At 37.6% G+C, this 72,089-nt stretch overlaps 1 long non-coding RNA gene and 1 pseudogene across 3 annotated transcripts; both read right to left on the reverse strand.

The window, feature by feature from the left end:
- Positions 1-17,342: 17,342 nt before the first annotated feature.
- Positions 17,343-20,170, reverse strand: LOC113320656. Of its 3 annotated transcripts, XR_003346228.1 has the most exons (4): positions 19,984-20,170; positions 19,649-19,712; positions 18,692-18,864; positions 17,343-18,499 (listed from the first exon to the last, which is right to left on the reverse strand). It is a non-coding gene; the product is annotated as an uncharacterized LOC113320656 (long non-coding RNA). The 3 variants fall into 3 exon arrangements; XR_003346227.1 differs by having other exon boundaries at positions 17,343-18,864; XR_003346229.1 differs by having other exon boundaries at positions 17,343-18,864; positions 19,649-19,856.
- A 12,633-nt stretch (positions 20,171-32,803) lies between these two features.
- Positions 32,804-32,903, reverse strand: LOC113325538 (annotated as a pseudogene).
- Positions 32,904-72,089: the final 39,186 nt, after the last annotated feature.

Consider the following 72,089-nt stretch of genomic DNA (forward strand, 5'->3'; position numbering starts at 1 on the left):
AAAATCTAGTAATTAAGGAAATAGCACCCGCTCGCAATAAGTTGGCAAGGATGAAATTGGATTCGAAAAGTTCGGGATGACTTAAAGTTAATCCATTAGGAAACCATTAGGAAACCTCCTTGGCTAACCATAGTTGATCCATTAGGAAACCAAATGTTTGGGATAACTTATAAAACTTGGGCTGAAAGGCTCAAGTTAATCCATTAGGAAACCTCCTTGGCTAACTTAAAGTTAGTTGACTTGGGATGACTTAAAGTAAAAAAAATTAGGCTCAAGCTAAGTTTTTCTATAGTAAAAAAAATAACAAAGGGATGACTTAAAGTTAGTTGACTTGGATTTAATAGCATGATTGCACAATAATAATAGACAATGCAAGATGAGTCAATCTCTGAAAGATTTGGGACAGTTTCTGTCTAATATCTACAAATTCAAAGTTAACAATGTGGAATCTGCTCATTGGCCAACAACATTTTCAAATGTGATTATATGATATCATAGGTGTAATGTGCCAATAATGATAGACGATTCTTGCAAAAATAAAAGAATAATAGGTAGGTACCCAATATAAATATTATACCTGCCATACTACATATACAATGTCATCACTGATCCAAGTGAATGAGTTATTCCATAAACATTATACAAGTGAATTATTAACCTATTTATCCGTTAGAACTGGAATTATTTAAGCAGAATTTTCAACAATATTATCACTTACTAGAATTATTTCCTAGTCATTCTTTTCAGATATAGTAATGTAAGCTGAAAATTCAACTATGGGGTCATTGTTGAACCGGTCGGAGAATAAATGGCCGTCCCAACTGGTAGACTGGATATTCTTTCAATTAAGATCAAAGACTAGTTGGTTTCTCTTACACTACGCTATGAAACAAATTCTATCATTCAACCATTATAGGCCCATAGGGACGTCGGCGTGTAGAACTGCATGTGGCCAGGGCTAGCTCAAGTCAGAGACTTTGACCAGTACATTCATATCTTGGGCCGCTTTATATAAGGTTCCAAATTCCAAATTTGGATGATCGATAAATCTCTGATTACAAGTTGGCTACTTGGCTAGGGTTGAGATTCTTGACAAGTCGAGTGGATCCTTGTCTTGTATCTTCTACCATTAATTGGCTAGGGTTGAGAACTTGAAGTTTTTTTTTTTTTTTTTGATCGGTGAAGAAAGGAATTTATTGATCAAAAAAGAAGAGGGTATAAAAGGATTATACCACCCTACGAAGCCAAAGAAAAGATAGCTGATAACAGACTACCAAGCTAACAAGAAAAAGAAAGAAAGAAAGCTGCCAACTAAACTAGCAACTAGCTAGAGATCAAAGTAAATTTTGCTTCAGTGCTTCATTACCTCAGCTGAATTAACATCTTCAAACTCTTTTACAGATAAAGCCCAAGTGAAAAGAACATAAACTGTTTTGTTGAGAACCGGAGTTGATGGTCCTTGCCTAAACTATTTATCTACTATCAACGAGCTTCTAAAATTTAATTTCTTGAGTTGACAATCTTGATGCATGATGTTGTCTCGTTTCGACTGAACATTCCAACAGTAGTTTTAGTTTTTATTATTAATTAGTCCCTTACTTAACACCAACTGGTTTGTTGTCTCGATCAACATGAAGATTTTCGACGAGAAAATTTGAACCAATAATGTATAACTTTTATTCAGTTATAATCCAAAATACTACATTATTGAGTAGTGATGTAAATGTACATGCAGATCCTCCTCATCTTCTTTGACATGGTAGTAATGCTGCTGCCTACCATTACCAAGTCTATGGTTTCGTTGGCCCAAATATAAGGAACTCCTCTTTTTTCTCGGTACTTGTGAACACATAAAACACGGGACCACCCAAGTGTTCACAAACAATACTCGCATACGTCCTAATTCTAGAATAGCACATCGTATGCATGACGGGATGATTATATTGATTCATCGACTCAAAGTCTTCGGGCTTGTCATTGTCTAGTCGAATATTATCATAAATAATGTTCGTATAAGAAAATAAATCAAGAGACAAGTATAAATATAAATCATATGAAGTTTAACGCTGAAGGTAAGGTGCTGAAATGTAAATGAGACAGATTTACGTGGTTCGGCACTAAGGCCTACGTCCACGGGGTTTGGTGTTTCACTATGTACTGAATGGTTACAAAGATAGTCGAATGACTTTAGAATATACATAGGTCTGCGGAAGTAGGTGGGTTACTTACTCTTCCTATTTCTCTCTCTTATATTCTCCTCTAATTGCTCTCCAAAATGGTCTGCCCCTTCTCTCTTAGTGGAGAGGGGTATTTATAGGGAAGGAACGTGGGTCCCATCTCTGAAGTGTCGTTGTAATCTTATCTTCTTGTGCTTCGTGCCTATTACACAGAGGTCTTCGGTATATGCCGCGGCCTGAGCTTGAACACGAAGGGTTATCCTCGCTTCTTCCACGAGCTGATCGACACATGTATATCTCTTTGGTATTTAATGCGGGTAGATGGATGTCTGCTCGTGCCAGACAAGTGTCTCTTTGTCTGGTCATATCCGTGTCAGCCAAACTTCCTCTCGGTCGTTGATCTGGGATCTTCCTCGGGATTGGGTGCGTTAATACCCAAGGGGTATTATCTGGTGCTCCTCTGAGTCATCATACCTCTGTGGTCCTCTATCCCTGACCGTCAGATCTGCTGACCGATGGCATCTTCTGATGAAATGCTTGCTATCATGTTTTGATGTCTCGCTTCGCATGCCTTCCACGTGTCTTTTTCTGTACACGTGGAGGATGATGAAAGGTGTACATACAATTTGCCCCTCTTCTTCTAACTTGGGCGTATTTTGCAATTTTGAAGAAGAAAGGTAGTCCTACACGTTTCCCACTTTGCATTAATTTCTCCAGTAACTGCTCCTTGGTACGAGGAGCAGTTATTGTCTTTTCTAGCTTCATAAATAGGAAAGAGAATGTGAAAAAAAACTTTTATCCTCTTCTTGTCAGTGTTCATTCTCTTCTTGTTCTCTTATTCTTGTTCTTTAGTCATTTACTATCACCGTTCTTGTGAGGAATATAGCATTCAATTTTCTGTTTCTTTCTTCTGCTTCTTTCATTCTTGATTGTTGCTGCCCCTGTATCTGTCGATATCTCCGGTCCTCTTTTCTTCCACTGCGGTTGGTACTTGTCGTCCTCTTTTATACAGGTATGGGATTTTTCATCAGTTGTTCACCATTGTTTTATCTGTGTATCTATTCGTTTGTCTCCTGCTGCTGTGTTCTTTGTTTTGTGATGAAGATCATACATGTCGAAGCATATATGCTTGCCCCTGTTCTTTGTTACAGCGTCTGTGAGTCTGTATATGAGTATTATCCCTGTATGGAGTATTTTTTTTGTTTCTTAGGGTTTTTCATGTTTATCCGGATGAACCATCAATTACGGTTTTTTTTATCTTTAGTGATCTCCTCGTATTCTGCTCTAAACTGTTTTTGTGTTTCCTTGTAGATATGTCTGATCGTCCGCGAGCTCCTTACCAAACTCCGCCGTCTAGTCCGCCAAGGTCCCCTCCGCGTAGATATCCTGACAGATCTCCACTTGGGGAAGGTCCTCACAAGTCTTCGCAATCGGATCCTCGGGGTCATAGGGTTTCGTCTTCCTCCGGTGTGAAGATTATGCCTTCTAAAAAAGGGGATATGCCGAAGGTTCCTTCTGGGTCTAGGTATGATGTTAACCGCGCCCCTTCTCGTCCTCGTGAAGATTCTAGGAGTACGCAGGCTCCTCCTCGTGATGACTCTAGGAGTACGCGGGATCCTCCTCCTCGTAATGAAGTGGTGGATGCTCCGCCCCTTCGTTCAATGGCTCCTCCTTCAGTGCCTCCGCAGAAATCTCTGCCGCCTCCTCCCGCGGTTTCTTCTCCGTCTACAAATCTTCCTTCTAAAAGGAAAGCTTCGGAATCGGGTCCTACTTCTGATTCCGCAAACGAAGAAGAAACTGTCCCCGTGATACGCAGCATTTCAGTTGGTAAGAAGAAGGTCACTTTCAAGCATATTGATCTTGAGATGTTCAAGGAAAAACATGAACTCCAAGATTTTGAGGTTCGCTTCTATGCTCTTGACGATGATATCACCTACGATCTCCTTGCTAATTATCAGTTTGACGAGTTTCATCTGTTGACTACGGTTGGAGCCTTCGAGGCGGGTCTTATGTTACCCTTATATAAGTCGGGTGACTCCTTTTATTATGACATGTTGACTAGTCGCGAAGGCTTCTACGAACACTCATAATCGTTCCGTGTCACACAACTATCTGGGAATTATCTTCGTTCACTGAAGGAATGTTATCTGCGGAGCAAGGGAGAGACTATGATGACCTGCTATGTTCCAAATCCTGCTGAGAGAGAGTGGTACACTCCTCAGAACTTTAACAGTTCTTTTGGGGATTATGTCAACAGCAGAAACCGTAAGCCGTGGAGTGTTAGTCTTCGTAATATTGCTGCTCCCCGTGGTGAAATTCGTCTCTTGAGTGAGGTGAGTGATGCCAAGCTGAAGTATGTTCCTGGTACTGAGGGATCTGCTAAACGGAAACTCTTTCCTGCTCGTGAAAGGATTAAGCGTGACCATGATTATGAATGGCATGCTACTGTTATTGAGGTAGTTGGTCCTTGGGCTTACGGATGGATTCCGGGTCCACGTGGTTGGCGTCCTTCTGAAAATAGCAAGCCTCGTGAAACTCCTCCTGCTCGTTATGGAGATTTCTGTCCTTGGCGTCCTAATTTCGCGGGCATGAATTTCCTTATGCTCTTGATGTCGTTGATGGAGATGAGGAGGAGGGCTGGTGCTATCCATCATCAAAGTGTGCTGCTGCCAAGGTATAGTTTCTTCTTATATTCTCTATCTTTTTGCCCCTTTTTCCTTGCTTGAAATAATTTTCATTTTTGAAGTGAGGGAAAAAATGAGCCTTTGTGGGATGTATACTGGTTTGTAGGTGTCGAAGAAGAAGAAACTTGGACCCAAGCAATCTTCTACTGCGGTTATCAGTGAGGTGAGGGTTATGAGGAGGTTACGAGTCCCGTAAACCAAGGGTATGGTGAGGATGAAGAAATGTCCAACGGAGAAGAGCGTACCGACACTTCTTACCCTGATGACGAAGGTGGTAATGAAGAAGAGGTTGCCGCGGGTGGTGATGGTGAGGCTGAAGTTGCCGCGGGTGGTGATCTGAAGAAGAAGTTGCCGCGGGTGGTGATGGTGAGGCTGAGGGTAATGTTACCGTCGGTGGTACTGGTGGGAGTGGATCTGCCCCTGTTGGTGATGACATTGTTGGTGTGGGTACTTTGCCCGTAATTTCCCCAGAATTCTCTTTCGGTAGGATATATTCCGCGGGGGAATCCTTCGATGTGACTGCTGCCATGGGTCTTGCCGAGGACTTCTCATTGCTTTCCCCACATGATGATTGGGATGTGCTTGGGGACCTTGGAAAGAAGTACCACTGATCAGCAAGCTGAGAACGCAGGTGGTCATGCTGAGGGTGGTAATGTCGAGACTTGCGCGGGTGAGGAGATAACCGCCAAGGGGAAGTCTGCGGTTGAGTCTCCTTCCGAGGATTTTCCTTTCTCGCTAATGCCTGAAGGTGAAGATGCCATTTTGGCTTGGCTAAGAAGAAGAACCTGATGTTCGTCCCTAACCCTGCCCCCGTGGTCACTGGTGAGAAGAATTCCGACGCTTATACTCGTCGAATGATGCAACTGTCTTCTGAAGCCCGCGTTGCTGAGATGTGGGAGAAGATCTTAGAGCTTCGGAAGCTAATTTAGTGGTTGACCCTCCCTCATCTGTTGCTGATATGATGGCCATAGCTGATGGGTACCAGTACGGTTTTCCCCAGCAGCGTGTTTTAGAGGTAAATCCTTGTACTTCTTCTTTTTATGATATCCGCGCATTGTGTTCTTCGTGATATCTGATCCTTTGGTATAATAATGTTTGTTGTTTTGACGTAGATGATGAGGAGCGAACATTGTAACCATGTTCTATACCAGTTCTTTAAAGCAAAGTCTTTAAAGTTGGAGGCCAAGCTTCGTCGTAGGGAAGAGGAACTGTCTGCGGCTGAAGCGGAAATAAATGAACTGAGGGGCCGTCTGAAGGAAAAAGAACAGCTGGGTAATGCTGAAGAGAATCTTAGTTCAGAGCTTGCTATAGTCCGCAACGAATTGGAGCAGACTCGTAGAAGTGTCTCGTCCTTCACAGGTTTGTATTTTACGGATTTTTCGCTCCTTGTGATTCCCTATCTGTATTTTGTTGTTCTATCTGAGTCTCCCCACCCTATCTTCAGTGGGTGGAGTCCCCAAGTTGATATGGCTTCGGAAAGAAAGGGAACGACAGAAATCCCGTATTGCAGAGTTGGTGGGTAAGTTGAAGAGTGAAGCGTAAGTGGAATGCTCGTGCTGATGAGCACAACGCCTTAACAGCTGAGTGGCGTGAAAAGCAAACACTGATGGTGGATATGCAAAATAAGTACAATCATGACCGTTGTTTGTTTAATGGTACGCTGCTATGGACGCGTGACAACCTGCGATTTAGAGGCTAGAGTGCGTTTTTTAGAAAGATAGTTACAACAGGCTCGTTCTTTCTTAGGCCCTGGGGTTAGGGATAGTATGATGCGTCTTTCCGAGGAAAGAGATAATGCTAGGGCCGAGGTTGGTGCACTTAGTAAAGCCCTAGCAGCGTCTCGAGCGGATGTTGCTCGCCAAGTGGAGTCTGAAAGAGATCTTGAGATGAATGTGTATCGACTTCATAAAAGGATGGGGGAGGTGAATGATGAAGTCAACCATCTTCGTCACTTGGATTCGATGAAGCAGGTAGATTTAGACGCCAGTCAATTTGCTCTTACGAACCTTCAAACGGATTATAAGAAACTATCCACCGAATATGACTTTCTTGATGAGGCTCGGGACGCAGTTGTCAATGAGTATGAGGAGGCTTCGGCTAATGTCGAAGGTATAACCTCGTTTTATCGAGTGTGATTCTGTTATTTCTTCGTTTTAACCCCTTGGTATTTTTTTTTCAGCACTCGAGGGACAGCTTCACGCAGCAAATGATGAGCTTAAAAAGACTCAATCTGCCTTAGTGCAGCAGGAAGGACAAAACATTTCAAAGGGTTGGCCGCGTCTCGTGAGGAAGCAGCGGAGATTGCCTCCAAAGAGGCGGAACGCCTATCTGTATTGCTGTCTCTCAAGCCCCAGCGGACCGCTGTTATCACTTATAAGGCTCGATGTCAGTTGGCTGAAGAGACCAACAAAGTCCTGGATAAGATTGAACTTGGCCTTAAAGTCGAACATGGTCTTGTCAAGAACTATCCGCCGTCCCCTTCCCGCTTGCCTGGTTCTTCTGGGCCTCTTCAGGTGGTAGCGTACCCTCTCGCAGAGACAACCCCGTTGATGGAGCTGTATCGTCCAAGTAGATTTCTTTTATTAGTCATAGAAAGTTGATCCTCGTTGATTATATAATTTCGGATCATTTTTTGATGTGTTTCCTGTTTTATTTGCCGAGTCTTGTAATCAACTCTTTATGAAATGGATCATCCTTTTGGCGTACCTGCGTTATCAATTCATCTTTTTATTTTAAAGTATTGTGAAGTGTTAAACTAGAAATAACTGGTTTTGTAAAAAGTTGAGAGTGTTTGAGTGCGACACCGAAGGTAAATACCTTCGTGATCGTCTTGAGACCTGTCACCCCGCTGGCGAATCCTGGGCCAGAGGATTCCCAAACGGTGGGGGCCGAGGCAGCGTTCTAGGATATGGAATGCTTATTGAAAATATTTACATGCACCCATTCCGTCGACCCACTGCCTTAAAATTGGTTGGGTATCTCTTTCTGCTGGGTGCCTTCCCCCTGGTCTTACACTCATAGACACTGATAGGGGAGCCCTGAGAGATTGTAGATTAACTACTTTCCCCAATATTGTTAATAAATTTTGTTTACTTGAAGATTTCCCAAAAAGCTTGTTTGATTGATAGGTTGAGGCCTGCTACTCCTCGTCCAGAGATAGAAACATGTAAAGCGGTTACGCTGCCTTCTTCTTCTGGTATTCTCACGCAGATGCAAAGCTGCGCTGCTCCTATGGGTAGTACGGTTTGAGCCATTTAGCATTCCAAGGGTGCCGGAGGACCTCGCCTTTCAGATTGCGAAGATAGTAGGAACCGTTTCCCGCAATGTCGTGTATTATAAAAGGTCCTCCCCATGTAGGTGCTAACTTTCCCCATTTCTTCTCTCGTTGATACTGCGGGATTGTTCTTAGCACATACTGCCCCTCTACAAAATTTCGAAGCTTTACCTTTTTGTTGTACTCCCTCGCTAGTCTCCGTTGATAATTTTCCATCTTCTGCAATGCTGCTTCCCTCCTTCCTTCCAGGTCGTCCAGTCTCTCTAACATCATGTCTGTTGTGAGATTTTTCTCCCATGCTTCGGTCTTTGTGGTTGGCATGAGGATCTCTGTTGGGATGACTGCTTCAGCTCCATAAGTGAGGAGAAACGGGGATTCCCCAGTGGCAGATCTTCGTGTTGTCCTGTATGCCCATAATACATTGTGTAGCTGTTCACACCATCGCCCCTTGTGTTCGTCTAATTGCTTTTTGAGTATAAGGGCGAGGGTCTTGTTGGTAGCTTCCGCTTGTCCGTTGCTTTGAGGGTATATGGGGGTGGACTTGTTTTTCCTTATTTTGAAAGTGTCGAAGAGCATGTCTATGTTTTTCCCCTGTAATTGTTTACCATTATCGGACACGATTTCCGCTGGTATGCCGAACCTGCAAATAATGTTTTGGAATATGAAAGTAAACACGTCCACGTCTCTGATCCTGGCTAAGGCTTTGGCTTCCACCCATTTACTGAAGTAGTCCGTGGCTACTATCAAAAATCGTCTTTTCCCTGATCCTTCGATGAAAGGCCCCACGATATCTATGCCCCATTTTGCGAATGGCCACGGACTATCCACAGAATTCAACGTTGTTGCTGGTGCATGTATCTTTTTGGCGAAACGCTGACATTCTTCACATCGTCGTTGCGGCATCTTGTACCATTGTGGGCCAGTAATATCCTTGCATTTTTTGCTTTGTCGGCTAGTGATCTCATGCCGCTATGATTTCCTGCGTCACCATAATGGATGTCGTTTAGAATTCGATGCCCCTCTTTCCTGGATAAGCAACGTAGTAACGGTCCGAGGAAAGATTTCTTGTACAGGATTCCATCCCGAAGGTCATATCTTCCTACTTTGGAGAGTATTTTCCTGTTTGTTTGTGATCCGCGGGTAAGGTTCCATCCTTGAGAAACGCATGGATCATCATTCTCCAATCATCTTCGTTGCTGAAATCTTCGTCTTGATTTGCTCTTGACAGGATATCTTCTTCGTCAAAATCGTCACGGATGTCTTCTCCCACCTGATCTTCGATATTTTCTTCCACTGTATCTTGATTTGTAGCAAAGGAAAATTGTGTTGCAATCGAGGGTCGTATACCCTTGTGATTTTGATAGCTTCGATACTCTTGTCCTTCAGCATGGATGATATATATGCTAGGGCATCCGCGTGCCTGAGATCCCTTCTGCATAAGTGCCGGAACTTGATGTTCGGAATTTGTGATGCCAATGTTTGGACCAAGGCCATGTAAGCTGAGAGGGTGTCGTCGTACACATTGTATTCGAGCCCTATTTGCCGTATGACAAGCTGCGAATCACTTGTCAGTCTTACATCGGTTACCCCCATCTCTATTATTAAGCGGAGGGCATGTACGACTGCCTCGTATTCGACGATGTTGTAGTATGCTCTTTGAATTCTAACCTGAGTGCCTGTACGATCCTTTCTCCAGTTGGGGTGGTGATGACAATGCCTATTCCTGCCCCTTCCTTATTTTTGGAACCATCAACGAAGACTTCCCATTGTCTTTGACTCGCGGGTTCGAGGACATCAACTGGATCCTTGCTTTCTTCGTCGGCTTCTGGTATTCCCCTAATCTCTTCGTCGTTGTCCAGGGGGAGGTCTGCTAAGAAATCCGCCAAAACTTGGGATTTTTGGGAATGTTGAATTTCATGAATGATGTTGAATTGGTCCAGGTGGGTGTTCCACTTGGCTATTCTGCCTACTTTTCCCGCGCTTTTGAGGACTGCTTCCAGTGGTGCTTTGCATGGGACGCGGATGAAGTGAGTTAGGAAATAGGTTCTCAGCTTTTGAGTAGCCCACACCAATGCCAGGATAAGTTGTTCGATCTTCGTGTAGTTCCTTTCCGCAGAATTGAGGGTCTTACTGACATAATAGATAGGTTGTTCTATCTTCGTATTGGTTTTGACCAACACTGCGCTAACTGCGTCTTGTCGCTGCTATGTACAATGCCAAAACCTCATCAGGATCAGGCTTCTGCAGGATTGGAATTGAAGCCAGGTGTTCCTTGATTCTTTGGAAGGCTTCTTCGCATTCTGCGGTCCATTCAAACTTACTCCCTTTTTGAGAATATTGAAAAAATGTTTGCATTTGTCCGAGGATCGGGCAATAAATCTGCCCAAGGCTGCTATGGACCCATTGAGCTTCTGCACTTCTTTTAAATTCTTCGGAGATGGCATTTCTACTATGGCCTGAATCTTCGCTGGGTCTACCTCAATGCCCCTTTTTGTTACCAGATATCCGAGGAATTTCCCTGAGGTGACACCGAAAGTGCATTTTTCTGGATTTACTTTCATGTGATGTTTCCTCATTGCTTCGAAAATATCTCTCAGTCCTGGTGGTGATCTTTGCGCAGCTTACTTTTGACGAGCATGTCATCAACGTAGACTTCTAAGGTACTACCAATCCATGGCCTGAAGATAGCATCGACCATTCTTTGGTACGTTGCCCCTGCGTTTCGAAGTCCAAAGGGCATTCTAGTGTAGCAATAAAGGCCATGCGGGGTGTAGAATGTGTGTGTAGTTGATCTTCTTCTGCCAGGGCTACTTGGTTGTAACCAGAATATCCATCCATGAATGACAGCTCTTCGTATCCTTCCACTGCTTCAACCAGCTGATCTATGCTTGGCAGGGGATAGCTGTCCTTTGGACATGCCTTGTTGAGGTTAGTAAAGTCGATGCATATCCTAACCCCTCCATTTTTCTTAGGAACGACGACCATGTTGGAGATCCATGTAGGGTATTTGACTTCCTTGATGAACCTGCTTCTAGTAGTTTCCGAAGTTCTTTTTCCACTGCCTTATGATACTCTGGTGCAACTTTTCTTATTTTCTGCCTGAAAGGTGGCGTGCCTGGTTTGATGCGCAGCTCGTGTTGGATTATTTTCGGATCAATCCCCGGCATATCTCCTAGCTTCCAGGCGAATACATCCGCGTATTCTTTAAGTAATTTGGTTAAGGAATCTTCTCTTCTTTCGTCCATTATGGTCCCTACTTTGATCATCTTCGGGTTTTGTTCTTCCGTTCCTATGTTGATTTCTTTTACGGGCTCTACTGGTGTGAACACCGGCTTCGGGTCCCCGAGGACTGGGACGTTCTTTGATTGCTATTTGGTATGTTTCTGTCCTTCGTTGGCTGCTGAAGTACCTGTCTCTGTGTTTAGGACATTATCATCTTTTGTCAAACCCCTCCCTGTGGTTTCCTTGAGGAACAGGTCTATGGCCTTTTCTTTCGCAGCTTCTTTATTTTTAATCCTTCGGGTTTTTCGCTGCTCTTCTTGTTCGTTGTTGATACGATCCTGAGTGGTCTGGCACTCTTTTGCAGAGACCCGATCTCCCTTGATTTCCATCACTCCCTCGGTGTAGGGAATCTGAGATATTGGTAGTAAGTTGCAGCCACTCCCTTGAGTTTATGTAACCACTTTCGTCCAATAATGGCGTTATAGGGGGATGGGGCGTCAACCACGCTGAATCGTGTTTCTACTTTCATGGGTCCGGCGTTCACCTGCAACACGATGTCTCCCAATGGCTTTGTGGGTGCTCCATTGAATCCGTAGATGGTGTAATAAGAGGTCATTAGTTTCATCATGGAGCTTCATCCGTTTGAATGCGTCGTAGAATAGAACGTTCACTGAGCTTCCCCCGTCTATGAGGATCTTTTTGAGGTTACATCCAGCCACTGGTAGTGTGAGGACCAAGGGATCGTTATGATCTTCCATATCTTCTTCGATATCTTCAGATCGAAGATAATAGGTGCGTCCATCCACTCTTCGTGTCGTCCACCTCTACGCCATCAATCTTATATAATTCGCAGTGGTCTTCGAACTGCTTCCGTAGCCTCTTTCCTATCTGCGCTGTAAGGGAGGGCCCCCGGCTTCGGAACACGAGATGGTGTTGATTGTGCGGTTTCCCTCTGGAAGTTGGACTTGCTTGGTCCGTTTGGATCTATCCTCGGCGACCTCCTTTCGTATGTAATGTTTGAGTTCGCCAGCATCAATCAATTTTTGGATCATTATTTTGAGGTTTTTGCATTTCTCGTCTGGTGTCCATTGAAGCAGTGATACTCACAGTAATCTTTAGACTTCTCGGTTCTTGGGGTGTTTTCCCTTAGACCACGGCCACTCCAAATTTTCCCTTCCTTTGATCTCTCGCAAGATCCGAGCGTAGCTAGCATTGAGCTTCGTGTAAACCTGATCTTCGAATTTTCGATCGTCTTTTCGTCGTTCATCTCTTCGTTCCTTCCTATCTTCGTGAGGCCGTTCCACTGAGCTATTTCTTTTGGCCCCGCTGGTTTGTTCTGCGGAATTGGTACGGTGAGACCTCTGCGTGTGTGCCCTCGGGTTCTCACGCTGGATTTCTTCAAGACGAGCGTACTTTTCAATAATTATTCGAAGATCTCCTTCTGTCTTAGGCACGCTTCCATGAATCTCAACAAATAGTGGACTCATTCGGTCTAATCCCCACTTGTAGCAGTTGATACTTACTACTGGGTCCACACTCCCTATGGCTTGGCAGATCTTGTGCCATCTGTTGGTGTATTCCCTCGTGTTTCCTTGTAGCCAATTGCCAGAGAAAAAAGTTTATCCATTCCAGTGTTGACAGCTTTGTTGTACATGTATGTCCTCAGAAATTTCTCTGCGAGTTGATCGTAGGAGTTGATGGAATCAGGTGGCAGGTTGTCAAACCAAGACAAAGCCGATCCCTTCAGACTTGATGGGAAATATCTACAGAGGACGGCGTCGTTCTGACTCCATCGGGCTAAGATACGGTTATAATACCGGATATGTGCCGCGGGATCACTGGATCCGTCGTAGCATTCAAAAGTTGGGACAGGGCACTTTAACGGAATGGGGGTATTTGCCAGGCGATGAGTTAGGGGCGTGGAGTTAGCTTCTTTCATCACCTCTTCAAGCCTTCCTCCGCCTTGTCTGGCTTTTAACTGTTTGATCTCAGCCATCATCTCATCACGCAGCTCCTCCATTGCGCGGTAATATCCCACGTTCTCATGCTCAGTTGAGCGTTTCTTTCTTCGATCTTCGCTGTCATAATAGTCTAACTCTTCGGTGGCATATTCCGGATCGGATGCACTGCTTCCCCTGGCGTCATTTGCTAGGATGATTCTTCGGTCTCGATTAGGCTCTGGTGCTTTAGAATTTGCTTCGTCCAGTTGTTGGCTAGTCTTCGTGCTTTGGGCAATCTATCTTTCAAGTCTTGGTTCTCCCTGGCCAGAAGAGCTACGGCATCTGCGTAGACCTGCTGGCTCTTTTTCAATTCTTCGAGCTCTACCATCAGTCGGTGGGATGGTTTGATCCCTGATTGGGAGTTCCGGCTGGTACCCCTACCCTACGGCCATAGTTCCCCCTTCGTCTACAGTGTGTATTAAGGGTGGCCGAGGATCAGCTTCAATCGTTGGTATCTCCAAGTTTGGTCCCCTCGGTTGAGCTTCCACCCGTGGTACTAAAACCACTGGTATGGTTTGATTCTGACCGTTGGTTGACGGCATTCCGAAGATTGGTGGATGTGCGGGCTGATGTGTCATAGATTCTGCTACCCCTTCTTTTTGTTGATGGATTTGGCTTGAAACCAAAGTCTTGTTAGCTTCTGTAGCCTGGAGGGCCGCAACAGTCTTCGTGGCTGCTGCTTTGAGAGCCGCGGATGCAATGGAGTTAGTGTTCATAGGTGAAGTGATTTCCGCAGCATCCTGCCTCTGAATAGTTGTTTTAGCTTTGTCTCCTTTCTGCTTGCTTCGGGTCATGACCGAGGTAACCCTCGGTGTCTCCTTTGATGAGGCTTTGGTTTTTCCTGCCTCTAGTATCTTCTCCATTTTTAATCTTTTCCTGCATAGGGGAATAAATAAGGAGAAACAAAGATATCCACGAGGATCGGGTTAGCGCCACTCGTACCCGCAAGACTATTGGAATAGAAGGAAATGAGTTGCCCAAGGGCCCTAATAGAAGAGAAATGTAAAGACTTCATTGGTCTAGTTTTTGAAATACAAATCCTCTAATAAACGATCGTGAATCTTGTTTTCAGACTACTTTTTGAAAAAGAACTCTTGAAAAGACAGATCCGTCGCGAGGACTCATGAATCTGGATTATTAAATCTTAGTTGAAAAAAACACCTCCCGTGCAAATCTGTGATAGATAGCCGCGGGTTTGTCTGTTTTGAAATGGTGTTTGTGAAAATGAAGAACATGAACCCAGAATGAAAAAGGTTTTGAAAGTACGCTGAACCCAGAAAAGGGCACAACCATAATGCGCGTTTTAAGGTGAAATCACAGGATAAGATAAATCTTTTACCGGGACAAAGTCCCTGTTTCTAGCGCCAAATTGTGAACACATAAAACACGGGGCCACCCAAGTGTTCACAAACAATACTCGCATACGTCCTAACTCTAGAATAGTACATCGTATGCATGACGGGATGATTATATTGATTCATCGACTCAAAGCCTTCGGGCTTGTCATTGTCTAGTCGAATATTATCATAAATAATGTTCGTATAAGGAAATAAATCAAGAGACAAGTATAAATATAAAGCATATGAAGTTTAACGCTGAACGTAAGGTGCTGAAATGTAAATGAGACAGATTTATGTGGTTCGGCACTAAGGCCTACGTCCACGGGGTTTGGTGTTGCACTATGTACTGAATGGTTACAAAGATAGTCGAATGACTTTAAAATATACATAGGTCTGCGGAAGTAGGTGGGTTACTTACTCTTCCTATTTCTCTCTCTTATATTCTCCTCTAATTGCTCTCCAAAATGGTCTGCCCCTTCTCTCTTAGTGGAGAGGGGTATTTATTGGGAAGGAACGTGGGTCCCATCTCTGAAGTGCCGTTGTAATCTTATCTTCTTGTGTTTTGTGCCTATTACGCAGAGGTTTTCGGTATATGCCGCGGCCTGAGCTTGAACACGAAGGGTTATCCTCGCTTCTTCCACGAGCTGATCGACACTTGTATATCTCTTTGGTATTTAATGCGGGTAGATGGATGTCTGCTCGTGTCAGACAAGTGTCTCTCTGTCTGGTCACATCCGTGTCAGCCAAACTTCCACTCGACCGTTGATCTGGGATCTTCCTCGGGATTGGGTGCGTTAATACCCAAGGGGTATTATCTGGTGCTCCTCTGAGTCATCATACCTCTGTGGTCCTCTGTCCCTGGCCGTCAGATCTGCTGACCGATGGCATCTTCTGATGAAATGCTTGCTATCATGTTTTGATGTCTCGCTTCGCATGCCTTCCACGTGTCTTTTTCTGTACACGTGGAGGATGATGAAAGGTGTACATGCAGTACTTAATAAAATTGAAAACGATTACATCATCGTTGACATCACTGTTCTTTTGGATTAGATTTAGATAATTTAGATAATAGTTAGTCCGTACCCAAGTATAGGTAGGATTCTGTATCCATTCGTTAAGTTTAAGATAAAGTAATCACTAATCAGTTATATTTTCTTAAACGAAAACTTATCAACTTTTCAAAATCTTTGGTCCAGGGAAGAGTCATCGACGAGAGTAACATCCTCCCAAAGTCCACGATCAATCATGCAATTGATGATGATAATGACGATGATTTAATAGCTTATTGCTTGTTAACAAACTAGTAATGAATCGGATAAGATACACATAAGAATGATGATGCTGTGATTATTGATAGGTGCTCAGAGTTAACCTTTCATTTGTAATCAACATCCTCCAATAATGTTCATATTTTAGTCTGCTTCTCCGATACTGGCGATAAGAGTAATTGAATGGTCGGACATGCACTACGAAATCAGCGTAAACTATGAATTTTAAGTTGTCAAAGAAAAACACGGAGTCACACCGCCACTACACTACCCAAAATGCTATGTCCCCCTGTTTGCTCGGTGGGGCATCTTATTCCAATTTTGAATGTTCAGATAAGTTAGCGGTAGCCCATAAATTACTACCATTCTATACATGTTTAATTGCTTATTTGTTACAAAATACGGCTATTTGGTTACTTAGCAGCTTCGTTAAGTACCCATTTTTTATCCGCCTTAAAGTATGGGTTATGGGTAGTCTCCAAATGGAGACTAAGAAAGGCACGTTCAAATGAAAACAGAAAACGCACTACACGGGAGATAATTTACCGTGTAATAGAAAAATAAAAACAGACAAGGAACTGTCCCCCGTCAGGGAAAAAAAGAAGGAAAAAGAATTCAAAACTGGAAAACAAGAGTAAGATGAACAGAAATAAGTAGAATAGTAGAGAACTACTAATACTAATTCGTGTAATGAACTCCACTTTGATTACGAGAGTCTCAATTGAATTGAGTATATTAATTATATATTCCTAATTTTGACATCCAACATATATACTCTTATACAACAATAAATATATCCCTATCATTTAAAAATTTTATCCATTTAAATATGGATTAACTTAATACCCTCCCATATATTTTCTTTATTTCAAAATACAACAAATTTCTTTCTCTATCACTTCACCGCCGCCACCATCACAATTCCACCACCGCATATCCACCACCACCATTCCACCATCACCGCTCAACGAACACCACCTACTAACCACCATCACCACTCCACCACCGAAACACCACTACCAATGGAACACCACCACTGCCACCACCGTTGCCACCACCACCACCTCCGCTAGTCCACCACTAATCCACCACCACCATTGATCCCCAAAACAAAAATTAGAGAATTAGAAGAAAAAAATATGACGTCAACAACCGAAGTTGATCCCCAAAATATGGTATCAACAACGGAAGTTGATTACGAAACAAAAATCAGAAAATAAAATATAATAATAACAATAATAATAATATGGTGACAGCAACCGAAGTTAATCCCAAAATCAAAAATCAAAAAATATGAAAAAGAAAAAATGGTGTTCAGTAACCGAAGTTGATCTCCAAAATATGGCGTCAACAACCGAAGTTGATTCCCAAAGCAAATTCAGAAAATAAAATAAATACATAATATGGTGTCAACAACCGAAGTTGATCCCCAAAATGTAGAATTCAAAAATGTTCGAATTATTTATGGTATCAACATTCAAAGTTGATCCCAAACTATGGTATCAACAACCAGAGTTGACCCTAAAATCTAGTATCAACAACCAAAGTTGATCCCAAAAATTAGTGAACCTAACGTGCATCGAACACGCATCTTCTGACGTCAGTGGCGGAACCAGAAAATGAATGTTGGGGTGGCTCGAAAACAAATTGGCTTGACTTCGGCTGGCTTAAGCCTATTATTTAGGCTTGATTTTTCATAACCAAACACAATTGCACTACAAAATGGAAGTTTCTTTTGGACTTTGGGATGGCTTAAGCCAGCCCAAATCACTATATAGATCCGCCCTGTCTGACGTGAAATCAGTTATGCTACCATTACACCACAGTTTCATCTTGTGGGGTATTTAAAACCATCAACATGCAACACAAATCACGGCACACACCCATGCAATCACCTTCTCACATGTACCAACAACAAGCCACCTTCTCACTCCACCAACAACAAACCCCAATACCAACAGCACCACCCACAACCATCCTTCCAACACCAATACTGAACTCTATGTGAACATGGCTTGCTTAATTTAAAAATGGATCAAAACTTAGCTACCATTTTAGGAACAAGACTGTGAACTGGAGGATACAGTTTAAAGCAAGTACCCCATGATTGCAGCAAGTAGAAAACAATTCCAGTAGAACTTCGATAAAATAATAAAATTCTCCGGTCCCAACTAGGCTTGTACAGGCTAAATTTAAACTCGATAAATTAATAACTTCGCTAAAATAATAATTTTCTCCGATCCCAAAGCTATTAATATATCGAAATTTTACTGTATAAGGAGTAAATTCAAAACAGTTATAAGTAGAAAACAATTGTAAGTTTCTGTACATACAATTCAAACTACCATATTAACACCATGGGAAGTTATAAGGAGTCTCTAACGTAGGCTACCTCGAGGTGATTGGCAAGCATTGGCGGGGTGGAATTTTGATACGACTGTACCCAGCAACAAAGTAAAGCCAAAATGCAACAGCTCCCCTTTGGCAATTGTTGTTATGCGTAGAAATAAGATCACTGGATTAGCAACCACCAGCTAGAAAAAAATAATCCAGAACAAAAATGCACTAGAAAATATCAAATGGTAGTGTGAGATACCTATATTGTGGGTTAAAAACTACTACAGTAGACTTGGAATCACAATTACATTACAAAACATGCATTCATATTCAGTAGGGAATAACAAAGTACAATTATCACTGTACTACGGTCTTGAGATTAAACTTACCCATAAATTATTACGGTCGATGTTTCTCGCAAATTATCCAGCGAATCGGGTAAAGTGGCACTGGATAATGAACGTATTATTGCAATATTTGAGAATACTTTGACCACCAAATAAATTTGCTAAATCCAAGCTCGTATAGCTTGTCAGACTTATCCGGGACAAGGTACGCCACCCTACAAAAAACCAAAATAGGTTAGTGATTTCTGTTATTAGAGATATAAACATGAATATGGTATATTTTAGCTATTTATCAGGATGCATCAGATGCTTAACTATCTTCATCACACTGCGTAGTCATTAGCCACACAAAATAAATAGTATAAGGGAAACCAATGAACAAAACCAAGTACCCATAAAAGATCAAATTCCAGCAAACTAAATGCATCTGATGAGGAATGAATGCATGACATTAAGGGTTCCGACAAATATCAAAAAGAAAGAACAAATGATAAGGAATACAAAGTCAAAACTTAGCGACTCCACTACATGACATTGTGAATGGATTCAAAACAATGCATGCTTAGACTAAGTATTCTTTTCCGGATAGCAAACTGTAAGCGACAAGGTATAGATACAAGAATGTCACAATGCATTTTTTAAAGTCACCATTTGTCTTAAGTTTTTTGGTCATCAACTTAATGTGAAATCCCTTTTCTTTAGACAACTTAATTCACTCTCTGGTTGTCTTAACAACTAATTCTTGCATTCCGCAAATAATTACAACTTGCACTAGTGCATCCATAATCCAATCTCACCTCCTCCACCACTACCAACGACAATTACACTATCAACAGTAGTCTCAAACTCCAACCCCATAACAAGCACCAACCTCCAAACTTCACCTCTTATTTTCAACACCTTCCACCACCACCACCACTACAAACAACAATATATTTAAAATATGATGAAATAAAAATAAAAATTAAAACCGAAATCTAAAATAAAATTGAATCATACCGGTTTCAGAATCAATAATCTCGAAGTTGCAATTGAATCAACACAAATTAAACTTCCAAAATCTCTGCAACCAAATTAAAAATCATACATACTGCATCAATACTTGTCTTCAATGAATCGAGCAAGCAAAGATCTCATTCAATCTTCAACTCGAAAACCAAAAACTTAAATCTATCAATCTCTGAATATGGAAAACCAATCTTTTAACCTAGAAACATGAAGAAAAATTAAGTTGAAATCAGTGAAATCAAACACAAAAATAGTGATAAAACTACGAAATCGAATACCAAAAATCAAATATATCGATCTATGAATCTGGAAAATCAATCATTAACCTCGGAAGATGAAGAACAATAAATAAAATGTTGAAATTAGTTGAAATTGAACACCAACACAGTGATAGATCTGCTGCTAATCGTGGAGGACGTGGTGGTGGCGGCGACAGAGCTGATGGTGGTAGTTGCAGAGGTGTTGGAGGTGGTTGAAAGAGAAGGATAGAGAAATAAATTTTTCAGACGTAAAAATGAAATTATTCGATCCGAAGGTGAAAAGAAGAAGGGTAAATAAGGAAACAAATAAAAACGTTAATGGACCCAAATGGGCTTATAGATGCATAAAGTTATATTTATTGTATGATAAGATATTTGCGAAGCCCATCAAAACAAAGAACATTTTTATTAGAAGTTTTTCCTGATATACACCCATTTGATAATGTGTTTTCTAAAATACACCCGTTTTTTACAATATTTCTAAAATACACTCGTTACAATAATTCCCTCTGTTCTTTTGAATAAACCGGATGACGGCTGTTAAATAGCCAGGTGCCACTGAATCGGGTCAACTTGACTGAGTTGACTATGCTGTAAACGGTCAGAAATACCCTTGGCTGTATCATTTTCTACTTTCCACGCACTTCAACCATAGGTTCACCTCATCAACAGGTAAAATATGTTGTTTTCCGACTCAAACTTTAATCAACAGCTCCTTGCTTGGTATATATCCATGAAGTCACGGTTACTAACTACAGAAATTCAGGGCATGCCTTAATCGTTCAGGACTTCTGTCAAACACTTTGTGTGGGTGATGGAGAGATCCTTTTTGTTCTAGTATTAGCCAAGGATTAGCTCCTTCCTGCAATTGCAAACTCATTCACAACCCATCGTTCCTATTCCATCAAACATTCATAATTTGCACGACTTAAACACAAACATCAATTGTTTGAATAAATACTTTTTATTAATTAACTCAACTTATTGTTACACAGGCAAGACTCGATATATATACCAGTACATACTTCTTAACATAGACAACCAGAAGTCTTAAGATGCAAGAATTTCCAAAGATACGATTTCCTACAGTACAAGTAATACGATTGCCTACAATACAAGTATTTCCAAATAGAGACAAGTGTAGACAGGGAAGTACCATGTACAACAGGCTACGTTGTACACGCTCTGGATGTTGGGTTAACAACAACTTGATGATTTGTAAGTCCATTCCTATTCCACTAACCTGTTTTAATGATTTGTAAGCCATTGATGATACACCTGTAACAAAAACCCCAAATCAATTCCACGAGACCAGCAGAAGAAAGACAGAAAAGAAATGGAATAAAATGAAATCTGGTATTCTGTTGCGTTTTATTTCTTCTTTATGGGTACATCTGTAATTTTGTAAGTTAAGTAAATCTATATCGTCCGTTCCATAAGATAGATACTCCCTCCGTGTAATTTTGTAAGTTAAGGAAATCTATATTGTCCGTTCCATAAGATAGATACTTCCTCCGTCATAAATTAACAGTCCGCTTTGACTTTGTCAAGATATTAAGGAAATCCTATAAAATGTCATGACTAGCACTTGAATAGCCTATTTAATGTTATGTTATTACCAAAACTAAAATTATTAGTGTTAAAAATTCTAAATTGGTTAGTATTATTATTTTAGGAAATGTTTTAAGAAATAAAAGCAAATTATACTGCTTTTATTATGAAATCCAGAATTTAAGAAAAAAAATTTTCTCTATTTGATTTTGGTTTCCCGCACTAAAACTTTGGAGCCTTTGGAATTCTTATTTGAGAGGAAAAAAATTGAATAAATTATTTCCTCTTTAGATATACTCGACCATGAATTTGAGATTTTTGTTATAAATTTTTTGATCCTTTCCCATGTAGATAGCCATGTTAACCCGTACCCATAATGAAAAAGAGATGAAAAGATTAATACAGATGAAAAGGTTATGTAAGAATAAGTAGAAGTTTTATTAGGAATTTTATAACTATCCATAAGTGTTTTTATTTTAAAAAGGAATGACAATTAATACGAAGATATTGAGTAAGTTTTCTTCCTTATATATGATGATAATATTTAAGATTTTGAATTAAGTGTTGCAGTCAAAATATAGAGAAGATAAGAGGCGGAGAGAAGTTTCTATTGATCAGCATTAGTTGGTTACATGAAACAATATCCAATATATACTTGTAGGAAGTAAACTCTAGACACTATATTGGGTTGCACATCAATGGGCTACAAGCCCTACAACACTCCCTCACACTCCCCCTTGTGCGGTCCAGTAGAACTTCATATGTAATGCTTCACATTTAGTGCTTCGAATATAGTTCTTCAAATGTCGTCCTCTCCTTGATTACTTGTGCCGAAATCAATTGCCTCATTAAAACTTTGACAAGGAAAAAACCCAGTTGGATAAAACCTTGGTAAAACTCTTCACATGTATTACTTCACATGTTGTCTCGTACTTTACATGTAATTCATCACATGCAATACGATCTTCAAAGATCGACGATTCTAAGTTAATTGACTCGTTAAAACTTCGTCAGGCTAACCTAGAGGGACAAAACCTGAACTAAAGAAAAAGAGTACAACACTAAGTAAACTTAGAACATAGTTGGATGCGTATAAGTTTCCTCATTAAAACCTTGACAAGGAAAACCCAGTGGGATAAAACCTTGACGAATGGAAAAGAGTACAACGTGACAGATGCAAGTAAAGGTGATTTGTTGCAGATGATCACTTTGTTCTGTTGAAGTTGACTAGTTGCTTCACAACTCCTAAGGCAGAAAATCCTTGTGGGAAAGACAATAGCCTTAGTTGGGAAATTACTTCCCGGTGTTTGTTGTTGTCTCATTAAAAACCTTGCCGAGCAACAAAACCATGTGGGAAAAAGTAACCTCGGTGAAGGAAAAGAGTTAAACACACCATTAGATGCTCCTCCTGATATCAGACAATTTTCATTAGTCTAATGCAGTCAAAAGGAGTTTATCACACTTTACTTTGGTGACTTGAATGTTTATAAGACCATGTTGTTGATTCTGAAAGTTACGTTGCTTAATAGAATATCGCGTTTCATTTCTTCGATTCATATATTTTTAGTAATATCAACGCGATCTTTATATCTTCAACGTTCAACATACTTGATGTTTTTAGTGTTATCTCACTAAAAACCTTGTCGAGTAACAAAACCCTTTGGGAAAAACTATTCTCGATCGAAGGGAAAATAGTACAACACAGCTTCAATTTCGAAGTAAAATTTGTCGACATCATATCCTTGGATCCTCCCCCTGATGTCGGCATCTCCCCCTGATTACTTTCAGAGTTGTTCCAGACAGTTCCTTTAGTCATGTATTTTTCAAAACTGAATATTGGTAATGACTTAGAAATAATCTACCATATCTCCTCTGATTACTTTCGTTGGAGATGAGATTATTGTTCCTTAATAATCAACAAACTTTTGGATTGCACTTTCACTAGCATTCCTTTTCATGTCTTTGTAGGGATAAAACAAATTTATACCAATGGTTACTTTTAAGTACATGATTTCATTCACTATACTATTCCAATGATGTTGCATTGGCGCAGAGCTATATCTAGCTAACAAGTTCCCTGAGGATGTAAAATTTAATCGAGTACATTATTATACTAAGTACAACAATGCGTCTATTGTACTTAGATTGGGAATTTCATCTCCCAACACATCTTCGTCATATTCCTTTGGACGAAATGGTTACTTACTTACATTTGAACCTCGGCTAATCATGGGAGTGCTATCAGGATGCATGTCTTTGTTAAATTGCCTGACAACTGTAGACATATGCAAACTGGTGGAATAATATACCACAAGCTTCGTATTCGATCGAGCTTTCCCTAGATTTTTCATCTCAAATTCGGATTTTAAATAGCTTTTAAGATCTCTTATTACATCAAGAGTATACATCATATCTGTACCATCAACATAAATAGCTACAATTCCAAATCAAGAAATTTCTTATGAATACGCAAGAAAAAATAACTTACTTGTCTATCCCCTCCAAATCAAATAACCACTTAGACGGGTATACCATATACGCCTGATTGCTTGAATCTATAAGTGAGTGTTCTATCTAACTGTAAACGCACTCTGTGGTTTAGAGTCATTTGATTTGGGCAACAAAAGTCTATCAAGTACTTTCATGAATATCTTATATCTCTTGATTCTTTCAGAGATACGTAACAACCACATACATATGCTGCATTTCAAGTCCTTTTGAAATTACCAAGCTAACTAAGTAGCGAAACTCTATAACGTTCATTACAAGAGAACAATTCCAGGTCTTTGTGAGAAACCTCGCGCTACAAGGCGAGTCTTTGTACTTTAAGACTACTTTATTATCATTATGCTTTATGACAAATTATTTATGTATGTCCAATAGGCTTTACACTTGGTTGGTTAGCACTACCACACCAAATACCCGTATATTTGCCAAAGAACTAAGTTCTACCTGGATTGTGTAGGCCAAATATGCTATTTATTTGAAATTAATCAAAATAAAGCATGGTTCGATCTCATTGTGCTCTACTTCTGGAGCAACTATTTATGGATTATATCATCATTGTGCACTCATGATCCTTTCATTGACTCATGTGCATTCTCATAATCCGTCAGGATTTCATTGTTCTCTAGAATCATTTAAAACTTCGGAGCGTCCTCCAGTATTGATTCATGGACATAGTCAGAGACAATCAAATGAGATGATTTCATTAATGATATAAATTAGGTTGTGCCTAACTCATCTACTTCCTTTCTAGGTGAGCATTGATCGAACCTGGTGGTCTCTCCATCTTCCTTTATAGAGCCACGGCCTCAACTACACTTCCACCAAGTGTAGCTGCAACACCTTAGTCTATGGTGTACCCCATACTGAGGATTTCTAACCTTGCAGGTATATTTGCAGCTGGTATGTGTGATCTTGTCACTTTAGCGACATCAGTGTACATTCTGAATATTGATTATTCTTTGTCACTTCACATTTACATTTGTGGAGTACAATAATCAATATGAGACACAGTGGGAACATACCACGAAAATTCATGTCGTTCCCTTAGAAAATACTTTTTCTTATCTCCCTCTAACGATGGGAAGACTGTCTCATTAAAGTGATAACCTGCAAATCTAGTAGTAAAAGACCTCCTGCCAAAGGTTTTAAAATGCGGATAATTGTTGAAAGTGAATATCCAACAAAATTACTTAATCATTTTCGTGACCCATCATAGTACGATGTGGACCCGTAATGGCACATATATAGTGCAACCAAAAATGCGTAAGAACACAAATGTCAGGCTTAAATTCAGTTACCAACTGGTACGCAGAAAAGGTTGACTAATATTGGGTTCTAAAACGAATTAAGTAAAGATGCGTATAATATTGCATAGCCCCAAAGCAATAAAAGATAGGTTGGTACACATAACCTATTTCTTAATCACCATCTGTAACCTTTGATGGCAGCCTTTGCGAGACCATTGGGTATGAGATGCTCTATATTGATCCTATTAAACATGCAATATTCATCAAGTCCTTTTGATGTAAATTCTCTAGTATTAACAAGGGTGGTTAGCCTTTGCACTTCGCATTGTGTAATATGTGCTAGGAGTTTTCAAATACAGATTTCTTGGGAACCATAACTAGTCCAAAATGTCAAAAACATTCACCAGATCCACCAGTGACTTTAATGGTCCGCATTCTGCATGAATATTTTTCTAAATTTCACCTTGTTTTCTTTGTACTATGGAATTTTTTACCATTTGCATCTTAGGATAGTCTCGATCCTTTTTTACTAAATACTTTGTAAAAATGAGTGATATGCTTTCTTACCTAAAAGCATAATGGGAAGGGGGGTTGTGCATCTAGTACTTTAGAAAACACTTATTGAGAGATATACCGTTACTTCGCATTCTGTCAATCTTTTCCCATTGTCTTGTCCACTCAAATACAGTGATGTAGTATGAGTCCTTTCAAAATGAAACATCATGTCATAACCAAAGTGCCTTTATAGTTATGTCAAAGTCTGTATGAGTCAATTTCCAACATTTCATCACCGGAGTCAATATGGATTCAATAATCCAAATTAATAATATAGTGATTTACATTTCACTAAATTGACGCATTAGTTTTCTAAGAATATGCTTCCTTCCACATTCATTAGAAATAATTTACAGATGCAATAAAAGCCATTCTCAATTAAATAGTCAATTGGCCAGGCAAAGTTATTGTTGCCATTAAAGTTGATGTGAAAATTGGTTCTACTATGATACACATTACATTGTATATATGAACACCTATGACCAGGTGCATTTCCAACTATTTCATTTATGATAGGAGCTAGAACTACATCTTAGCTTCATCCCATATTCAGCTGATACCGGTACTTTGGTGTCATTGCTACTGGGAAAAAATACATTTCCGTCTCATGATATATATGTCCCTTTTCACATGCTTTATATGAGTCATTACGTCTAACCCTTATCTTCGGGGTTCTTTCCATTTTCAATTTTGCTACATTTAGCTTAATTTGAGAAATTTCTTTATCTCAATAGGCCAAGAGAATCTCACTACACATGTCAGCCACTTACTTTAGGTTGAATATATTGTTAAAAATAATTAATTCTCTTGTTGTCATACTTCAACATATACTGGTTCGTTAGTATGATGGATGACGTATAGAAATGGAAATTTTCTGACTCATTTCACCTTTTGTGTGTTCTTCCATAAAAATCAGAATACATGTGATTTTATTTGCATTGTGGCTTTTGAAACTACCGACTCTTTAATAGTCGAGCAAGTGGATTACATCCCACAGAATATTCAAATTTTGGGGAGAAAATATCATTTACGCAATCATGGTGTTCAAGTACTTTTAAACCCCAAATAAATATATTTGAATTGAGTTGGTACAACCAATTAAACAAAATACACCATTCAACTATAGCCAATATCATATTCAAGAGAACAAATAGCATTAAGACCAAAATTCTTAATGATTGCGATCAATAAAAATAATTTAAATTGACCGTTTATATGTTGATGACTTATTTTAAGACAAAAATAAATAAAACTAGATGTATTTTAAAAACAAATAAATAAGCCTAGCGAGTAAATAAGCCTAACATATAAAAACTCGTGTTATAATTACTTACCTTAGTCTTTGGTTCCCTTTGTATATACACAAAACCGGGACAGCTTTGTTCCCTCACGTTTCGAAAATAAAGTCGGAACATGACACAACTCAGGAGAAACAGGAACAGCAACAGGAACCGGATCGGACCAACTCGAGGACAGGAACCGGATCGGACCAACTCGTGGACAGCCTGGAATCGGACGGGAGCTGGCACAGTACGGGACAGGATAGGGCAGATGTAGCCCGGAACGGGATGTATTTTACTTCCGCAGCTTCTCTTCTACGGAGTTCCCACCGATCTAAATCTACATCCGACCAAATCCCAGGTTATGATACGAACTATTAAATTAATCAAAGTACATTTTCATCCCTCGTCACTAGTTTCATGGCAGTTTGTACAAATTTGAAATGTTTACAATTTTGATTCCCGTGATAAACTAGTTCATGTCTGATCCTAATCAAAGTAATTTCAAAATGATTCAAACGGAATACGACAGTAATCCCTAATCATTGCCATCAACCAAAATAAATAATCCCTGATTCCTTATCAAATCAACTTATCTCAAATTTAATATATCCAAAATTGAAATCATAAAAGGGCAGGGATTCCAAAAATGAAATTAAAAATAGGAAAAAAGAGGAAAAATAAAATTATATATATATGGGACAAAACAGATCCAACTTATCTGATTTGATTCCAGCGATTTCAATGTTCCCATTGATTCCAACGTACTGTATTTGATTAATAGAAAAAAAAATACAGATTCAAAACAATCCTTCACGGATTTGATAGCAACCCTAAAAAAATCCATTGCCGCAGGGTTAGAGCTCGTGCTGATAACGTGTTGCAGTCAAAATATAGAGAAGATAAGAGGCAGAGAGAAGTTTCTATTGATCAGCATCAGTTGGTTACATGAAACAATATCCTATATATACTTGTAGGAAAGTAAACCCTAGACACTATATTGGGGCGCACATTAATGGGCTACAAGCCCTATAACATTAAGTTTATATTAAAAATGATTTTATGATTATTAAAAATAAATGGCATATTTGATAGTTTAAGAGAAAAGTATGTTTATAAACAAAGCGGACAGATAAAAATGGACAGACTAAAGTAGAAATTAGGACAGATAATTTAGGACAGAGGGAGTATGTGGTGGATCTTTATACATTGTGTAGAACCGTTTTTATGGACAATGGATGTATTTTAGAATATGCAAAAAAAACGGGTGTAATTTTGTAAACAGGTTATCGAATGGGTGTTAGGAGTTCCTCATTTTTAATTCCTTACACTTAGTAGCTTATTTTCCTTTTACTACCTGTTCTCTTTTGTCCACCATTTGGTTCAACATTTCTTTTCCTTTTTTCTTTTTTTGATCCATAGCTTATTTTGCTGCAAATATACATAAGCGACTTCATCTATACAGTGTGCCTTCTCTCGTGGTTGCCAGCATTTTGGTGTTTTCTCTTCTTTTGTTGCCTTTTTGAACATGCCAACATGGTGGGATGCAACGTAATAACCCATAATTTTTTATGATGTTGAATAGTGATGCCGTTCAGATTATTTTTTTATCTGTCAGGTCCGACTACATTTAATGGGCACCACTCCATTTTTGCGGGACCATTCTCCTTATTCTATTAGATTATTTAGAAGTAAATTAAAACACCTCTGTATATTTTTTAGATAAAATTGGTCTACAGCCCTAAAACAACAATTCCTGAATGAAATAGAATGTAAATTTTGATATTATTTAAATGGGCGGGAATCAAAAAGATATTTTCCAATTATCCATTTGGATATTCTACCCATAAAAATAAAAAAATACAGTTTACTTAAAATACTCTTTAACCTTTTAAACAAATTTGTTTAAACATATTTTATTTCGTCAGAAACATCGAACTCATCTTTGTCCACAGAAACAATACACCTGCGATTTTCTTTTCTTTTTTTGGAGCCATTTTATTTTATTTTTCAGATCTGGGAGCTCAATCATGGTGATATACGATTGTGGAATCGAAGATTAAAAATATTCTACTATACAAATCATCTCATATCTTCAAATCGGTAAGTTTTAAGTTTCAATTTCACCGACTATTGTAGATGATTATGATTCATTGATCCAATTTTGACTTTGGTATTTGGTTTAATTGTTGTAACGCATTTCTGTCTTCGATTCATGATGGGATTTTTGTTAATTTTTTGGGTTTAGTTGGTGATCGTTATCAAGGGTATTACTAATAATAACCTTTTGTGCTTCAAAACATGATCGATTTGAACTATTGTTCTGTCTCGAATCATGTTATCCAGGGTTTAGTGATAATCTTATTTTCAATTCAATCGATTGATTGTTGATCAAAGTGATTTTAGTTTTTTATTGTTCGGATGTGAACTGAATTTGTATAATATCATCATGTTTGTGTGTTTCTTATGTTCTTGTATTCAATTCAATCAACATTGAACATCTTGTTTTGTTTGTAAACTGTTTTGGTGAATTGACCGTTTGTTGTATGCTGATAGACACATTTTTGTGTCCGATCTGTCTCGATTCTATATATTGATAGGACTCATTTTTGTACTTATTATGGTGTTTTATTTATTTGTAGGTATTTTTGGCCAAAACATTTTTGGAAAAAATTGGCTCGAAAAGTTGTCGGAAAGCACCCGGAGGACATTTGCTATTCAGACTCTCACTTTGGATAAGGGGTAACCTAATTACTAAGGGTCACCCCATTTCCAGGTAGCTGCTAATCGCACCCCTACCCTGGATAAGGGGCAACCATCGTCAACATTTCAAAACCAAGTTTTGGCGGGAAAGTAGGTGCAGTGAAGAACAGATTTCAGGGTTCCTGATTTGGAGGAGTTTGAGGTCGATTAAACCTCTGATTTTCATTGGATAGACTCCTTACGGGTCTAGGAATATGATATGGGTGTTGAAATCGATTAGACTGGGCTCAATCGACGGATTTTTATCACAACAGAAAATATGGAAAGTCACGTGTGTGACCTGTTTTAGGGAATTTTAGAGAGATTAAAGTGATGTAAACCTTCCCAAAGATTTGTATCTATCTAAGGAAGAGCTTAGAATAAAAAGGAAAGCTCAGAAACGCGTAGAAATTCTAAAACAAGAAATTGCCGCGACTTGGCCGTGAAGAGAAGGAAAGAGATTTTGGAAGATTTGGGAGAGATTTAATCGGTATTTTTGATATAAATAGATTGTTTGGGTCATATAGAAGGGGTGTTGAGAGTTTGGGGACCTGAGGAGAGCAAGAGAAGAAGAAATCAGAGTTTTATCAAACTTTGTTTCTGCTGCTGCTGCTGCTGAAGAGGAAGAACGCGAAGAACATTGACGCACGAGAAACAGTCGCATAACATTGTCGTTGTTTAACAGCTGAAGAACATTAAGTTGTGCAGGACAGTCGTATTCTAGGGTCTTAAATTTCTGATCCTGTAACAGTTGATTAGTAACATATATCTTCAGTATTGCAACACCAACTGTAACGGTGACTTCTGTAACATCTATACACCGTTGCAGATCTGTTGTTTTATATATTCTCTTCAATAAAACCACCTTTTGAGCCATGATTTATTATTTTGAACATGTTTTTGATATGAGGAGCTAAACCCCATTGCTGAGGCGATAGAGGAAGCTATTTTTCCAACAAAAAGCGGCACAATCTATTTAATTTAATTTATTGCAATTATTATTATGATTATTTTCCTTGGATTATTATTGAATATGATTTTTATTTGAGTGATTGTGATCTATTTTGATGGAGTATGCTTAGTTTATAGACTCTTGATGCTTCATGCTTGGTATTTACAATTATTGCTTTTGAAAATCTACTTGTTGCAATAGTAAGAATCAAATTGAACAAGATAATTGCATGAATATAAATATTGGATTAATCACTTTGAACTTGGAAAATAGTGGAATCTTAGCCTCAGTGTTCTTTTATATTGATATCAACTTTGATTGAGTTTGCTATAATTTTTAGTGAGTTTTCTATTTTAATATTAGAATTTAAGTCTAATTAATATCCTTCACAAGTCTGAGAATCGAACCACTTTTACCACTATCTACAAATCACATCAATTTTTGGCGCCGCCGACGCGGACTTGTTTTAGGGTTTTAGATTTTTTATTTTTTATTTTTTTTATTTTTTATTTTTTGTCCTTTTTTATGTTTTTGGGTATTTATCTTGTGTCTACAGGTTCTGGATCATAAAGAAAATTGAGCCAAGGAGTTTGGTGATTTCATAAAGACTTGGAGCTAAAGATTAAAGCAAAAAGAACAGAAAAGAAGACAATTTTATTTTAGACAATTTTAGTTTAGGGTTTGTTTATTTTATTTAAAAAAAAAACTGTATTAGGGTTTATTATTTTTGTAATTTTTCTTTATTTTTTGGACTTTTGGACTTTGGGACATTTTTTTTTATTACCCTACGGAAGGGTACTTTAAATATAAACTGTTTGCAGAGAAGGAGGACAATTACGATATTGTCTCTGCACCTTGGGTTCGTACACTAGACATCGGAGTCAGTGGCCCGAGTCGACTACAACCGATTCATCCCCCGTCTGGAACGGGAGGTAAGATTCTAAACACTCGCGAATCCCCTGTCAGCGAGTTACTGGACTCCTTCGTATGCATATATGTTGAGGACTGAATACGGACATTTATTTTTCTAGTAAAGGGCAAGGCCTGGCCATACAAGATAAGGGTTCGGATTTCATCACCGTTCTCTTCTTGCCCGCTTTAGGAACACGTAACCTACGCGAACCTAAGCCTAAAATTTTGACTAGAACGAGACCGATAGGGTAACGAGCTTAACAGGAAAGTCATTCGAAAAATATTGGTTACTCTTTTAAGCATACTTCGAAGTTCTTGACGGTTTTAAGTTGAATGCGTGACTGCGCCGCCTTGTAATACCGGTGAGGCCTTGGGTATCAAAGCTCCACCGAGCTTCCCTCGCCTCTCTTCAACTTACGTTAACTCGGATTGATTCCAGAGGGGTTTGCTTAAATTGTAACGAATTCCCGTTCGAAGGATTAGAAGCTGGTCTAGAAACAATCTAAGTGGAGCCATCATGCTTTTTGTTTGCTAGAAATCAATAGGTTTGATTTGGTTGAGTCGGCCTTGATCTGTGTTTGCTTACCCTTCCAATTTAGAAAATTCTATTGTATGCCTGAACGTAAAAGAGACGCACTAGGTAGATTTGTTAAAGAGAAACCTAGTAGTTCGAAGCGTCTCGATTACCTTAATCTAGAAAGTCCGACTTTTGAAGAGTCTGTTTTTGAACGTCCTTTGACTGAGGAGAGAATCCTGTTGCTCCGATAGCGCCAGAAATGGCAACTTTGAAAGCTTTGTTGAATCCAACTAGGACTACTCGTCCTTCGTGTATTAAGTTAGCTGAAACGGAGGCACCCTATGAACTGAAACCTGGGACCTTACAGATGCTCCCAATCTTTTTAGGGAAAGAAAATGAAAACCCTTATTACCATGTTAGGGATTTTGAGGACATTTTTATACTCTAAGAATTAGAGGCTTAGATGATGATGCTTTGAAACTTAGGTTATTCCCATTTTCCCTGAAAGATAAGGCCAAGTCGTGGCTGTATAGTTTGGACTCCGAGTCAATTGAGACATATGAACAACTTACATCTGCCTTTTTCAATAAGTTTTTCCCTAGGCACAAAACATCGTCTATTAGGACGCAAATATGCACATTTTCACAACAAGAGGGAGAATCTTTATATAGGTATTTGGAAAGGTTCAATGATTTATTATCCCAGTGTCCTCATCATGGTTTAGAAAAGGTTAGGCTAGTTCAGATCCTTTATGAGGGTTTAGATTATTCCACAACGACCATGGTTGAGTCTCTATGCACTGGTGGATTTGAAAACCAAACTGTTGATGCGGCGATGGAATTTTTTAATGAAATCGCCGAAAAAACCCAGCAATGGGAAAATAGTAGGGCACCCCAGAAAACAATTCTTTTAAGTAGAGGAAACGTTAATAGGGTAGAAGGAGGCTATGAATCAGATGCCAAAATTGCTGCTATAGCAAAAAGGTTAGAAGCCTTAGAAGTGGGCCAGACTAGTGGTAGAGTGGAGCCTTTTTGGGAAGGCCAGAATATTGAAGAGCCAATGCTCTTTATAATAACACTAGATTTGATAACCGTCAAAAGATTGACCCATATTCAGAAACCTATAATCCTGGTTGGAGAAACCATCCGAACCTTTCGTGGTCTAAGGGCCAAAGTCAAGGTCAGTTTAGTAATTCTAATGCTCCCCCAGGTTTTGGCTATACTAAGAATCCTTCAGGACTAGCTCAGTTTCAGAATCAGTCAGATAAGAAAATCCTAAGTTTAGAGGAATCTCTCGCCTTGTTAACTCAGCAAACTGCAAAATTCCAGTTATCCGTAGAACAGAGTCTACAAGCTAGTAACAGGATAGGACAAGAAAATAGTCAGGCTATTTCCGAGTTAAAAACCCAGGTTGGTCTGATAAGTGATTCTTTGAGAGAAAAAGGTAAGTTTCCTAGTCAAACACAACCCAACCCTAGAGGAGTTCATGAATTAGGTGCAAAACCATCGAATCAATTGAATGTGTTAGAACCCTTAGAAGTGGTAGAGTTGTAGACAATAAGGTAACCATGCCCGATAGTGAACATACTGTAGTTCACCCCTCAGGATCTCACCTCTCAGGACCAGTAGCTGAAGAGACTGATAAAGTTTCTGATGATGTGAATTCGGTTCCTGAAAGGTCTGATTTTAGGCCTAGAGCCCCATTTCCTCAGCTATTAGTACCAACAAAGAAGGAATCGAACTTTAATGACATAGTGGAGGTTTTTAAGCAAGTTACCATAAACCTTCCCTTATTAGATGCAATTAGGCAAATTCCTGCTTATGCCAAGTTCCTTAAGGATATGTGTACGCGAAAGCGAAAACTTAGCGTCCATAAGAAAGCCTTTTTAGCTAGTCACGTAAGTTCAATCATTCAGAACACCACAACTCCAAAGTACAAAGACCCAGGTTCTCCTACCATTGCTTGCACAATAGGTAACTTCCGGGTAGAAAAAGCTTTACTTGACTTAGGAGCCAGTGTGAACTTACTGCCATTCCATGTATACTTACAGCTAGGACTTGGTGAAATGAAACCTACTCAGATGACACTGCAGTTAGCTGATAGGTCTGTTAAAATCCCTCGAGGTGTTATCGAGGATGTTCTTATTGAGGTCGACAAGTTTATTTATCCAGTGGATTTCGTGGTCCTAGATACCCAACCTGTCCCTGACCCAGAGAACCAGATACCTGTGATTTTAGGTCGCCCATTTTAGCTACGTCTAATGCGATCATTAACTGTCGAAATGGTGTGATGAGTTTATCTTTTGGTAATATGACTATGGAGATGAACATTTTTAATGTCAGTAAGCAACCTCATGAGCTAGATGACACATGTGTTGAGAGGTGAACATGATAGAAGCCTTAGTTCAGGAGTCATTACCAAACATTTGTCTGAAGACCCATTAGAAAGTTGTCTATCCCATTTTGGTTTAGATTTTGACGACGATAGCACTATTGAACAGGTGAATGCTCTATTAGATTCTACCCCTGTGTTAGACACTGATAGATGGAAAGCTAGGTTCGAACCGTTACCAGTTTCTGAGACTACCCTAATTCCTTCTTTAGAAGAGCCCCCAAAGTTGGACCTTAAACCACTACCCGATACTCTAAAGTATGTGTTTTTAGGCCCATCTGAGACTTTACCTGTGATTGTAGCTTCCGATTTGGATAGTGATCAGGAAAGTAGGCTAGTAAATGTACTTCAAGACAATAAGGAAGCTTTAGGGTGGACTATAGCAGACATTAAGGGTATAAGTCCTACTGTGTGTATGCATCAGATTCATTTAGAGGAAGACTCCAAACCTTCTAGGGAGATGCAACGTCGACTGAACCCTAACATGAAAGAGGTAGTTCGAAAAGAGGTGCTTAAGTTGTTAGATGCGGGTATTATTTACCCAATTTCAGACAGTAAGTGGGTCAGCCCTGTTCAGGTTGTCCCCAAGAAATCAGGTATCACTGTAGTCCAGAATGATAATAATGAATTAATCCCAACCCGAGTGACCACGGGATGGCGTGTGTGTATTGACTATAGGAAATTGAACAAGGTCACAAGGAAGGATCACTTTCCCCTTCCTTTTATCGACCAAATGCTAGAGCGATTAGCTGGACATAGTCACTATTGCTTCTTAGATGGCTACTCCGGTTATAATCAGATCGTTATTGCCCCAGAAGACCAAGAGAAAACCACTTTTACCTGTCCCTTTGGTACCTTTGCGTATAGACGCATGCCTTTCGGGCTATGTAATGCCCCTGCAACTTTTCAGCGTTGTATGATGAGCATATTTTCTGATATGGTAGAACGGTTCTTAGAGGTCTTTATGGATGATTTTTCAGTGTTTGGTTCATCTTTCGATGAGTGCTTGCATCATTTGACATTAGTGTTGACTAGGTGTAAGGAAAAAAATTTAGTGCTTAATTGGGAAAAATGCCATTTCATGGTTAAATCAGGAATTGTGTTAGGGCACATCGTCTCTTCAAAGGGTATAGAGGTAGACAAAGCCAAAGTTGACCTTATTAAGACTTTACAGGTCCCAAAAACCGTAAAGATATAGGTCATTCCTAGGGCATGCAGGTTTTTACCGTCGATTCATTAAGGATTTTAGCTTGATTTCTAGACCTCTTTGCAATTTGCTTGCAAAGATGTTAAGTTTGTCTTTGATGATGCTTGTTTAGAGGCTTTTGAGAAGCTTAAAACTTTACTCACTACTGCCCCGATAGTCCAGGCACCTAACTGGAACCTACCCTTTGAGATTATGTGTGATTCTTCAGATTATGCTATAGGCGTCGTTTTAGGACAACGAGAAAACAAATTACTTCATGTGATTTATTATGCTAGCAAAACTCTGAATGATGCCCAAATGAACTACACAACTACCGAGAAGGAACTTTTAGCCATCGTGTTTGCCTTGGATAAGTTTAGGTCCTACCTATTAGGTTCTAAGATCATAATCTATACAGATCATGCTGCTTTGAAATACCTTTTATCTAAGAAGGATACCAAACCTAGATTGATTAGATGGATCCTATTGTTACAGGAATTTTCCCCAGACATTAGAGACAAAAAGGGTGCAGAAAATGTAGTAGCAGACCACTTGTCTAGGCTAGTTGTTAGTTCCCCTAGTGATTCCCTTCCTATAAGGGATAGCTTTCCTGATGAACAATTGTTCTCTGTTTCCCAATCACCTTGGTATGCAAATATAGTGAATTATCTTGTTACTGGTCGAACCCCTCAACATTGGGGTAAGCAAGATCGTTCTAGGTTTTTAGCCGAGGTTAAGCATTTCTTTTGGGACGATCCTTATCTGTTTAAGTATTGTCCGGACCAGATTATTAGGAGATGTGTATCTGAGAGTGACCAGTCTAGTATTATCTCCTTTTGTCATGAACATGCATGTGGGGGTCATTTTAGTGCTAAGAAGACTGCTGCTAAGATTTTGCAGTGTGGATTTTACTGGCCTTCGTTGTTTAAAGATTCCCATAGTCATTGTGTTTCTTGTGAGCGTTGCCAGAAGTTAGGAACCATTTCCCGTAGAAATATGATGCCTTTGAACCCTATTTTAGTGATTGAGGTCTTTGATGTGTGGGGCATTGATTTTATGGGTCCATTTCCTATTTCGTTTGGTTATCTTTACATACTTGTCGCTGTAGACTATGTGTCTAAGTGGGTTGAGGCGGTTCCGGTGTAAAACGAATGACCACAGGGTCGTAGTCCAGTTTTTGAAAGAGAATATACTTACACGTTTTGGTACGCCGCGAGCTATAATTAGTGATGGAGGTTCACACTTTTGTAATAGACCGTTTGCTCTTTTAATGAAACAATACGGTATTACGAATAAAGTAGCAACCCCATATCACCCTCAGACTAGTGGTCAGGTAGAGGTTTCCAATAAAGAAATTAAACGTATTCTAGAGAAAACAGTTAATCCAAATAGGAAAGACTGGTTTTCGAGGCTTACTGATGCCTTATGGGCTTACCGTACTGCGTTTAAGACACCCATTGGAATGTCACCTTATCGTTTAGTGTTTGGCAAGGCATGTCACCTGCCTGTTGAGTTAGAGCATCGAGCCTATTGGTCTATTAAGAACTTAAACTTTTCACTTGACAAGGCAGGAGCTCAAAGAAAGCTCCAGCTCAATGAGTTGGACGAGATTCGTAGAGATGCATACGATAGTTCTAAGGAGTATAAGAACAAAATGAAACTTGTGCATGATAGTAATATTTTACGAAAGTCATTTTCTCCAGGTCAAAAAGTTCTTTTGTATGACACTCGTTTGCATCTATTCCCCGGGAAGTTGCGCTCTCGGTGGACCGGTCCTTTTGTGGTCCGTACTGTTTTTCCTCATGGCGCTGTTGAGATTGAGACACCAAATGGTTGTAGTTCTTCGAAGGTTAACGGTCAGCGATTGAAGCCCTTTTTAGAGCCTTTTCCTACAGGTGATGTTGAGGAGGTCCCTCTGGAGGACCCTGTTTACCTTGATTGACCATCGAGGCGATTTTGTATGTTGTATAATATTTTTGTATGTTTTTGGTTACACTTCACCCAGGTACTATCTTTCCGACTTCTCTCTTTACTATTTCCTCATGTTACTTATATTTTTGGTACTGTTCTTTAATTAAAAACATTGAGGACGATGTTAGATTTAAGTTTGGGGGTGGAGTAGAACTTTTTGTTACCTTTTCGTTGCAATAAATAAACTCCGGAGCCTAGAAATTTATCCCTATTAAGGATGGCACTAACCAATCTAAGTGGATGGAAGCATTTTGGTTGTAGGAATTGAGGAACCAATCTGACTAGATCGCAATATCTAAAGAGTTTATTCATAAAAGCACAGAGCTCTGGTGTTAGAAATAACATGATAGTTTCACCATATCTCGTTGAGTCCTTTTCACTTCTGTTTTTATTTTGTTTTTTTTTTAAACTATGTTTATCTAAGTGATTAGGTGGGGCTCACGATTTAAGTTGTTACCAATTCTAGGGTGAATTAGAGTGACTGAGATACACAAAAAAAAAAGAGACCAGACCATCAGACCAACTGGAATAAATTCAATAAAGTCGACCACTGGAACCCTTGTATATGCCAGTTGTGTTGACCTAGAGTTAGGATTATCGACCAATGGTACCCTTGTATATGCCAGTGTGTTGATATTAGTCAGACCGGTATCTCAGTCCATTAGGATAGGTTCATTTTGGCGGAGGCCTTCAGACAGATATGAGAAACACCGTTCACCTAGTAAACATCAAAACCATCTATGTTTTTCTCTATACCCATCTTCTTGATCTATCCATGTGATTAGTTTCGACTCCGGATATTGATGTCCATAGTGCAACTATCTGAGTAGAGCCCTGTCACTTATATATGAATTTTAGTATGCTTGAGTGCAAACTCATGTACAACAATTGGAATTTCGCATCAGGGTACTTCCTCTGTAGTCAATAAGTATGCCAACCAAGGAGATTCTTTAGTGCCTTCCTAGGTTCTGTGTAGATAGCTAGGGTCTGGAGTATAAAGGTTTTGTGGGTATACCTCTGGTAAGACCTCCGGAGACAACACTCCGCCACTAGGGACACCTAGGGGTTTAAAGGCTTATTGCATACGCTAAATGCAATCGACGATGCCTGCGACAATGAGTTAGGATTTTATTTCTATTTTATTTTTGCTCGAGGACTAGCAAACAATAGGTCTAGTGGTATTTGATAAACAGATTTTTGTGTCCGATTTGTCTCGATTCTATATATTGATAGGGCTCATTTTTGTACTTATTATGCTGTTTTATTTATTTGTAGGTATTTTTGGCCAATAAACATTTTTGGAAAAATTGGCTCGAAAAGTTGTCGGAAAGCACCCGGAGGACATTTGCTATTCGGACTCTCACTTTGGATAAGGGGTAACCTAATTACTAAGGGGCACCCCATTTCCATGTTGCTGCTAATCGCACCCCTACCCTGGATAAGGGGCAACCATCTTCAACATTTCAAAAACCAAGTTTTGGCGGGAAAGTAGGTGCAGTGAAGAACAGATTTCAGGGTTCCTGATTTGGAGGAGTTTGAGGTCGATTAAACCTCTGATTTTCATAGGATAGACTCCTTATGGGTCTAGGAATCTGATATGGGTGTTGAAATCATTAGACTGGGCTCAATCGACGGATTTTTATCACAACAGAAAATATGGAAAGTCACGTGTGTGACCTGTTTTAGGGAATTTTAGAGAGATTAAAGTGTTTAAACCTTCCCAAAAATTTGTATCTATCTAAGGGAGAGTTTAGAATAAAAAGGAAAGCTCAGAAACGCGTAGAAATTCTAAAACAAGAAATTTCCGCGACTTGGCCGTGAAGAGAAGGAAAGAGATTTTGGAAGATTTGGGAGATATTTAATCGGTATTTTTGATATAAATAGATTGTTTGGGTCATATAGAAGGGGTGTCGAGAGTTTGGGGACCTGAGGAGAGCCAGATAAGAAGAAATCAGAGTTTTATCAAACTCTGTTTCTGCTGCTGCTGCTGCTGAAGAGGAAGAACGCGAAGAACATTGACGCACGAGAAACAGTCGCATAACAGTGTCGTTGTTTAACAGCTGGAGAACATTAAGCTGTGCAGGATAGTCGTATTCTAGGGTCTTAAATTTCTGATCCTGTAACAGTTGATTAGTAACATATATCTTCAGTATTGCAACACCAACTGTAACGGTGACTTTTGTAACATCTGTACACCGTTGCAGATCTGCTGTTTTATATATTCTCTTCAATAAAACCACCTTTTGAGCCATGATTTATTATTTTGAACCTGTTTTTGATATGAGGAGCTAAACCCCATTGCTGAGGCGATGGAGGAAGCTATTTTTCCAACAAAAAACGGTACAATCTATTTAATTTAATTCATTGCAATTATTATTATGATTATTTTCCTTGAATTATTATTGAATATGATTTTTATTTGAGTGATTGTGATCTATTTTGATGGAGTATTATTAGTTTATAGACTCTTGATGCTTCATGCTTGGTATTTACAATTATTGCTTTTGAAAATATACTTTTTGCAATAGTAAGAATCAAATTGAATAAGAAAATTGCATGAATATAAATATTGGATTAAATCACTTTGAATTTGGAAAATAGTGGAATCTTAGCCTCAGTGTTCTTGTAATATTGATATCAACTTTGATTGAGTTTGCTATAATTTTTAGTGAATTTTCTATTTTAATATTAGAATTTAAGTCTAATTAATATCCTTCACAAGTATGAGAATCGAACTACTTTTACCAGTATCTACAAATCACATCATATGCGAGTTGATTTATTTTCCAGTTTTTTAAAGCATGATGAAACCAGCTTCATCCTGTATTTTTTAGTCATCTTGTTTATTTAAGTTGGTTCTGTTTTTGTTTTTCTTTACAATTGAATACATCAGCTTTATTTATGTTGTTTATATAATCCTTGTAGATGGATTTTCAAATTCTTTGTGTGGTTATCCGGGATACCGATACATGTCCATATGACGTTAATATGAAGTCAGCAGTTGATGAGTTGAAGTCGCATGTTTGTTCTTATTGGAAAAATATGTCACCAGCCTCAACTCAGTTTGTTTTTGATAGTGGTGAGGAAGAAAGAATGGTTGTTGACAGTGATTTCAAGCTTAAATCCGTGATATCATTGTGTTATGTTAAGCAATTGAGTTTCTTGGAGCTTCGTTTATTTTGAACGTGTTCGTGTTCCTGATTTTGTTCGTGAACCTACAATGAGGGAATTACGTTTAGCTCCAAACCCTAGCACAGATCGGGTGGTTATTCCTTGTCATCTTTCGAACAGTAAATTTATTCATGAACCTGCAATGACAAAGATGTTTTTAGCTAAAAAAAAGTAGCATAAATCAGTCGCCTTATTCCTTCCTCTCAAGATCTTGCTCCCTCTCAAGATATTCATTTGTCTCAAGAACGTGCATTTAATGAAAACATCACAACTAAAAAATCTTGCAATGCAGATGAATGGGAGTTTATTATAAAAGGTGTTGGTCAAGATTTTTTTTGGAGGACGAGATGAAGGTCGTCTTGTTATTGAAAAATATAATCATTTTTTTCTTCGCAAGGTCAGAGTTTTCAGGAGTGATTTAGAACGATATACTGTGGAGTGCTTTTACAAGGAATAATTAAATTACAACTGGAGGTTCCATGCAGATTTGAAGACTTCTAATGTAAATAATCATTTATTCCTCAAAAGTTATAATGGGGACCATACATGTTGTGCTGGTTACAGTGACGAAACAAAGAATGATCTAGTTATGCGCCAACTTGTCAAGAGATTGATATTTGACAAAATCAAACATAATCCAACAAGAAAGCCAGGGATATTGTTGATGATTTCAGAAGTGATTATGGGTTAACATTGAGTTATGATCAGGTGTATGCCGGAAAGGAAGAATTTCTGAAGGAATTGTATGGCGAGGATACTAAATCATACACTGACTTAGTTTGGTGGTGTGAAGCCATGAAGAAAACCAATCCAGGAAGTCAGGATGATTTGATTATTGACGGGGACTAGTTTAAGAGTTTTTTCTTAGCCTTAAATGTTTGCATCTTGGGTTTCGAATATTGCTGTTAGAGCACTATTAGGTCGAACTCGCATGCGTTGCTATCTCAAGCATGTTTGTCAATGTTAGTGATCAAAACTATAAGTCTTGATTTATAGTCTACTATAGCTAAGTCTCGGACTAGGATAGAAAGTGTAGTTGATCTCAAGAACTCCATGGCGATCATCATACAAGACGAAGAACTATTCAAGGAACTGGTGGAACTTCATCGACTAAAAGGTATGTGGAGACTTGAACTTATCTATCACTAAAAAGTCTATCTACTCTATCTCCTTTCTTGAGACAAAAGTCGTTTTACTATATATACTTTGATTAAACACATTTTATATTTCGATCAGAGTTTATCTCGCTTATCTATTTCTCGAAATATATGTTGGTAAGCTTTCGCTTTGGCCAAGTTCATCTTTACCTAGTGACGAAAGGCATATTATGTTTCAATTACTTGAAAATGGCCTTGACGAAAAATATTTTGTGAACAACAACTATATAACGTCCTCTAAGAATGTTTTATTGATTGAAATGAGAGTTTATAATATATAACCATTATTGGATATAAGCATTGTGTGGTAACACATATATGTATAAGTCTTTATTCCTTGAACCAAAGTATGCGTACTTTGCTGCTCAGGAAAACCGAAACAGAGTCCGCGAACTGTCGGAGGTTCTCGTCCCGAGAAAATCTGCTGGAGTTTGTGAACTATTTACAAACTTATTCCGGGTACTTAAGTCTGCATACCTAGTCCGCGTACTTAGATTGGTTATTTTCTAAAAACGATTATTCATGAACTTATACTTATATTAACTAAGGAATGCAAGTTCGCAAACCGTGGCTATAGAGTTCATGAATCGATTTGAGTGAATCAAATCGTTTTTGATTCGATTGTGTCTTGTATACTTCTATAAGATCTAAGCAATTGAACAACTCTCTAAGTAGTTCATTTGAGTCATTTGAACTATTTATGGTAAAGAAGAATATGGTTTATATGAAAGTACTCATATGGATAACCATTTGGTTAACTACTGTTGAACCGACGAATGTACATGTTTGGGTACGGTTCCATAAACCTAAAATCGTGCATTTCATTTGTGTGTAACAAGCTAAGTTTTCGATCTAACGGTTGAAAGATATTAGCTTGAATCTAATCAGGTTTACATCTAACAGTGAATATTGAATGCTTTGTTACTAAGCTAACATTGATTGCAAACCCTGATTTGAAAGACTATATAAGGGAGAACTCTAACAACTGGGAAACCTAATCCCCACACCTCATGTGTGATACTAGTTGTATTAGCTAGAGTCGATTCTACTTTAACCTTAGGTTTCTACCGAGACCTTGTAGGTTAACAACTTGAAGACTTCATTGGGATTGTGAAGCTAGACCGATACTACTTTCTTGTAGTTATGTGATCTGTTCTTGCTGTTTCTATCATATTGAGTACAATCATAACGATTGGCTTGAGATTGATATCTCCGATGGGCAAGATATAAAAGTAATCACAAACATCTCCGTCTCATCGTTTGTGATTCCACAATATCTTCTTTCGCCGCGTCGATTAAGATTATTGTGAGGTGATTGATAATACTGAGTTATTCTTCGGGAATATAAGTCTGGTTTATCAATTGGTTCCTGTTCACCTTGATTTATCAAAAGACGGAACAAAACTCGTAGGTATTTCTGTGGGAGACAGATTTATTTATTACCATAGACATTTTTGTGTGATACAGATTTGTTTATTAAAGTCTTCGACTTTGGGTCGTAGCAACTCTTAGTTGTGGGTGAGATCAGCTAAGGGAATCAATTGCATAGTATCCTGCTGGGATCAGATACGTAGGAGCATAACTGTATGTTGGATCAGTGTGAGATTGATTGGGGTTCAACTACAGTCCAGACCAAAGTTAGTTTGTAGTAGGCTAGTGTATGTAGCGGCTTAATATAGTGTGTGTTTAATCTGGACTAGGTCCCGGGATTTTTCTGCATTTGCGGTTTCCTCGTTAACAAAACTTCTGGTGCCTGTGTTATTTCTTTTCCGCATTATATTTTGTTATATAATTGAAATATCACAGGTTGTGCATTTGAATCAATCAATTGGGAAATCCGACCTTTGGTTGTTGATTGATCCTTGAACATTGGTCTTTGGTACCGTTCAACTGATTTCTCTTGTATTCAATTAGACTCGCAGATTTCTATTTGCTTGAGTAAGAATTGAATCAAGAAAGAGAGATATAACTCTTTGATATACTTTATTAAGATTGAGTCTAGTTGATTCTCTTGAAAGTATATTGGAGTTAGTCCATACAGATTTCTAATCGAAATATTGGGTATGGTTGTTGTACCCCCGCTTTTTTAATTGGTATCAGAGCGGGCAAACACGTTTAAAGACCTTACAAGTCTGTGTTTGTGGAAATATGAGTCTGAGGACAGAATCTCTTCTCTGGCATATACTCATACCAAGATGTCTTCTAAAGATTTTAACTATGTAAAATGTCTTGGGAATACCTCAAAGGATCACTCCTTAGTTGATTCTTCTGAATCCCGGGGTAGGAAGGTTGTTCCATCAAATGCTGACATCACTCCCTCCAATGAGACATTTGACACTATGGAAAAAGCTGAAATGGAGCTCACCAGAATCTCAAAAAATTCTACTGAGGATATTGATTTTCAAGATCATGTTCAGCTTACTGGTGAATTTGAAAAGTCTCTTGATCGAGAACGTGAACTTTATAACATCATTGAGTCCTTCTCTAACAATATTAAAAAACTTCTCCAAGAAACTACTCTACGACGTGAAAGGATTAGTGTTCTTGAGGATATTGTCAAGGAAGACTCAATTAGAGAAAAACGTTTGATCGAGACGCATTCATTAGATTTAAATAGACTTCGTGTCGAAAAAGAGAAACTAGGTGCATTTATTATTCTATCCCATGAACAGTGCAGATCCTTGGAAAAGGAAAACTTTGTCTTAAGGAGAAATTCTTTTGTACCAACTAATTCTCATAAATTACAGTACATGAAGAGATGTGCTCCAGAAGAAGATTGTGTCAAGAAAGGTTTACATGACTTACAATCTTCTCATATGGCTATGAAGTTAAAACATGTGCCAGTTATTGCTTCTCCTCCAAGAACCTGTACATTCTGTGGGAAAAAGAATCACTATGTTATTCATTGTTTTGCCAGGAGGAAACAAATCTCTAATCTTCATAATTTGCTTCTTTCTACTGTCAATGGAGTAGATAGTCTGTCGACTTCTTAGTGAATCTCGTACCCACTGAAAAGCAGAAACCTTATAAAAATGATCTCTTTTCTAGAAATCATCAAAGGGTACAAGTTCATCCCAATGGTATAAATTCGTGTGTCACTAATGAATACATTCCATGTGTTTATAAGAATGAATCTGGTAAATATAAGTCTAGAAAATGGATCCCTCTCTATCCTGATCCTCTTGAACCAATCTCAAGAGGTCCTAGATTTAGTCCTCAGAGAAATCCTTCTGACGGATATGATAAACAAGCTGTGTCTTACTCTTCTGGGATGAAAGTTAACCGAAGAAAGGCAAAGAACACAAAGATCAAACTGTCAGATGATATGTACAACTCCTTTCTCAATAATCATAGTGGGATTATTTCTCACTCTACCACCTGATTCAAGGTATTCTTTTCCTTGTTTCTAACTTGAGAGGGGCAAGGACAATAATTGAGAAATGCTCAAGTATGTTGTATATAATTTTTCTGTTTAAGTTTTTGTGCTGACGGTCCACAAACGTTCGCGTCCTCCTCTTGTGAGTTCATAGGGTTTCCATAACAAGAGCTCCTTTCTCCTGTTTACAAACACATATATATTCACTATATATTGTGTTTTTTCCATCCCTAACAAAAATCATATGGAGAACTCTGCAAAATCTCAAGAGATTGTGCATCTTGATAAGGAGGAAGACAATCAAGGACGTGAGTCAATTCAAGAGTTGGTTCTAAAGAAGATGCTTGAAAGAAAGGATCACAACTCTTGAATTAATGAGTATGTCAAGGATTTAATTCATTCTCAGAACGATTCAAAGGTCGAGCTTGAAAATCTTCAACTGCAAATAAACCATCTCTTAGATGGTCAGGCCAGAATCCTTGCTAGTCAGAACATTCTGATACGGAATCATAAGAAGCTCATAATGGACTGCGTCAAGGCTAGACAGCTCGCTCGGGTTGTTGATCGTACAGTTGGTGTTCTAACTCACGAACATGGTTTGCCTACGGTGAAGAGAGTTATTTATCTAGTAAATATTCGGATGAGAATTTTATTTTCTTGTTTTGTTTAGAAGAATAACTAGAGTTTGGAATAGCCATTATTGTGATTACACATAGCTATGTCCAACGTTTTCATCTTCATGTTTTTAGGTTTATTTGTTTAAATTCTAAAATTGTTTGGAAGATGATTTTTTGCAGTATTAATCTTTATGATTTTATATATTGCAATTTGTTATGGGATATGTGTGTTTGCGTCCGTGAACTATGATTGTCTCATACCTTGTCAAAAGTTATGTCTTTCGTATGTCGATATGCATGTATTGATAAAAGAATGAATGAACATTTGACATTACAAAAGTTTGAAACCTATTATGTCATTATTGATGGAAGATAGGATGAACTTTTGTTTACGAGGATTATATCTATTGTATGTCATTGTGCAAATAGTGAATGAATCCTTGTCTATTCCGCAGTATTGATCTTCCCCGATTCATATTTTATGTATATATTGTGCGTCTCCGTAAGTTCTATTATGTCGAGCATTTTCGATTAGATTAATCATGGGTTTTCTTGTGGTTAATTTAATTGAGTATTTTTTTATTCAAATTCATATTCGTATGTGATTTGTTATGTTCAAAGAAATCCTTCTCTTCTTATGAAATTAAGGTCGCTCTTGTTGTTCTTTCGGGAATAAAATCATATGGGGAGAGTTCTTAATTGAACTTGTGCTTAATTGCCAAATCTTTCTGGGGAGTGCAGATGTGGAATATTATATGGGTTATCTTGTATCTTTATAAACTCCTTGATGAAAGCATTTAGCTTCGGCTATATGATTGCATCTAAATAGGTTGATATGTGCTTTTTTTGGGTCATGAAATGTCTCTATGGAAATTTCATTAGGATCCCACTAGTTTTCGTACCTTAGCCAATTTTATTGACAAAAAGGAGGAGAATTAATGTGTAGTTCACACTACAAATACATATGGTTTTCGGATCATTATGTAAGGGGGAGTGGTTTCCATGTGATATGGAGTATTGACTAAGGAGGAGTGATACATATCACCATAGTATTGTTGTCGAAGTTGTGATACAATTGAACTTTGATGCTGTGTAATAATACTATGACAATGATTGATAATTCTTGTTTTCTCATTATTATAGCTACGGATTTTTAACAACGATGATGCTAAACTTACAACCTTTAGAATCATTTGAGTACTTGGAAGTGACGAAGATTTCGAGTAATGTTGAAGAACCAAGAAGATCAGGCATGTGGAAGAGGAGCTACAAAAGTTTATTTATCTATTTTTGTATTCCATATGTATTGATAGTTTTGTCACTAATATTGACAAAGAGGGAGATTGTTAGAGCACTAATCGGTCGAACTCGCATGTGTTGCTATCTCAAGCATGTTTGTCAATGTTAGTGATCAAAACTATAAGTCTTGATTTCTAGTCTACTATAGCTAAGTCTCGGACTAGGATAAAAAGTGTAGTTGAGCTCAAGAACTCCATGGCGATTATCATACAAGACGAAGAACTACTCAAGGAACTGGTGGAACTTCATCGAATAAAAGGTATGTGGAAACTTGAACTTATCTATCACTCAAAAGTCTATCTACTATATCTCCTAGCTTGAGACTTTGATTATACACATTTGCTATTTCGAGCCGAGTTTATCTCGCTTATCTATTTCTCGAAATATGTGTTGGTAAGCTTTCGCTTTGGCCAAGTTCATCTTTACCAAGTGACGAAAGTCGTATTATGTTTCAATTACTTGAAAATGGCTTTGACGAAAAATAGTTTGTGAACAACAACTATATAACGTCGTCTAAGAATATTTCAATGATTGAAATGAGAGTTTAGAATATATAACCATTGTTGGATATAAGAATTGTGAGGTAACACATATATGTATAAGTATGTATTCCTTGAACCAAAGTATGCGTATGAGTCCGCGAACCCAGTCCGCGAACTGTCGGAAGTTCTCGTCCCTAAAAAATCTGCTGGAGTTTGTGAACTATTTACAAACTTATTCCGGGTACTTAAGTCCGCGTACCTAGTCCGCGTACTTAGGTTGGTTATTTTCTAAAAACGATTATTCGTGAACTTATACTTATATTAACTAAAGAATGCAAGTTTGCAAACCGTGGCTATAAAGTTCATGAATCAATTCGAGTGAATCAAATCGTTTTTGCTTCGATTGTGTTTTGTATACTTTTGTAAGATCTAAGCAATTGAACAACTCTCTAACTAGTTCATTTGAGCCATTTGAACTAGTTATGGTAAAGAATAATATGGTTGATATAAAAGTGCTCATATGGATAACTATTTGGTTAACTACTGTTGAACCTACTAGATGTACATGTTTGGGTACGGTTACACAAACCTAAATAAATGTGCATTTCATTTGTGTATAACAAGCTAAGTTTCGATCTAACGGTTGAAAGATATTAGCTTGAATCTAATCAGGTTTTCATCTAACAATGAATATTGAATGCTTTGTTACTAAGCTAACATTGATTGCAAACCCTGATTTGAAAGACTATATAAGGGAGAACTCTAGCAACTGGGAAACCTAATCCCCACACCTCATGTGTGATACTAGTTGTATTAGCTAGAGTCGATTCTCCTTTAACCTTAGGTTTCTACCGAGACCCTGTAGGTTAACGACTTGAAGACTTCATTGGGATTGTGAAGCCAGACCGATACTACTTTTCTTGTAGTTGTGTGATCTGATCTTGTTGTTTCTATCGTACTAAGTATAATCGTAAGATTGGCTTGAGATTGATTTCTACGATAGGCAAAATATAAAAGAAGTCACAAACATCTTCGTCTCATCGTTTGTGATTCCGCAATATCTTCTTTCGCTAGTCGATTAAGATTATTGTGAGGTGATTGATAATACCGAGCCGTTCTTCGGGAATATAAGTCTGATATATCAATTGGTTTCTGTTCACCTTGATTTATCAAAATACGGAACAAAAACTCGTAGGTATTTCCGTGGGAGACAGATTTATCTATTATCGTAGACTTTTCTGTGTGATACAAATTTGTTTATTAAAGTCTTCGACTTTGGGTCGTAGCAACTCTTAATTGTGGGTGAGATCAGCTAAGGGAATCAAGTGCGTAGTATCCTGCTGGGATCAGAGACATAAGGAGCGCAACTGTACCCCGGATCAGTGTGAGATTGATTGGGTTCAACTACAGTCCAGACCGAAGTTAGTTTGTAGTGGGCTAGTGTCTGTAGCGGATTAATACAGTGTGTGTTTAATCTGGACTAGGCCCGGGGTTTTTCTGCATTTGCGGTTTCTTCGTTAACAAAACTTCTGGTGTCTGTGTTACTTCTTATCCGCATTATATTTTGTTATATAATTAAAATATCACAGGTTGTGCGTTTGAATCAATCAATTGGGAAATCCGACCTTTGGTTGTTGATTGAAATTGATTGATCCTTGAACATTGGTCTTTGGTACTGTTCAAGTGATTTCTCTTGTATTCAACTAGACTCGGAGATTTCTATTTGCTTTAGTAAGAATTGAATCGAGAAAGAGAGATATAACTCTTTGATATACTTTATTAAGATTGAGTCTAGTTTATTCTATTGAAAGTATATTGGAGTTTGTCCATACAGATTTCTAACCGAAATATTGGGTGTGGTTGTTGTACCCCCACTTTTCAATTGTCGCCTGGTATTGTGTTCGGAAGCAACTTTATGGGCTTCCTTATGGAGACTACCGGAAACAATGCGAAAAATGGTATATATTCTATTTAAAGAAAAAAATATATATTTGAAAGTGATTCAAAATATTTTTGATGTCAGATTATAGATGAAACCAGTTTCATCCTTAATTGGTGAAGTCGGATTACAGAGTGAAACTGGTTTCATTCTGTACAATAGCAATTTCAGTCAGTTTTTGTACATTTCTTGTTTTTTCCACTTAATGATATTTTGTATGTGTTTGTTTTGATTCTGTAGGAATATTCCTTTGGCATATACGGTATCGTTTCAAGTGAAGATGTTGATAATTGGCGTTGGTTCTTGGAGAAATTAGAATTTATCTTAAGTCCTCGTGTACTAACTTTTATTTCGGATCGCCATGAAGGTTTGATCCAAGGATTCCTACTATATTTTCAACTTTCCATCATGGTTATTGTAATCATCACTTTAAGAATAATATCCGCAGTAAGATTAAGAAGAAAATCGGAGAATATGATGCTGCATTAGATTGGTTCAAACAATGTTTCTATTCATCAACGCATGAAGGCTTTCGTGAAGGTATGGAAAAGTTGAAGGAAATGGGATCGATGGTATTCAAAGATTCTTCAGTGAACTTCCAGTGGAATGTTGGTCCAATGCACATTGTCAAGGTTGTCGTTATGGCGACATGTGTTTAAACATTGCAGAGTCATTCAATCATTCAATGCTTGGATTAGGGGGAGAAAGGTATGCCTATTGCAACATAGTTAACTGGATTAGAGTCGAGATCATGGATCAAATGAGTAAAAGGATTCATTTGTCCCAGGCTAGAGAAAAAATGCAGGATTCGATTCATATCGGTACTCATTAGAGAATAACCAAGTCTGGTGACATGGAGTTTGAAGTACAGGCCGAGCATACGCATGCTGTTAATATTGAGAAGTTTTACTGCAACTGTATGGTTTGGTTTACGGAGCAGTTCCCTTGTGCTCATGTTATTGCGTGTATGGTTTCAGCTAACATCAATGTTTACAAGTACATTAATCTGTATTTCAGCATTTCCAGCTTTCGGGCTTCGTGTGATCGTGCTATCAAGCCCATTCCCGATCACGACAAGCCTCTTGATGTTGCTAGTGAAAAGCTCGTGCGCCAACCAATTGTCAAAGGCAAAAAACATGGTAGGCCTAAGACGAAGCGGATTCCTAACACTGGCTCGAGTTTCAAGAGACCAATTACGTGCAGTAACTGCCATACTCAGACACGTCATAACAAGACGACATGTCCTCATCCTCCCGCAAAAAAGCAACGTCTTCTCCCTACTTAAGATCATCTTGTAGCTATGACATTCTTTAATTAATTTATTAATTTATTCTTCTCTGCAGCATCTTGTTGCAACTAGTATTTATATTTTCATACTCGTTCATAAAAATATATCTTGTCGAATTTTCTTTTATGGGATTTCAAAATGCTCTCTTCATTTTGATAGTATATCTTAATTTTTTTGTTGGTTGTTTAATTGTATTTACCCTTCATTTTTTACAGTAAAACTTGAATGCACTCAAGTATAATACAGTAAACTTGAATGCACTCAGGTATAACACATGTTAGACCATGATGAAACTAGATTTTTTGCCAGGGTGAAACTGGTTTCATCCTTCATATTCTGACAAAAAAAAAAAACAACCTACACATTCTGAAAATAACTTTGGACAGGATGAAACCAGTTTCATCTTGCATATTCTGTCAGAAAAATGTGTATTCCCCAAGGATTATTCTGGTTTCATCCTGCATATTTTATCACAAGATAATATGAAACTATCATAAAATCAAAGTTTCGGCAAGTTTAAGATATATGCATTCATAGAAGAATCCTAGTTCATAAATGTATGCAATTATCCAAACAAAAAACTTTCAATTTTAAACTTAATCAGTAGATTTTTCGTAGAGACCTACTTTGCTAAGCAACCTAATTACATTAAAAATTTTAGTTCTCTTCGTTCAACTTCCATCAACTACTTTCATCACCGAGGATTTCATATGCGAGATCTATTCGTCTTGTGATGATCTTCTTTCTTAGAGTATCTTTGCCTTCAAAGGAGTAATCGTTTGTCATCGTCGATTCCATGAAATAGATAACATACATTAAAGAGTCAGTTCTGCAAAACAAATGATTATGTAATTTTGGTTCAAACTTCATTTTAGTTTATATGTTAAAAACGAAAAAAGGAAAAATAAAATAAAATAATAACAAATGTCAAAGAGTTAATAATTTACCTTTCGCCCTGTCGTGGACAATCTTTTCACGGCGACTTCAATATAATCCATACTACTACTTTCATAGCGACAACTAAGAACCTGATTTACTTTTTTCGCCATCAATTTAACATCCTCTAAACAGTCTGTAGAATCTAGGAGAGAATTGTAGTGTGTCCAAGATCTATCTAAGATGTCAAAGTGAAGCAACTTGAAATGGTCTTTCTCGTTCAGCATCTGGATGAACAAGTGATGCGTATCGACATCAATATTGTTCAGTTTATCATCTATCATCTTTGCCGCCTTCGTTTCATCTCCCGCAATGACATAAAATTGAAAGTAAATTGCACAACTTAGTTCATTCATTCTACAAAAAACAAAAAGGAAACTGAAAAGACGAGGGTACCCAAATATACCTCAATCTAAAACTTTTCATACCTATAAGTCCTTTCTCCGAAAGTGATTGTCTATGGACTGAGTCGATACAATACAACTAATCAGTTCACACTTCGTGTGATCGTCTACGGATACAAGATCGAGACAATACAACAACAAAGTATGTTTACTTGATAAACGGTTCGGACTTAACCAAACACAATAGGATTACTTATCAAGTAGATAGGAATTAATATTTCTGTAATTTAATTTAAATTATAATAATAATAATTATAATTGCGGAAAATAAAAGTAAATGACACAGCAAGATTTTGTTAACGAGGAAACCGCAAATGCAAAAAAACCCCGGGACCTTGTCCAGAATTGAATACTCTCAGGATTAAGCCGCTATACAAAATAAACCAACTTCGTATAGTTGAGACCAAGCAACTAAACCTATAGTTCACCTAGTTCCGTTAGTATTCCCATGCCTCCAACTTATGAATAAGTCACGTACTAAGAAAAATTCCTTTGGTTCGTATTCCAAACAGTAAAGGAACAACAAATCTGTTTGGTAGCAACTCTCTTCAACCAAGTGATGTGAGTTCGACAGAGGCTCTTATGTTTATCTCAATAAACTCCTTCGTCAGGTACTTAGATCTATCTTATTCTCAACTACCGAAGTAATTGTTAAGATTTTGCAATCAATACTTTTAATCACAAAGAATTCTATTGATGTCGATCTACACAACGAATCAATCTAATCTATCACAAGGATAAACTGATTATAGTTGGATCCTCTATACCGAAACAAGTATTGTGCACACCAAAGATTATGAACCCCAAATCAGAAATCTTCAATATCTTCTTTGTATTAAAATCTTCTTAGATCTTCAATAAACACCTGCATGCAACAACTTGAATCTCTTGTGATCAATCACGCACAGAACGGAGTCTGTTAACAATGGATTATCACAAGACGTCTTTAGGTCTACAAACAGTCTAAAGATCCCTGTCGAAACTTTTATCTAGTTTGTGTGAATCTTATATCAGAAGAGAAGATTCTCAAGCATAAACAAACTAGGTGCAATCAAATTTCAACCACCAGTAGTCAATCAAATCAATCGAAAACAAAAGATAAACCGCAATTATGTAGTTTCCCACCAACGGTACTAATTGAGCTTATCAATCCCAAAGAAGAGTTTAAAATGAGCGGCTGTAAGAGATTTCGCCTAATTAGGTTACTCTCCTCTCCAAATAGGCGGCTTCACCAGTAACAACACAACCGAGGAAGTTTGCTGTCACGAAGGATTAGTTTGCTAGAAATGCAAACTTCAAGTATTTATAGAAAAGGAAGTTTGGACACCAAGGAATTTCCAAAACCGAAAATATTCTCAAGATATGCATTAAAGCCCAGATTCGGTTTCCATAATTCCTGGAAATGCTCTTTCCAAAATAATGACCGAAAATCTCTTCGGAAATTCTCTAACTAGTAAATGCACATTACTAATTCTCATTTTCCTAAAATAAAATTAACAACCTTAATTAAAATATTATTAACTTATATATTCGATCCTGGGATTTTCTTCCTTTAGCTATTAAGGAATAACTTTGAACAGTTAAAGATTAACATTTACTGCACGTGTTCAAAGTATGTTGACATCCTTACTTTGTAAGTCCTCTTTCATACTTACAATCTTGAAACCGATTTTCCACACTTCCAAACAAGTTTAGAATTGGTTCATCTGACTTTCAAGAACTATGTGATTGATCAAGAACACTCAATCACAAATCATGGGTTTAACGGTTATACCAAGAAAAGTTTCGGTTCTACCTCCATGTGAGTATTGTGCACAGTCACACTAGCTTTCCAAAATTCAGTTGACTAGGTACTAGGATCGGTTCCCCACATATATATGGTATCTAACTTATACTTGCTGCACATGTCCATAAGATCGGTTCCCTTGCCTAAAAACGTGTTGCACATGTCCATAGGATCGGTTCCCCTTTCTGCTATAAACTTGTTGCACCTCATACAAGGATCGATTCTCCTTTGTGATGTGTTGCACCTCTTACTAGGATCGGTTCTCCTTTACCCAGAGTTGTTCGTACACAAATCACAAACTCGATCATACCATCTCAGCTGATTACTTAAGATCGGTTTCACTAATAAAAGTCATACCAATAGAAAAGTCAGGCCTTTGTGAATAGTTTTACAAGAACATAAACAATTCATGAGCCGTTATACTAATCACACATATTGGTTGTTCAAAATATATGCAATGAATAACAATACCAATAATGCCTGGCGATTTCCTTTTCAATTCACAAAATAAGTTCATGAATTTACTTCCTTAAAACACATGTAAAACATTGTTTCCTATGATGAAATTCTCTCCTCATACCCATACATAATCACAATAGCATTTAAACAATTATGTCGATGTCTTATCTACAAAGTTTAATGGTTAAGCAATAAACCTCGTATTGTATTCCTTAATATTATGTCTATCTAGAGTTCAATCATGCTTCGCAGTTTTTTTTTTCAATATGCACGACTTGAAAGATATGTTAGGGAATGAAACGGGTTCAAGTCAAATATCACTAACCTCAAGTGGAAGGATGATATTGTCGTTGTAGATCCTTGCTTCTTCACTTCTTCAAGTCTTCGAAATACTTGTAATGTCTCATATCCTAATACTTTCAAGCTAACCTATACGAATTTGACTCTAGTACATAATCAAGAGACTCTTTAAATGAGTTTTGATTCACTAAAATATGACAACCAAACTTGACATACCAATGCTTGGTGGGTTCAACCGAGCTATGCTCTAACAATTTCCTCCTTTGTCAATTTTAGTGACAAAACTCTTACATCATATGGATAAACAAATTACAAGAATTAATTACACATACGCTTGATTCCCGAATTTAACAACACAATAACCTGTATACATTCAATCCTTTAAATTCCGTTGTTGACATTATAATAACAAAGCTAATACTCCCCCTAAAGGTAAGATAGGTAGTATTTTAATCTGCATGTCTTTGTTATTCACTTTGTAATGATATGTTACTCCCCCTTAGTCTATGCTTTCACTCTTTCGTTAGATAAACGTTTAAGCACCAATGTCATTTCCCTCAATGATACCAATCAATATAAATCAATGCCAGTATCACTTGTTTACTCCATATATTTCTCCCCCTTTTTGTCACAAAATGATAAAAAAACGAAAAAATAAGGGACAAACCGAAAGGATCTTACAAATCTCAAAAGACTTGCAACCTATAGAGTTAAGCACGAGGGTTCCACACACCATTTTTGATAACCAATATCAAAACCGAAACTACAAAGTAATTTTATTTTGACATGTTACCTAGGAAATAATTGTCCGAAACAATTTTCCCTAATAGTTTAGCATACCAAAAATCAACTAAGCACCTTAGTTCCTTTGCTAAACCGATTGTACAAATACAGTCACCTTATTCGATAAGACCAAAATAAAGATAACCTTATTTTTCTCATCAGGTTCTAATTATCCATATAACTTAGACCTTTAACTTTTAAACAAGACAAGTACTAGGTTAGTTAACTAGCATTTCTTGTTAAGGCATTCGATTAGACTTGAATAACCGAAACCTCCACTTTGATAAGTATAACTAAGATTAGAATTAACTTAGTTTCTCTTATCCGGAATCGAATTGGACTAAACAATTCATCCCGTAAACCTTTTCTTTCGTTAAGCCATAAACAATTAATACAAACCAAATAAATGAACTTGCATACTTATTCACCTCAACCGGAAGAAATTGAAACAACATAGACATTAAAGCACCGCAATTGCACCGAAATTTTGTAAGCCTAAACAATTGATACCACACAATAAAGCAAGATAACAATAGTTTTTCTTAACCAGAAACAATTGAATCACACGCACATCCATACACAAATAATGGAAACATCAATTGTACCGAAATTTTGTTAAGCAATAGCAATAAATATATGAAATAAAATCAGGCTTTTCTTAAACAGGAAAACGATTAACTAACAAACTCGTTACCTCAAATTTCGCATCCACTTCTCCATTATGTTTGCATCTTCGTCTAGGGATAATTGATATCGAAATATCATTATGTTGTCATCCTTATGCAAAACAAAAAAATAACAACAACCAACCTTTACCAGAGAAAGGTTGAAAATCGGTTTAACAATTGCAAGCAAAAGTTGAAAACCGTCGAAACACATATGCTTTTATGCTAAACAAAAACTGATTCAACATATTGTGAATTTTTCACATATTGTTTCTAACAGAACCCCTCATGATCCTTTGATAAATCCTACCAACATGGGATAGAACTTAATCCTGCTAAATTAAAAAGTCACCCAAACCATAAGGGTTCACAACATATGAGATCGACTATCAAGGTTAGAAAACTGAAATCAAACATCCCATAAACATACATAGCAATAATATAAAGCATTCAAGCACAGGCTGTGTAAATCAAAAACTATCACAAAAAATTATAAATCAAATAATTGTATTCATAATAATAGTTTTATTCATAATAGACTAATACAATCATTGAAAGAAACCAAAATTGATGTCTATTTTCTTTTGCAACTCAGCCCTTCATATCAATGCTAAATGAAGGAGGATTACTACTTTCAGTCTTCAGCTTTTGAATTTCTTCAAGTAGAAAACCTTATTGCTTGACCAGAATCTCTTGCAGGTGAGAAATTTTCGTGAAGGATTATGCAAGAGCATGTAATTCTGTCTTTGATTGAACACAAAAGTGTGTCAATGCTTCAATACACTGATCTTTCCTCAGCGTATTCTCTCTTTCCTTCTTGCTAAGAAAATCTCCTTTTTTGATTTTATTCTTAATATCAAGAGATGATCCAGACTTAATCTTAAGATGATCTTTCTGATCTAGCATCTTTTCCAGAGAAGCCATTGATACAGACCCATATTTCTGACAAGGAATGACCAAATTGGAGAAGGATCTTTTTATAATTTTCATACTACCGAAAATATAATATTCCTAAAAAATACGAATATCTCAAATATCTTCAATTACTAGATATTATTTCCATAAATATACACAAAAGTGCCTTGATTTTTCTTCTTCCTTACACAAAGATTTGGCACACATGGTGAGGAAAAAATTCTAATACCGATCAGGTGGCATTAGTATGAGATTTTCTCTCATTATGGAATTTTGAACAACCAGACTGTTCTTGATCTAGTATAGTATGAAAATATCTTCTTTTGTCACCTTGACCTAGTGAAGTATCTTGAGATTGACTTGAATTGCCTATGCAACTTTTAGCAATTCTGTTTTTGAGACAATTTTTGCATTTTGTTTTATTTTTCCCTTTACCATTAGATGATTTAATAACATCGGAAGACACGTCCATTTTTAAAATGGGTAAATCACTAATGAAGGAGGAAGAAATAAGATTGACAACTAATGCAATATTAGTTGTTTCCTCTTCTTCAGAATCGTATGAATCAGAGGTCTCATCAAGAGTTACATACAAATCCTTGCTTCCAGTGTATTTCTTAAGATTGGCACAGTCTTTAGCAATATGACCAAACCCTTTCCACTTGAAACATTGCGGATGATATTCATCATCTTCTTCATGATCCTTTTTGACAGAAACTCGATCATGTGGACGAGAAGATCGATGAGTATCCTTTATGAATCTCTTATTTATTTTTTTAAGAGATCTCGAAACTGTCTGGTAATCAAAGTTAATGACTTTTCATTTTCATCATCAGAACTTTCTGCAATTTGTTCATCTGAATCATCCATCTGTCTATTCTTTTTCGTTGGAGCTTTCGGAATTTCGCAGCTTTCAAAGCAATTCCTTTATTTTGAATAGACTGTGATTCATGATCAAAGATCTTTAACTTACCAACGAGTGTGCATCGTGAGAGAGTTGAAAGATCGTTTGCTTCTATGATTGCATGCTTCTTAGGATCGTATCTAGATGACAACGATCTAAGAATTTTGCATATTATATCCTTTTCAGAAATAGTCTTTCCTAAAGAGAAAGAAGCGTTAATTATCTCAGAGAATTTAATATGAAACTCTTCAAAAGTGTCGTTGTCATCCATTCGAAGGTTTTCCCAATCGAGAGTGAGAGTTTGAAGTCTAGATTCTTTCTCTGATGAATTTCCTCCGAATACGATCTGAAGATTATCCCAAGCTTCTTTTGAAGTTTGACATGTTGATACATGATGTTGTAGATCATGGCTTACAGTATGTATAATAGCATTCAAATTTCAAACCATCTGAATTCTTCTTTGCAAGTGCCTTTTCTTCGTTCGAAAGATCTACTAAGTGTTTAAACTCAGTTTATGAATTTTTAATCTTTGGACGAATATAACCATCGACGTCTAATAGCCATGCATTAAAGTATCGTGATTGAAGAAAAGATCTCATAGCATATTTCCACCGTAGATAGTTTGTTCCGTCAAATCTTGGCAGTACGTTAATTGAAGTCGATTCATGAGAAATCGAGTTCATTCTTATAGGTTGGATCGCACAAAACACAGATTGTTAGATCTTTTAGCATTTTCCTGCTCTGATACCAATTGAAAAGACGAGGGTACCCAAATATACCTCAATCTAAAACTTTTCCTACCAATAAGTCCTTTCTATGAAAGTGATTGTCTATGGACTGAGTCGAGACAATACAACTAATCAGTTCACACTTCGTGTGATCGTCTATGGATACGAGATCGAGACAATACAACAACGAAGTATGTTTACTTGATAAAAGGTTCGGACTTAACCAAACACAATAGGATTACTTATCAAGTAAATAGGAATTAACGTTTGTGTAATTTACTTTAAATTATAATAATAACAATAATAATTGCGGAAAATAAAAGTAAATGACACAACAAGATTTTGTTAACGAGGAAACCGCAAATGCAGAAAAACCCCGGGACCTTGTCCAGAATTGAATACTCTCAGGATTAAGCCGTTATACAAAATAAACCAACTTCGTATAGTTGAGACCAAGCAACTAAACCTATAGTTCACCTAGTTCCGCCTATATTCCCACGCCTCCAACTTATGAATAAGTCACGTACTTGGAACAAATCCTTTGGTTCGTATTCCAAACAGTAAAGGAACAACAAATCTGTTTGGTAGTGATGAGTGCCAAATAGTGCATATTTCTACACCTTTCTACTTGCAATTAACTCATCTTTTGCGCTTTAAAATCATATATTATCCCTAATTCTGTGTTTTCATTGTTTTTAAGAATAAATATTTTTACTAATTAACTTTGTGTTTTTAGGTACTAAATAAAGCTTGGATGAATAGAGAAGCCAAAAGATCAGAGAAGTAGAGACAATGGAAGAGAGACAACAAAGACTCCTGCTAGAAGGCAGTGAAGAATGTTGTTTGCACCTCCTCCGCAAGTGAAGAATCCTGTTAGCAAGACCCAAAACTAGAAGTGGGTTTGAAATATTAGCTTTGAAGAAGCATTGGGCCTGAGGAAATGAAATAACCCTAACCCATATCCAAACCCGGTTCCATCCTGAGCCGTCGGTTTCAATCTAGCTGTTGAGCATCCAACGTCATATCCATGCGGTACATCGACATTTTCTGGTCTCGCCCAACACCAGAGCACCTGCTATTCCTCTCCTAATCGAACAGAAGCCAAACATCTCCTTTACTTCGTTCTCATCTTCTTCAACCTCTGCAAACCGATCACTTCAGTTCTCCTCCATCAATCAATTCTATCCCCGACAATCTCTGATCTCAGCCACCCTATGCAACCAGTCAACCCTCTAATCTCTCTATCCATCTTATCTTTTCCATTGTCCCACATAGTAACCCTAGAAGCTAGGATTGAGAGAGAGAGAATTAGGGTTATCTCCAATAGCTAAAAGCAAAGATCAAATCAAGGAGTTGCATAGTTAAATTTCATAAGGGATTTGTCAGAAAACATACTTTGGGTGAGTGGGTGTTCTCTAATTATCAAATTCTAAGAGATTGGGAGATTTTCATGTATAAATAGGGATGAGAATTGTATGTAAAACTCATGCCCGGATTAGCCGGTACACCAATCAGTTATTCATGTTTGATTTTATTATCTCCATGATGTTCTAATTTCATAGTTAGGGTTCAGATGAAACCATTAATCTATTGCTAAGTTTGGTTCATGTATTGATATTGTTCTTGATGTGCTATAATGTTTTGGATAAATATAATCCGAGCCTTCAAAATTTTGCTCTCACAGTATATGCCATGTATCCATTGTAGTTAGAATAACACTATGTTGATTGTGCTACAACTCATGCTTAACTGATTGTTGTTCGATCCTTTGACTAGTTTTGCCTTAATCAGACAGTTAGTACTTTGGAGGGATACCTAAGTTGCGATTATAATATCCATATCAGGGTTATTTAATTATCTAAGTGATTAATCTGCGGTTAGTTTATTTTGTGAGAGGGCAGCTAATAATAGGATTAGGAATCATCTTAGTGACACTAAACCATCCTCCTGAAACTGCCCTGGATAGGCGGAAGACCACCGGTGTCCATTATAAGGGACAAGAATAGTATTGAGACTGAATTGACTTAGTGTAGGTTAAGCAGTGGATTCGACTGCCCTAGAACCTTATTTATCTGCTTGTAGATTACTCTTTGCTTTCGTTTTTGTTATTTCAGTCATTACCATCATCTAGCCGTATTGGCAAACAAAACCCCCCTTTTTGGTTATTCTTGTTTCGAATCAGTATTAGTAAGAACGTAGCTTCAACTTACACCCACCTTGTCCCTGAGGATCGACCTGTATTTGCCTTGTCTACAATAGGACGTTGTGTACTTGTGGTCATTGTAGGTACTGATTAGAGACCTACCAAGTTTTTGGCGCCGCTGTCGGGGACTCGGTAGTGGTGTAGCTGAAGTTTCTGTCACTACCTCGCTGATTTTTATTATAACCATGTATATATGTATTTTTATTTTCCCTTGTATATACAACTCTCAGTACTGACATTTTCCCCGAGTAGTATCAGGTGCTCGCAATGTTTCTGCAAAAGGAAAGGACAGGCTGTTGTTGTGCCTTCTCCGGGTACTGTACCGGCAGATAGAAGAAGTACCACAGAAGCCACTAGGAAGGTAAACGATATTCAGTTTGGTGTAGTCTTCTCTCGGATGCGCACCGGAGGTAAGTCTCTTGAACACTACAACAAAATTACGTCTAGGAATGATTTGTAATTGCTTAGTCTGAATGGTTTAACATTGGGTTTGACAACTGAGCTATATATCTTGTTAACAAATACGAGTAGGCCTCTCGATTAGTTAACCATATTTTAATTGCCACGGTTAATAGAAACCCAGTTCAGGATAGATAGACGTCACAACTCCCTACCATTGTTTCAGCAGCGACATTTTTTGTTAGTTTTTGTTATTATGATCATGTACTGTATGTAGTTTTGTAGCTTATATATAGTTTTTGCATGCATCATTCTGTTTAGGCTTTGTTAGTAGCATTTAAAATAGATTCATTTCTTTGTATTAAAAAAAAATCATGTCAGGATTTTGGTATGCAACTGGGGATGAGAACAAATCCATTAGAGAACTTGCTTATGGGCATGCTTCACGCTATGAGCCTCCCACAGACCATGATGTCAATAGTCATAGTCCTAATCCTCACTACATGGAACCTAATAACTATTCACACATGTATCATCCACCACAAGGTGAAAATGAACATCTTTACAGTGCCCAACTCCCACATTCGTCACTTTTGGATCAGTTAGAAGCTCAAATTACAACTTTAGAAATGCAAATACATGAGAAATATGTCGCATCTAATTCAACTAGGCAATCTGAAATCTATGCTTGTACATTATGTGGTAGCTTAGGCCATCCTGTTGAGAACTGCTATATATTGCATGATTTTAGGCAATCTAGAGAAGGCTATGAAAATCCAAGGTGTGAAGTGCCCAAAAATTATAATGCTGGTAGTCATTGGGACTATTATCAACCTTTCGAAGGTTGCGATCAGTATTTTATAGACCCTAATGACCATGCACCCATGTATCAATCAACACAATGGGAAGTTGAACAATTTTGTACTTCCCTGACCCCTTGTATGCAATCTGTGGAAATCATTGAACAAGATAACGCTAGATCTGAATTTCATAATGAACCATATAGCATTGCTTCTGAATTTCCTTTATGTGGTGACCTTAATGCGCAACCACGTACTGAATACCAGTATGCTATGAGGACACCTACTGTTGAAGACTCTCTTTCCATTGAACAACTTAATGTATTGTTAAAAATGAATCTGCTCGTTTACAAAATGAGGAGAGGGGGGAATTTCAGGATGAAATGACAGTTAGTCCTAAAGTAAATTTTGAGAATAGTGTTTATGTTCATACTCAGGATACTAATATTGAACATGAACCTAATCTAGAGGTAAATGAATGGCCTAGAGACACTATGATTGTGAATAGGGAAATGCATTTCTGTTATAATGATGATGATGATGATGATGTTATGTTAGAAGAACATGTTTATGCTGAAAATATTGTGGAACCTTTGGGTTCAGAGACATTGGACTTCTATGCCTCAACCTTCATGAATGATGTTTCTTCTAGTATTCCATATGCATATACATGTGATGTTGATGCTGATCTGGGACTTGTGCAATTATTCTGTGAAAGTGAGCATGACAGGAAACTTGTGTCTGACTTAGGTAATGTTGAAACTTCTGTTTACACTAATGATCTTATGCATGAAAATATAATTGATGTGTCTGATTCTCTACCTAGGTCACAGTACGATGTCTCTTTTTATTTGCCTATGCATGAAATAAAGTTTTGAATGATGCTGATGATACTGAATTGGGGTTTGCTGATTTGTTCAATGATTGTGAGCATTATAGAGCACTACTTGCTTCTGACCAAGGAAAAACTAAATTGCATAGTGATATTTTTGAGCCTAGAAATGAATGTAACTTAAATGCATCTGATTCCCTGCCTAGAACACAGTGTGTTGCTCCCTCTGATTATCTTATGCATGACACAAAGGTTTTGGATGATGATGATTAGGAACTAGGGCTTGATGAATTGTTCTATGAAAATGAGCATGATATGCCTGTTTCTGACTTTAGGAGAGTGTGTGTTGGTACTAATGATTATATACATGAAAATAACTTAGACGTACCAACTTCCCTGCCCATGGCACAAACTGGTAATCTTACACCCAACCTAGATTTGGTTTGTAAACAAATTGTAAAACCAACTTTTCTAAGAGAACCTAATCTAGGATTGGAACTCTGTGTCTCCCAAGTCCTCTTGGACTATTTTGCATCAAAGTATAATACCTTTAAGGAGCCACATTTGGAATGTGTATATCTGCTTGTTCTTAACAAAACTCATTTTGAATTAGACCTTGTGCATAATACACCCCTGAAATTGTTAGATTTTGTGCTCAAAAGCGAATATGTTGAAAAATATAGGTTTGGGGGTAACTCATTCAATTTAGCAGCCTTACTTGCATTTTTGTCTTATTATAATTGTGTGAGGCTGTTAAAATTTCTTCACTCTGTCTTTTGGGTTGATCCTCAACTCTTTAGGCTCTTGGTTTATGGTGAAATTTCCGTGTACATAATCCAGTAGGTAATGTTATATTTTCTTTCTTGAGTCAGCTGAGCTTCTTTCTATTTTGTATATATTGTGCTAATCCAATATGATTTCAGCTGAAAATGTTGGATTCTTGCCCTGAGTAATGAAGCTCTAATCTTGCTTTCGCCGACATCCGGTAATCTCTTCCATTTTCTCTACTCAACATAGTTCTCATGGTATAATTCTTATCATCTTTTGAAACATTGAGGACAATGTTAGATTTAGGTTTGGGGGGAGTATTTTGCATATAGAGTTTTTAGTCTTTTCTTTTCTTTTTATATAAAATTTTAAAAAAATATATTAAAAATTAAAAATTTCAAACCTTTGTAAATACTTGCATAAAACCTCCAACTTTTAGAGATTTTAGAGTCACTAGCATGCTTCTAGCTATGTTTACATAGAGAATCTGACCAAAATAACTGAACTTGGAAATACTGGAGAATACAATCGGGTTTCTTAGTTGTTAGAGCGTTAAAGTTGGATTTAACCATGCCGGTGGGCGAATTAGGTGCTGCAAAGATATTTAGTAGTAGAGTTGTGATCACCCTTAGAGACTACCTATTTTTACATCATGCAAGGCACCGACCTTCAATTTTTGTGACAATCTAAAAAGTCCTTTTAGAGTGTGTGTTACCGTACGTCAACTCTGGGTAGGAATGGTGAGCTACCCAACTTCGCACCACTTTCAGCACTATTTTTGATATCTTGAGTGCTAATTCCATCAATCATGAGGATGACGTCTAAAGATGAAAACTCCTTCTTGTATTTTGATTTGCAGTTAGCACCATTCTCTCACACCCGAAAACATCAACAGATCCATAGAAACACATCATCATCAACAAGAAGAGCAATGTCAGAATACATGAAGAAAGTTGATATAGTCCGAGGTTTACATGCAATAATTCAAGGAAAAGTAAAAAGTTCCTATTCAAAGTGAAGATACAATACAAAAGCAGAATTCTATACACATTTGAAGAGGTATTTTACAAAAGCAAAGAAAAGAAAATAAGATGAGAATTAGTGAAGTTCATAAAATCAAGACAGTACAGGTTGTGAAGAATTAAAGTGATAAAATCCTTCATCCATGGATTTAGTAGTTTCATTATTTATTTTGTTATTTTCAATTTTTAATTGTACAAAAAATATTATTACAGTTTGTTTTTAATTTTGTTTAATAAACACCACGGTGAAGAAGAATTTAAGAGGAAAATTCAAGCAACAAGGAAATTGAAGAGAATAATTAGAAATTGTCAAGGTTCTAAGAAGTTCAAGAGTTCATCATCAACAGTTGAAGACCGAAGATTGAAGACCTTTCTATGGATGTTGTGAGAGTGGTGTTGATTGTCGATCAAATGTGAAGGTAAGTGAGTACTCCCATCCTTGCTAATGATTGATTTCCTTTCTTAGAGATCATCAGAAAAAGATTCTTTTTGTCCACGATTCTGTGGAGTCTCCAGAAATTATTTCGGAAGGTTCTCCTTCCAATCATTCAATGTGTGCAGGATTTCATTCCTTATTCCTGTCTGCACACATGAGAGACTAAAAAAGCGGTCTTTTTGAATGCAATTATCATAAAACCTTATTGGTGAGGCATAAGTCGAGGCTTGTGATCACTCTCGAACCCGAATTCTTTCATATGGATTAGTTATTTTTCGCTCAACTCTTAAGGATGAGAATGCGTTCTTTGGTATTTCTAACTTCGTGTTACTAGCATGCAGAAACTCTATGTACTCATAGATCCTTGGATGCTTAGGACTCTATTACGCTCTGAAATTGGAGAAGGTTTTGTGGGTTCACCTCTGGTAGGCCCTCACGAGACTACAACTCGTCCACTAGGGATACCTAGGGGTTTAAAGGCTTAGTGCATACGCTAAGTGTATTCGATAAACCAGCGACACTGGTATAGTTAGGATTTCTTAATATTTGTTTCACTTGAGGACAAGTAAAATTCAGGTTTGGGGGTATTTGATGAGTGCCAAATAGTGCATATTTCTACACCTTTCTATTGGCAAATAACTCATCTTTTGCGCTTTAAAATCATATATTATCCCAATTTCTGTGTTTTCATTGTTTTCAAGAATAAATATTTTTACTAATTAACTTTGTGTTTTTAGGTACTAAATAAAGTTTGGATGAATAGAGAAGCCAAAAGAGCAGAAAAGTAGAGACAATGGAAGAGAGACAACAAAGACTCCCGCTAGAAAGCAGTGAAGAATGTCGTTTGCACCTCCTCCGCAAGTGAAGAATCCTGTTTGCAAGACCCAAAACTAGAAGTGAGTTTGAAATATTAGCTTTGAAGAAGCATTGGGCCTGAGGAAATGAAATAACCATAACCCATATCCAAACCCGGCTCCATCCTGAGCCGTCGGTTTCAATCTAGCTGCTGAGCATCCAACGTCATATCCATGTTGTATATCGACATTTGCTGGTCTTTCCCGACACCAGAGCACCTGTTATACCTCTCCTAATCGAACAGAAGCCAAACATCTCTTTAACTTCGTTCTCATCTTCTCCAACCTCTGCAAACCGATCACTTCAGTTCTCCTCCATCAATCAACTCTATCCCCGACAACCTCTGATCTCAGCCACTCTACCAACCACCCTATGCAATCAATCAACCCTCTAATCTCTCTCTCCATCTTATCTTTTCCATTGTCACACATAGTAACTCTAGAAGGTAGGATTGAGAGAGACAAAATTAGGGTTATCTCCAGTAGCTAAAAGCAAACATCAAATCAAGGAGTTGCACAGTTAAATTGCAGAAGGGGTTTGTCAGAAAACATACTTTGGGTGAGTGGGTGTTCTCTAATTATCAAATTCTATGAGATTGCGAGATTTTCATGTATAAATAGGGATGAGAATTGTATGTAAAACTGATGCCCGGATTAGCCGGTGCACCAAGAAGTAATTCATGTTTGATTTTATTATCTCCATGATATTCTAATTTCATAGTTAAGGTTTGGATGAAACCATTAATCTATTGCTAAGTTTGGTTCATGTATTGATATTTTTCTTGTTGTGCTCTAATGTTTTGGATAAATATAATCTGAGCCATCAGCATTTTTCTCTCACAGTGTATGCCATGTATCCATTGTAGTTTGAATAACACTATGTTGATTGTGTTACAACTCATGCTTAATTGATTGTTGTTCGATCCTTTGACTAGTTGTGCCTTAATCAGACAATAAGTACTTTGGAGGGATACCTTAGTTGCGATTATAATATCCATATCATGGTTGTTTAATTATCTAAGTGATTGATCTGCGGTTAGTTTTTTTTGTGAGAGGGCAGTTAATACTAGGATTAGGTATCATATTAGTGACACTAAACCATCCTTCTGAAACTGCCATGGATAGGCGGAAGACCACCGGTGTCCATTATAAGGGACAAGAATAGTATTGAGACTTAATTGACTTAGTGTAGGTTAAGCGGTAGATTCGACATCCCTAGCACCTTATTTATATGCTTGTAGATTACTCTCTGCTTTCGTTTTTTTATTTCAGTCACTACCATCATCTAGACGTATCGGCAAACAAAACCCCCGTTTTTGGTTACTCTTGTTTCGAATCAGTATTAGTAAGAACGTAGCTTCAACTTACACCCACCTCATCCCTGAGGATTGACATGTATTTTCCTTGTCAACAATATGACGATGTGCAGTTGCAGTCATTGTAGGTACTGTTTATAAGCCTACCAGGTAGCAACTCTCTTCAACCAAGTGATGTGATTTCGAAAAAGGCACTTCTGTTTATCTCAATAAACTTCTTCGTCGGGTTCTTAGATCTATCTTATTCTCAACTACCGAAGTAATTGTTAAGATTTTCCAATCAATACTTTTAATCACAAATAATTGTATTGATGTCGATCTACACAACTAATCAATCTAATTTATCACAAGGATAAACCGATTATAGTTGGATCCTCTATACCGAAACAAGTATTGTGCATACCAAGGATTATGAACCCAAAATCATAAATCTTCAATATCTTCTTTGTCTTCAAATCTTCTTAGATCTTAAATAAACACCTGCATGCAACAACTTGAATCTCTTGTGATCAATCACGCACAGAACGGAGTCTGTTAACAATGGATTATCACAAAACGTCTTTAGATCTACAAACAGTCTAAAGATCCCTGTCGAAACTTCGATCTCGTTTGAGTGTATCTTGTATCAGAAGAGAATATTCTCAAGCATAAACAAACTAGGTGCAACCAAAGTTCAACCACTGTTAGTCACACAAATCAATCGAAAACAAAAGATAAAACGCAATTATGTAGTTTCCCACCAACGGTACTAATAGAGCTTCTCAATCCCAAAGAAGACTTTAAACTGAGCGGCTGTAAGAGATTTCTCATAGTTAGGTTACTCTTCTCTCAGACTAGGCGGCTTCACCAGTAAAAACACAACCGAGGAAGTTTGTTGTCACGAAGGATTAGTTTGCTAGAAATGCAAACTTCAAGTATTTATAGACAAGGAAGTTTGGACACCAAGGAATTTCCAAACCGAAAATATTCTCAAGACATGCATTAAAGCTCATACTCGGTTTCCATAATTCCTGGAAATGCTCTGTCCAAAATAATGACCGAAAATCTCTTTGGAAAATCTCTAACTAGTAAATGAACATTACTACTTCTCATTTTCCTAAAATAAAATTAACAACCTTAATTAAAATACTCTTAAATTATATATTCGATCCTTGGATTTTCTTCCTTTAGTTATTAAGGAATAACTTTGAATATTAAAATATTAACATTTATTACACGTGTTCAAAGTATGTCGACATCCTTACTTTGTATGTCCTCTTTCATACTTACAATCTTGAAACCGATTTGCCACACTTCCAAAGAAGTTTAGTATTGGTTCATTAGACTTTCAAAAACTATGTGATTGATCAAGAAAACTGAATCACAAATCATGGGTTTAATGGTTCTACCAAAACAAGTTTCAGTTCTACCTCCATGTGAGTATTGTGCATAGACACACTATCTTTACAAAATTCAGTTGACTAGGTACTAGGATCGGTTCCCCACATATATATTGTATCTAACTTTTACTTGCTGCGCATGTCCATAGGATCGGTTCCCCTTTGCCTAAAAACGTGTTGCACATGTCCATAGGATCCGTTCCCCTTTCTGCTATAAACTTGCTGCACCTCATACAAGGATCGATTCCCCTTTGTGATGTGTTGCATCTCTTACCAGTATCGGTTCCCCTTTACCCAGAGTTGGTCATACACAAATCACAAACTCGATCATACCATCTCAGGTGATTACTTAAGATCGGTTTCACTAATAAAAGTTATAACAATACAAAAGTCAGGCCTTTGTGAATAGTTTTACTAAGAACATAAACAAGTCATGAGCGGTTATAATAATCACACATATTGGTTGTTCAAAATATATTCAATGAATAACAATACCAATAATGCCCTGCGATTTCCTTTTCGATTCACAAAACAAGTTCATGAATTTACTTCCTTAAAACACATGTAAAACATTATTTCCTAGGATGAAATCCTCACCTCATACCCATACATAATCACAATAGCATTTAAACGATTATGTTGATGTCTTATCTACAAAGTTTAATGGTTAAGCAAAAAACCTCGTATTGTATTCATTAATACTATGTCTATCGAGAGTTCAATCATGCTTCACAGTTTTGTTTTCAATATGCACGAATTGAAAGATACGTTAGGGAATGAAACAGTTCAAGTCAAATATCACTAACCTCAAGTGGAAGGATGATGTTTTCGTTGTAGCTCCTTGCTTCTTCACTTCTTCAAGTCTTCGCAATATTTGTATTGTCTCATATCCTAATACTTTCAAGCTAACCTATACGAAGTTGACTCTAGTACATAATCAAGCGACTCTTTAAATGAGTTTTGATTCACTAAAGTATGACAACCAAACTTGACATACCAACGCTTGGTGGGTTCAACCGAGCTATGCTCTAACAGAAACAAAAAGTGGATCAAATGTTGATATCAGGTTTTACCCATGCACGCGCGCTGAGAAAGATTGACTTTAAGTATCCATTGGTATTCCCACCAGATTGAAACATTTGTCTCCAATTTGTCATTTTGAAGTGTAAAATAGTGTTCACCAATGTATGATTTTAAATAAGTTGCCGGATATATTCTCCAATAATATACATAAGTTAAATTCACCTCTCTTGCATTTCCAAACGCAGTCGCTGCATTTAAACAATTTCATCCAATTTTAGACAAGCACATAGTTTTCCTTTTTAAACAAGATGAAACCAGATACATCCTAGTTTAAACTAACCAGTCCTTTTACAAAAACACTTGCCGTAGAATGAAAGAAAAATAACAAAAGGATACGTGTACGTATCTTAAGTTTCCAGATCCATAGTACTCCTTTATTAACTTTTCTTCAGTTTCTCTTTTTCCATCACTCAAGTAATTTTTCCGCAACTTGTTATTCTTTGTTAACTTCTTCAAATTATCTCCCTTTTTCTTTTTCTCTACATGCTCATCCTTAGTTGTTACAAATTCCAGACCAAAATTCTTTCTACTCCTTTTATATGTAAACTTCACGTTTTTCTCAATTGATCCAAGTTCATTGAAAACTGCTTGAGGTTCTGCTGCGAAAATTTCTTCTTCGAAAATTTCTGCTAGAGGTTCTGCTTCGGGAATCTCATCATCCACGTCAATGTTTTCATGAACAACACCCTCAGCATCTGGATATACGGCTTTAGTAGTTTCATCTGCCACGCGAGGGTCTTCAGGAATAGCAACCCCTACATCTCTGTTCATCTCTTGAGTGATTTTAAGATTGAAAAAATTCCGAGGTATATGAACAACAACCTGAAGAGGTGAAGTCTGTGGAGTTTCCGGTTGAAGCTTGAGTTTTCCTTCCAACACTTCCACTTGACTTTTCAAGTCCAAGATTGTCTTATCTTTTTCTTCCAACTCAACATCCCTTGCTCCTAACTCAGCATTCAAGTGAGAAATAATCTTGTCTTTCTCTTTTAGTTCATTCTTCAACTTGGAAATCTCATCTTCATTTTTGTTATTTTCTGCCTCATTAATAAAGCATAATTGTTTCTCCTCTTCACTCTAGCTACCAACAAAATTAACAACCTGCAAACACGTAAACATAGATTTTCCATTTCAGATAACACTGGATGTAACTGATTTCATCTAGTGATACAAGATGTAACTTGGTTTTCTGGTTTTCATCAAGTGGTAACACAGGATATAACTGGTTTCATCCAGTGATAATAGGGATTCATATTAATAGATTTTTACCCGATTGTTTGAAAGATTTTCAAGCTTCGCCTCGATTTCGCAAGATACTTGATACAAATCTCATCTTGCAAACCTTGGTAACCCATCGCTGTCGGCTTTCCTATTAGAGAAAGTTATTCCTATTAGGGAAAATTATGCCTTTCATATGTTCAAACATCCATATCTGCAACAACAATAGATAGAAGATGAAACTCACCACATGATTCATTGGTCCAATTAATGTAAAAAAAAAAAGCTGCAACCATTGATAGAGTAAGGTGTCTTGTGTACGACTACAACACTTTGTATTAGATCTCATGGATAAGATCTGTCCATGAGACTCTATTAATGGTATCGATCGACTTTACGCGGTTCAAGTACTTGTAGTTGATATACATACCTCCGGTGTTTATGAAGAAGATTCTACAAAACATGAACAATAACAAAATTATCACCAGTATTCTTCTCTTTGTATGTCATTTTCTTTTCTTTGTCTCCAGCTTTCTTCTTTTCACCTTCCCTTTTCTTCTTTTCATCATCCCTTATCTTTGGCTCCAGCAAGTACTTTATGTAAAATGCAGAAGTTTTCAAACTAGGGTCTTCCTTTGGCCCATAAAGTTCTCTATCTTCTTTACTCTTACATATTCTCTTCATTTTCAAGATAACAGAAAGATGGTTTGGATTGGTCTTCAAAATTTGATCACCAATCTTGAAAGCTAACTCATTCGGCTAAAATATCCTTATGATGCACTCAAACGCCTTTGGATCTTTGCCACATTCGCCCTTGCCCACCTTTCTTTATTTGATTGCCTCA

The sequence above is a fragment of the Papaver somniferum genome, chromosome 11, assembly GCF_003573695.1.
Source record: "Papaver somniferum cultivar HN1 chromosome 11, ASM357369v1, whole genome shotgun sequence".
NCBI classification, from domain to species: Eukaryota; Viridiplantae; Streptophyta; class Magnoliopsida; order Ranunculales; family Papaveraceae; genus Papaver; species Papaver somniferum.